At 40.8% G+C, this 72,089-nt stretch overlaps 1 protein-coding gene across 1 annotated transcript; it reads left to right on the top strand.

The window, feature by feature from the left end:
- Window positions 1-35,212: 35,212 nt before the first annotated feature.
- KCNF1 (potassium voltage-gated channel modifier subfamily F member 1) lies at window positions 35,213-71,208 on the top strand (the record flags this gene model as incomplete). Its single annotated transcript, XM_083354199.1, has 2 exons — window positions 35,213-36,791; window positions 71,185-71,208. The coding sequence occupies one exon, from the start codon at window positions 35,213-35,215 to the stop codon at window positions 36,674-36,676; it is 1,464 nt and encodes a 487-aa protein (XP_083210325.1). The 3' UTR covers window positions 36,677-36,791; window positions 71,185-71,208.
- Window positions 71,209-72,089: the final 881 nt, after the last annotated feature.

Below are 72,089 nucleotides of genomic sequence, written 5' to 3'. Positions count from 1 at the left end.
GTTAAGTATTTGGATAGGAGAGAGTTAGGAAATTCCAAGGCCAAAAGGTAGAATGAAAAATAAATATAAAAACCCCTCCTGTTTTTCAGAGTTAAGCTGATATTTATACAACTGCCCTCCCATTCCTTCTTGAGGCTACCTCCATATTCCTCTACAAAACGTCTTGGAAAAAAGGTTCTTGCATGACTATTGTACTCAAGAAAAAGCATGTAGGTATCCATGCAGAAATTGGAAAGTCTTTCAGGTTTGCTAGGAAAAAGAAAATTATATTTGCTTTAATTGTATATTCCTTTCTTATTCTTTTTTTCCTTGTGGCTGTAAATCTTGAAGTAGGAAGGTCAGGGCCATGAAACTGAATACGTTTTATTTCTGAGTAAATATATATGGGACCACATTGGGAGTTTATTATTTTTATGTCCCTGAATGATGTCAATCATATTTTTCCTATGGTTGAGATTTCCACTAGAGTACCGCCCTGCAAACTCAGGCTAGCCATTTCCATTTCCATTCCAATCATACTCTTTCCCCCCTCCTTATTAGTAAAACTTAATTCCCCAATTATTTTTTGCTCAAGTAATTTATTTTTTTTTCTTTCTTTCTTTCTTTCTTTCTTTCTTTCTTTCTTTCTTTCTTTCTTTCTTTCTTTCTTTCTTTCTTTCTTTCTTTCTTTCTTTGAATGCTGCTTCTGGAAATCCATTCTGGGCCTGGGCAACAAAAAATTAGCTAGCGGTTTGGCCGAACTGGTGCAAATTGGCTGAATCCCACCACTGGTTTCGGCCCCTCTCCTGTTGCAGAACAATACAATATTTTAGGTGAGGGTGAAAGCAGACCATTTTGATTCACAAACAGTCCAAATGGCTAATCAGGCTTATCCTCCACTTTTCAGTTACTTAATGTCACTATCCTATTTTGTCTAATTTAGGAACAGTTGTATCCAGAACTTCACAAACTCTAACAGTCCACTTCACAGATGTCACTATAAGTATATTATTTTATGCAGTACAAAAGGTTGCAGTGAAAATCCCAACTCATGGCTGGGGATGAAGGCAACATCATGGGCTCTGGGGGTGTGGGTGGGAATTGCTGTTCTCAAGAAATGACAGTGGTCTGGTTGGCCACAAAGGGGGACAATGCCTGTGTCTTTATAACCGGAAGATCAAGAAGCTACTTACAGTGTAGCCTTGAAAAACTCAATCATGCAAAGCACTGTGGGGAAACAGAAACTTGTCATTCTTATTTACCAAACTTTTAACATTGCCAAGGTGAACAGTTCCCCAGGGTTGACAAATGCATTAATGGAATTGCACATGTTCCTATCACATTTGTGAAAAGGAGAAAAAAGAAAATACAGATAGATTCAAAGTGGTCTGAAGAGATGCAAGATGAGCTGAAGCTCTGGGGATTGATGGAAATCTCTTACTTACTTAATGGACTGATTGCTCAAGCCATTCTCTTATAAATAGCTCAATTGCGTGGAGATTATAGAGCAACTAGATTATCCATTGGCCATAAAACCTATAATCAGAAGATGGGCCAAGTAGCATTGTGAGATTACAAAGCCTTTTATGAAGATAAATTGCTGGAATTATTTAATGCTAGGAATATAAATTAAAAATGCAGAGTAATCCACATTAAAGCATCTTGCCTAGCAGAATACCATTAGAGAAGATTGCCTTGAAATACAGAAAATAATTATCTCCCACCCCTGCAAAATAAACAAAACAATACAACCTGACATTAAAACTCAAGAACAAGGGGAATTTGTTCCCTAGAACCAATTTAGAAAGGAAAAGAGTAAACTAACAATAAACAAAAACCACCTGGCAGATGTGTAAAGATAATGTGTTTAATATACACTTTTTCCCTGCAAATTCTTCCAAGACTTTTTCCATATAGCTCCAGCTAGATTGTAATTGTACTTTAATATAAAGAAAAAAAATCAGAACTGATAAACAAATACAAGGGGAACTCTGCAAAGAAGAGAAGTCAATATGGAAATCTTATCATCTGGGCACTGCAAATAAAGTACCCAAAGAATGGAGACTCCCTAGAAAATAAAAATAATATGTCATTACTAAAGCTATATTCTTGAAACAACCAATTTGGTCTAGTGCATGGGTGTCAATCAAATCATGTGATGTAAAATGATGTATTGCGACATTTCTTGCCTTCGCGGAGCTGGGGTGGGTGTGGCCTGCACATGACGCATCCGGCCTGTGGGCTGCCAGTTTGACAACCCTGGTCTAGTGGTTAAGGAGCTGGACTAGATCAGGGAAAACTTAATTTTACTTCTGCCTTAGGCCGAGAAGCCACTGGCCAGTCTTTCTCTTTCAACATAATGAAAAAGGCCATGGGAGAACACTTTTGAAAATGTTGCCTAGAAAGCTGCATGTCGTCCAGATGGCCACCAGAAGCCAACACTGGAACAAAGACACACACACACACACACACACACACACACAAACACACACATATATATAATTTCTTTTGACAAGCTCAACTGTCATGAGAGATGTATTATTTCTTTGAAATGCTGTACTATTACTGAAAAAGGTAATTTTCCTTGAAGTAAATATTGGCTTCATCAATACTTGAGTTGCTAATTTTTCCTATATTAAGATTATTAAAATAATCATATACTGCTTACCATACTCAGCATATCTAGACGGGGTAGAAACTTAAAGATTCAGTATTGTATAGTGCTAAAAGTCTTAAACACTAGAAGTGAAGAAAGCCACCTTCACATCCATTGTGAGGCATAGAAGGTCACTGGGTGAGTGTGGGGTAGCCATTTTCTCTCAGCCCAACGTACTTCTCATAGTTGTTGTGGACGTGGGAAATCATGGGAGGAGAGAGGGCTATACATGCCTCCTTGACCCCTTGAAGAAAAAGCAGGACATAAATCTATCAAGCAAACAGAAAATGCCAAACCAATGTCTACAACCAGGAAGATCTCTGAGGGGTGATTAAGGCAGTCGAACGTTCCTGTGTAAGAAGGTGCCATATCTCTGATATTAGTCCTTATAGCATGGGCAGAACTGGTTGTGAGGCAATCTTTTTTCTCTTGATGTTGTGCCTCCTTTCCAGCCTGAGACACTAAGTAGGGTCTTTTCTGAGTCTTTTGCCCCGCTTGCAGGCTATGCAATCTCTTACCTGATCATTCCCTAGGCATGTTTTTTGGCCCATTCTCCCAAGGTCTTTCCTACATACCATTACAGAGGATTTGAAACCAAAGAACAGGTAGAATGGGACCAGATTGTATGAATTAGAGAACTCCTGAATTTCTTAGTTTCAACAGAAAAAAAACCCTGATAACCATTCTTTTTTAAAACAATCAAGAAATCTATTAGAATCATCTATTGGAAAATCAATAGACACAGAATGAAATCTTCTTATGAATTAATACTGTCAAGTTTGACATAAGAAGTGCATTTTACATTTTGTAAAACCAAACTTTGCTGATTTGCCAAGAATGGATTTTCCAATTCCTTATTCCATAGTTCGTATATATTACAAACATATATTTCATCAGTTTCATAGGCAGCAGACATACTTGAAGGTGCAAGAGATAATATATATATTTGAACTAAAGCTAAGTATTCAATTCTATAGGTAACTAAGACATAATTAAGATTGGTGGTAATTTATATAATCCTCAAAAGAACTCCAGATCAAACTCTAGCAATAGATGCACAATACACAGAATTTTAGTAATATTTTAGCTTTGTATTGTATGTGACATCTGCATGGTCAATTCATAAATCATGGACTTGAACCCAGAAAATTGAATGGAGGAAATTACACGCCAATTATCTATGGTTAAATGTGTTGTAAAGTCGCGTGGTCGCACACAGAGACGGACACTCAGCTGGGTAGTAACTTCTTTATTGAGGTCAGGAACGAAGCTGGGGAAAGGGTTTACCTGGCGTATCTTTATACCTGCCCAGGTGAATACCATCCAATGGATTCAAACCTGGGCTTCCCGCCAGTGCAGGTGGCCAATAGATTTAAACCCTGGCTTCCCGCCAGAGCTGACCATGCCCCTGGGCTGTCAGGCTTGTTCAAACCAGGCTTTCCCGCCAAAAGCGGTTATAGCCTGGAGCTGTCCAGCCCCCTGCTGTGCTGACATCCCTTGTATGCTTTTAGTCGCATACACTACATGTGTCATAAGAGCTCAGCCTTTGATCTATTTTTTCTTTGAAAAGTAACCTGACAATTTCAGTCAGTTTTATTTTTCTTCTGGCTGGCTTAAAAGGTCTCATTGTGATTTGATTGTAACATAATTGGTGAATTCTGTCAAACTAATGTATCCATCTGGCTATTGTAATTTTCATTTACTCTGTAATGGCAAAGAAGGAATCTAACAGCTTTATTTGAGATAAGTAAGCAGAGAAAGCAAAGTCAAGGTTTTAAAAGATTCCATAGCAATAAGGAAGATCAACATTTAAAACTTAACTAACACATCATTTCAATAAATCCTTGTAAACTATGGGTATTTACAAGACATGAGGATAAACAAAGGTGGGCTACTTAGCCCGGCTGAGCAAATTGTGTGTAGCAGCCATTGTAGTTATTTGATGTTTCAGACTATTATTTATTTTATGTATTGTGTGATACGTATTATGTGAACCAAATTAGTAGTGGTGATGCAATGGTTAGAATGCAGCGTTGCAGGCTAACTCAACTCAGGGCCAGGAGTTTGATCTGACTGACTCAAGTTTGACTCAGCCTTCTATCCTCCAGAGGTGGGTAAAATGAGGACCCACACTGTTGGGGGCCATATGCTGACTCTGTAAACTGCTTAGAGAGGGCTGTAAAGCACTATGAAGTGGTATAAGAGTCTAAGTGATATTGCTAGTTAATTTTTAGTACGTCATTTTATCTCCTTCATTTATTATTCAAATTTATATAGCTCTCCATCTCAGATATACATGGCTCTCAGTGGCTTACAAACAATTAAAAGACATGAAAATAACAAAAAAGCACAACACAACAATTAAAAAAAACAAGGAAAACAATATAAAGCATATAAAAACATTAAAATTCATACAATTAATAATACACACAGAGAGAGAGGCAGATGGACAGACTTCCTATTTCTTTGAAGAAAGTCCCGTGGATTTTGCTGATTTGCAGCTTCTGTAGCAGAATTTTTATAAATTGTATTTATTCATCAAATTCATATTCCACAGCAATCATAGGATTATGGCAGCTAACAAAGTAAAATATATAATAAAATAGAAGAACATAAATACAAGACAACTGAATTCCAGACACAACACATGGTATCAGTCTCCACAAGCTCTCTAGAAAAGCTTGATCTTCAGTTATTTCCAGAAAGTGGACAATTTTGGAGGCAGATGTCACCTGGGAGGTGATTCCAGAGGGCTGGCCCCATCACTGAAAAATCAGGCTTCTGGGCTTCAGCAGGCACCTGGAAGCTAATAGGAAGTGAGTGAAAGGTCTGCAGAACAGGCAATAATATATGAGCCAGTTTGGTCCAGTGGTTAAGGCACCAGGCTAGTATCCAGGAGATTCTAGCCTGCCTTAGGCATGAAAGCTGGCTGGATGACGTTGAGCCAGTCACTGTTTCTCTCAGCCTAACCGACGTCACAGGGTTGTTGTGGAGAAAATAGGAGGAGAAGGTGTGCTGGATTGGATATGTTTGCCTCCCAAGTTATTTGTAAAAATAATAAATACAAACAAAATAATGAAGTAAATATGGCCTGTGCTCCTCATCTGTGAGTACTCAGGCCACTGTATGCATTTTGTGTGCACACTGAAGCTTTTCGGAGGTCTTTAAAAGTAACTCTGTGTTTTGGGATTGCACCAAAAGTGCCTATTACTGTTGGTAGTACCTTTGCTTTCTTTTGCCACAATCATTCTACTTCTATTTTTCTGTTTTTTCATATTTTGTTATTTTCTCTAGTTTTATTTTATAAGGGACACGGTGGCTCAGTGGGTTGGGACGCTGAGCTTGTTGATCAGATGGTCAGCAGTTTGGTGGGTCGAATCCCGAGTGCCGCATAGCAGAGTGAGCGCCTGTTACTCGTCCCAGCTTCTGCCAACCTAGCAGTTCGAAAGCACATAAAAATGCAAGTAGATAAATAGGGACCACTACAGTGGAAAGGTAATAGCGTTCCATGCGCCTTTGGCGTCTAGTCATGCCGGCCACATGACCACGGAGACATCCTCGGACAAGCGCTGGCTCTTTGGCTTTGAAACGGAGATGAACCCCGGCCCCTAGAGTTGGAAATGACTAGCACACAGGTGCAGGGGAACCTTTACCTTTTACCTAGTTTTATTTTGCTGTTTCCAGGTATGCAACACCTGGAAACAGTGAAATAAAATTGGAGAAAACCGTAACATATAAAAATCAGAGGAAGGAGCTCTCCTGGCTACAGCCATCACCTGATGATACCAGGGCCCAAACTGCTGGAGAACCTCTCCCAGCAATCTCATATACAGGTAGTCCTCAACTTACAACCGTTCGTTTAGTGAGTATTCAACGTTACAACAGCACACAAAAAAAGGGACTTCTGACCATTTTTCACACTTACCACCGTTGCAGCAGCCCCATGGTCACGTAATCAAAATTTGGATGCTTGGCAACTGGTTCCTCTTTATGATGGTTGCAGTGTCCCAAGGTCATGTGATCCCCTTTTGCGACCTTCTGACAAAGTCAATGGGGAGGCCAGATTCACTTAACAATCAGGTTACTAACTTTAGCAACTCTAGCAACTCCTTAAGTAACACCAGCTGCCTGCAATTAGTGCAGGTTCGCATCCCACCAGGCTCAAGGTTGACTCAGCCTTCCATCCTTCCGAGGTAGGTAAAATGAGGACCCAGATTGTTGGGGGCAATTAAGCTGACTTTGTAATAATGCCGCTTGGGGGGGGGGTTAAAGCCCTAATAAGCAGGCATATACATAGAATGAAGGCTACTGCTAAGCTTGTAAGCCGCCCTGAGTCTTCGGAGAAGGGCGGGATATAAATGGAATTAAAGTAAAAAAATAAAAAATAGTGATTCACTTAACAACTATGGCAAGAAAGGTCATAAAATGGGGCAAAATTCACTTAACTGTCTCACTTAGCAAGAGAAATTTTGGACTCGATTGTGGTCATAATTTGAAGACTACATGTACATGCTAAATAACAAAGGGAAGGGAACTAATGTTCTGAGGCACCCCAAAAGGGAGCAATCACACTACGGATCTCTCTCTCTCCCCCCCCCCAAATCTGACTGCCCTATGTTTTAAATTCAATTTACAGGGAAACTGTAATTTGAGTAATCACGGGTTTTATCACTGAGCATTTAGTATGCCATAATGATTAAACTTTGGCAGGGAAACGAGGAGGGTGAATATGCTCACAAGGGTGATTCATACTAGTGAAACCAAGTATGGACTCCATGTTCCATTTGTTCCAAAGTGTGGTATACAAACTCGATTATCAGGCCTCATTATCAACATCTCAGCAAAGTTGTCAGAGAATAGTATTTCAGGATGGATGCTCTCCAAGATACTAATGAGATTCCTAGCGCTAAATAAAATAATTACAATACTTTTAAAGTGATCTAAACCCTGTTCCTTGATGAAAAATAAGCAATGGCTGCTCTTTCTTGGTTTAACTATAAATGTGTCATAGGGGATAGAAAGGTCTCCTGCCATTTTTTTACAGACATATAATAGTTTTTCCCAGGATACTAATGATGTATGCAGGCAATAACATGGAAATATTACATTTTTTCAAAAAAAAGTCTATATTCTTAATAAACATTCAGTGTTGTGTTACATTTAACATTCTTCTCAGGCATGACCCCCTTATCGAATTGTATTGAGATAAGCTATTTTAGTGGCTGATGGACCTCCAAGGGTTTTGCCCTCACGAGCTTTGGGGGATGACATATAACAGGGGTCTCCAGACTTGGCAACTTGAAGACTTGTGGACTTCAACTCCCAACATGGCTGGCTGAGGAATTCTGGGAGTTGAAATCCACAAACCTTAAAGTTGCCAAGTTTGGAGACACCCTGACATGTAAAATGGAAGACACTTGGCCTATAATATCCAGGCACTTACAATTTTCTAGCTTCAATGGGACTAAGTAGAAGTATAGCTATTTTGAGAAGAGCTCCCTGTCTTTACAATCAACAGTAACAACAACAATCAGGTCTCTTTTTAACTTCCTCACTTTGTATCTTCAGTGAAAGAAAAAAAGGGACAAAGTTGAGTTTCCTTCCCTTATTTCCTTATTTAGAAATCTGGCTCAGAACCAGAACCAGAATACTTCTGAAATTAACGTAAAAAAGATCCACAAAGGTGGAAATGGAGCCTGAACATTATGTCAAATCACATGAAGCAAAAACATTTTGCCTCCCCTTTGCCAACAATTCTCCTCTTGCCCATCTATTTCATATTGACTCCTGAAAGCACTCTGGAAATTTGGCTTCAGCTGAAAGTTGATATTTCCTCTGCAGAATTAAATTACATTTCCATTCCATGTACACAGTATGAATTGGGAGCCCTTTTAAAGGGCCTTACTTCAGCAATACAGTATGTCTGTCACCTTTTATCATTCTTGTAACTTAACACATTCTCAAAGAATTTAAAGAAGCTGACTATACATAGGGATGTTCAACTAGCTCGTTAGGCTGACCTAAGGTGACCCAAGGGCTATTTTTGCACAACATGCCTACTTGTTGTTAGAGTACCCTGGTTAACTCAATTAACCCCTTTCCCTGTTTTCTTAAGCCAAGCTGTGTCATCAATTAACAACTTTGGCTAGTCTCACACAACACAGGTAAGAAGTGATTTGTTTATTTATGGACCAATGTGTCATATAAATCATTGTGTTTCTTGAACAAATATCTGAATTTCTCCAATTATAGATCTGACATGCTACTCACCACACTAAGATATATAAATGCCGAGGAAAAGCATATGTTGAAACTCTGTTATTTGATCCAGAATGAATGCTGGCCTTCATTTGATGCAAAAATTAAAATCCTCTTATTTATATCTAGTTCATAAACCAGACTAGGGTTCAATAAGCTCTCATTTTTTACATTTTCAATAGCTGAAACATAGTAGGGTCATGTTCACATCAACCCATATCATATAATGGCAGCTTCCCAATGGTTGTGGGTACAAACTGATGCGGAAAAGTTGATTCTCAATGGATTAGCCTCTTTGTTTTTAATATCTGGGTGCCTGCCATTTTGATTTTTGTTTGAAAATTGCACAACCACAACCAATATCATGATGCTCTTCCCCCATTCTATAGAACAGCTTGCCTTCTGATATCTTAACTACCCTATCTTAACTCAACTTTGGAGAACATGGCTCTTTAGGAAAGTGGTTGGAGAGAATGAGGATTGACTTATATCTCATTTGGATGGGCCATGAAGGGATACTGTTTTCCTTATTGTGATTCCATGTTGAAGTTTTTGTTGCTTGTTGTAAGACACTTTGAACACATGGAGAGGAGCAATGTGAAAGCCACAATAAGTAAATAAAATGGCCTTAATATCTCTTAAAATTATACATATAAAGCCACTTCAGTGCAGTATTAGCTAAAAGGCTGATTTTAAGAGACTTGAATCCACATTATAGGAGCCATGATTACCAGTAGTCAGTTCACTAGTTTGGCAGATCACTGTGTATATTAGTGGTTCTGGTGATATCATGTTATTAAAAAACCATGTTATTAAAAAAGTATGTCACAGCCACAGATACTGTTAAGAACATCTGCACCAATAGTGAATGCCATATTGTTTTGTTCTTTTTAAAATGTTAGATGTTCTAGGAGAATTAAAAAAAGACTGGGAAAGGGACTGGAAACAACTGGTGGATCAAAAATGATCAATGATCTTGCCTGAATCTGACTCTAAAAATTAAATGAAGGAAGCTGTTCCATATTAAATGGTTCCAGAGAAGACAGATCTCATATAGCAAGGGTGTCAAACTGCCAGCCCGTGGGCCAGTTTCATCATACTGAAGCCATGCCCACCCCATTGCCGGCAATGCAAAAAGAGTTGCAGTATGTCGCGACACGTCACGTGACGTGGCGAGTTTGACACCCGTGTCATATACATTTTTTTCTGTTATTTACTCATCAAAAAATCCCTCTCCCAATGCCCCCACCCCCCAAAAAAATCATCAGTCCTTGAAGACCACTGTTTAAATCAGTTTCTCATCTGACAATTTGGTTGGAGTAAAACAGTTGCAAAACTGATTTCCACAGCTAACAGATGCCACCTCTGGATTATAATTACATCCTTGTTAACAGAGGAAGAAGATTTAAACTGTCTGGCACTTCTTTTTCTGAAAACGTTTATTAAAAAGTCCCACTATTTTCTCTTACTTTAAAATGAGTGCTGAGTTTTACAATGAAGAGAATCACAAAATTCAAATCTCATCAAACTGCAATCTTAAGTCACCAGCAGTCACCTGTTGCCCTTCTCCTTGACTTCTCTTTTGGGCGGGAGGGGGGCGGGAGAGGCTGTATGTGTTAATCTAATCATGGGTTCTACTTGTTCCCTTCTCTGCCTGCTGTGGTATAGCCTAGCAGGCATTAAGCAATCTATGACAAACACCAGGTTTTGTAGCATCTCCCAGGTTGCTTTGGCAACATAACTTCCAGTTGAGGAGATTTGCACTATACAACTGAAATGGCCAAGCTGAAAGAGTAGCATGGGTTTGTCTGTACAAACCTTTCATAACTCTACTGCAGTTATTGTAATAACCTATGGCATTTGCTCACATCAAGGGTTGATGAAAGACAGGTGTGTTTCCATCAGGATCTAAAGCAAATCACTTGTAAAGTGTACTGAGAGACAACACAGTCATGCCGCTGATTCCAAATCTGCTTTCAGAGCTGCTAATTTAATTTCCAGTTGGGCATACTTGTACCAGTCCCAATGAAGTTGATGGATCCCATTCTGACTGGAGACATTTAGGATTATCCAGCAAATGCATAATGGGACCATTTGGTCCCTTATAAGCAGTAATGGCCATGACATTTACAACAGATGCTGAATAGTTCAGTCTTTACAGCAAAGTCATATCACTGAGGCTTGGTCAGTGCTTTTTTTGTAAAAGAAAAAGGTGCCGGAACTCACACACGTCATACAACCCGCCTTGCCTACCCTACAAGGTTCCATCCAAAAAAGGTGCCGGAACTCCATTCTGAGCGTTCTATGACAAAAAAAGCCCTGGGCTTGGTGATATCAGCTAGCCTTGCTTTAAGCAGCTGTTTCCATGCCTTGGTGAAAAGCTTAGGTATGCTACCAAAGCTAGAAATCAAAAGAGAGAACTAGCAGAGCTTGTTTAGACTTAACATGGTTCCTTTCATATATATTCAGATAAGAACTCCCATGATCTCTGATTAGGATGAAAACATTTGGTGTAGAGATTCAACATTGATGGCCATTGGGCGAGATGCAGAGAGTTGTGGAACAATATATCTAGAGCGTACCAAACTGAGAAAAATAGCATATGTAGATTTGGTAGAGCAATGCAGTCAGTTAAAAGGCTTATGATACAGCCTTACAATCCTTATTTTTGTGGAAACAATAGCACTAAAGCAATTAAAAGAATCCTTAAAGAAAAAGCATGGCTGTCTACGAACATTATTCAAACAAGCTTCAAGGATATGAATAAATATGCACGTTCATACTTTCAATTATTCATTTCTACTTTGGCCTATTTAAATCTCCAATACACGGGATTTAAACATAGGGCTGTCATATCTGAGCTGTAAAGTTCTGGTTTACTCTTAGATGGCAGGAAATTGTTCTGAAGACATCTTATGTTTTTTCAGCCCAGTTTCAGAGTGAGGTAGAAAGAAAATGAAGTAAGACGGGGAGGGAGGAAATATACCTTACAACTTAACTTTCATATTTTTATTGCTGTAGTGAGCATTAATGGTGGCTTTACTGTTTAGTAGAATCTATTATTTATGCTGTCTATAAATGAAGAACAATAAAGGAAACTACTCAGAAGTAACTACATGTGCCATTCTTGGAGCCTGACATTAATCTTGTCAGATTAAAGCAACTATTGCATAACTACAGATATATACTCTGGAAATCACTAGGGAGGAGCTATTTTAACCCTCTTCCCACTGACTAAGCTTTCCAAGCTCCACTTTGCCCCTCCCTATTGGGAATCCAGACTACATTCCACCACACTTACACATTCTTAGCTGTATGCTACGTTAATGTTAATGTTCCTAAATTAGTTCATCTCTCTCTTCTCCTGTGCAACTTCCAACCTCTAGAATACTTTCCTACAGAAGTTATATTCCCAGCTTTAATCTCTCCCTCTCCCTCTCCTTCCCCCTCCCTCTCTCTCATACACACACACATATGTTTTTGAATTGGCCCTCCCTTTCATGCGATTGGCCTTCCCTTTCATGGAATAATCTTCCTAAGCTACTCCATGCTCTGATTGCCAAGCAACTCCTGACCCAGTATCTGATACCTTGCACCGTTCTGAAGCTCCTCCAAACTATCCCTCCTTCTATTGTCAGTCCCTATCATTAGCTTTCCATTGGTGAAAGGTACCAATTTAAGTTGCTGGTTAAACTCAATAGGCCTTGAGAACAGTCACACCAAGCGATTTGGAAGATCTGTTTGTTAACTGCGCCTGGGGCTCAGCCTAATTGTCCAGCCAGACCGAACTGGCATTTCCTCGTTCTAAAATAGCATTGTCACAGTTGAGAGCTTTTTCTCAACCAACCCCAGTCCCTCATTGCTTTTTATGGGACATTGTGAGGCTGGTTTGAGGATAACTTAAGAAGGAGAAAGGAGTATTAGTTATGTTTGAATTATTTATAAAAGTAATAAAGGGGTGATAAAAAATTGAATAAATATGAATGGTGGAGAAATATATGAATATGTTTGTTAAAACTATTTTGGGCTCTGTGTCCTTTTTCTTTTTCTTTTTAATCTCATGATTTTAACTTCTTTGGCTTACTTATATATGTAAATAAGTGTTTCTGAAAAATGATGTTGACAGTCTAGGATTAGTTATTAATTCTCATTTGAACAGTCAACATTAAATCAGTAAGCTGAAGGCTTCTGCTTTAAAATGCCAGTTACGTTCTGCAAAATGCTGCAGGTTTGACTATTTTTGGATTGTAATTATTCCCTCCGCTAGCCACAGCCAATTTCATATGAAATGCCATGAAATCAGAGAAACCTTAAGGCACATACTTAAAGGAACTCAAGCTGCCTGCTAATGTGTGATATTTTTGGTTCAGTACTTCGAATTTGAGCACTATGAGAAAAGCAGCCCTGAAGCCAATGGAAGCTTTATCAAAGTGAGAACTGCAGGATTAGATCAGCATTTACTGTTAAATTTGTTTTCCCCCTCCAACTTGTGCGTGTGTGTGTGTGTGTGTGTGTGTGTGTGTGTGTGTGTTGTGTATATAATGAATAGAACCATCTCACATTAAAAAATTGGTATGGGCCACAGGTCTTAAAGGGTTAGATTTAGCCTTACAGTTCTGTATTAACCTAAAGTTGTGTTTGTGAAAGGAATCAAATAGGATGACACACAAGTAATTTCTGTTGACTAAATTCCCTTCTACTGGCAGAATTTTATTCTGATGGATTGGGAAACATCCCATTTAAAATTCCACTGATTTGCAGACAGAGAAATCAGCCATTGGATCTATAAGCAGAGAGGATATAAAAATATGTTACGGAAAAAGCGGAAGGAGAATGTTATACCTAAAGGTAAAATCTGAAGGCATTAAAAAGGCAAACAACTCCTTAATGCCCTCTTGAGGCATATCCTGAATCTGAGCCACAAAATGGCTAAGGTTAAGATGGAATACAATTTTCCACCCGTCAAATCTTGGCTTAGATAAAGTAGTGGCAATGAGGAAGACCACTGTTGTTTTGAGTTTAGTAGTGACATATTTTGATTTCTCCTTCATATTAAGAGATGTTTAGCAGTTTAGAGCTCATTCTGAGCTAACCTTGTTTTTTTGCCCTCGTTTACTGAATAAAGGAGGATGGGTTGTTAGTGGGGAAATCTTCACCTAGCTTTTCTAACTGTGAAAGTCTCAGACTTTCAACTCTCACTCCAGTCATGGGCAGCTCTGTGAGGGTCAGGTCTTGCAGTGTCTTGACCATAGCAGGGCCATGAAGTCATGGAGCCAAGTTTTGATAAAAAAAAACAACAACCTTGGTGTAATGTATTGGGCCTTGTTTAACTGAGTGAGTTTTGAATGCTGGAAGGTTGCTTAACCAAGAAGCTGGCTAACGGCTCCCAGTTCCCCAGACAGCCCATCTCCAGGGCTGCCATTGGTTGCCTCTAGGGCGGCAATAGGTTGCTTTAAACCTATTGGCCGCCACCTAGAGGCCAGGGTATAAATAGCTGCATTCATAGCCCTGTTTCCCAGTTCAGTTCCTGCGTTTCAATAAAAGCATATTCCTGCCTGAACTCACTCGCCTCGTCTCTTCCTTCAAGAAAAGACCCCAGTATGCAACACTTGGGTTATTGTTATTTGCTGGGAGCTTCAGCATGGAACCTAGTACTGAGTACTGTGGAAACTGTAGAAACTGGCCACTTTGGGGGTATCTCTGCTGCTGTTATTAAGGAGATCCTGGCAGCTGGTAAGAGATTTGGGAATTATCTTGCTTGGTATGTATGCTTTTTATATTACCCTTTTAACTTTGTTGACTTGAACTAATAATAAAATTTAAAACCCCTTTATTGTGTGCTTATTGTCTCTGCATCCAAAAGAACCAATTTCCTGGGCCCCTGAGCACTGCCCTGACACTTGGTAAAGCAGATGGCATCTGGCTAATTAGGATTATTAATACTAATTTTAGTTCTATTTTATTTCTCACATTTCTACACCACTCATCTCACCTAAGTGACTCTGGGTGCTTTGCAAGCAACATCATAAATTAATATAAAAACATGTTAAAAAAAATAAAAGCCAAAGTTAACAAGGTGGAGGGAATGCCCTCCAGGGCACCCAGCCATTCTTTAGACTGCATAATACTCTTGGATTCTCCCTCCCCGAACCTAATTGGTAGAGCCAGGTCTTTATGCCCTTCCAGAAGGCCAGGAGAGCTGGGGCTAGCCTCAAATTTTAATAGAACTACCCTGAAGTGTTACTTAAAGTAATTTCTGAATAGTGAGTCTTCCTTGTATGGCCTAACTAGAAAGGGTCTGGCAGAGGAAAACGAAGTATCGTCTTGATAGAAGGAGGCCGTTAAGGATGATGAGCATGGTGGACACTGGCTCACTGGCTGATAATGTTCGTACTTTCAAAATGGCATTATTGTTATTCTGAGGAGTCAAACATTGCCATGCAGTCCCTGAGTTTGAAGCATTGAACTGTGTTGAGAAGCTTGTGAGAAAATAATGGAGAGAGCTCAAAATTGTGTCCATTTTGCTCCTTCCCTTGCACATCCATGTGGACAACTTCCTAACAGTGAGGACAATTAACCTGTGGAACAGCTTGCCACCAGAAATCATGGGTGCTCCATCACTGGAGGTTTTTAAAAAGAGACTAGACAGTCACTTGTCTGAAATAGTTGTTGTGATTCAGGGTCAGCCTGTGGGTTCGGCAGTTGGGTCGGATGACTCAGAGGAGGAGGAGGAGGGGGGTGTTGAAGAACTTGCTGATGATGGCTTTGAGGCTCCGCAGAGCCCCCAGCCAGGCCCCTCCCACCTGGTGGAGACCCAGCTGTGTGAGCCTGACAGCGTGGATGAAGATGACCCACAGCTGGCCCTGTTCAAGGACGCCCGACGCAGGAGGCAGTCAAGTAGGAGTAAACAGAGGAAGGCAATGGGGCTCCTCGGAAGGAGGCACAGAGAAGCCACGCCCTGAACTCTATATAAGGGGAATGTGTGGGAGGGCTGGTTTGCTGAAGGCAACCGCTTGGATTGTTCCTGCTTCTTAGCTCGTATTTTATGGTTGGTGTCTTGTCTTACTCTTGTTTTATGTGAATAAATTTGGCAGGCTTTATTCCAGCCTCTTGCTGTTTGTAAAGGGGTCGTCCCTGCTTTTGCTGCAGGGCCGGTAGCAGGCTGGTACAGAACAATAGTATAGGTTCTCCTGCTTGAGTGGGGGGCTGGACTAGAAGACCTCTAAGGTCCCTTCCAGCTCTATTCTATTCTATTCTAGTATTGAAGTGGTAAAAATGTGTCTGCATTACTACATTATTCACACATCCCTAAACTATCTGACAAATTTACACAAGGGAGAAATAGTGGAATAAACTTGACCTTACCTTTGTTCCCCAATACACTTTCAGAACTGAAGCCATTAGGTAGAATGGTTTGTCCAGTTATAATGTTGCAATTAAAAAGAAAGGTTAATAGATCTGTCCTTAGCCATCAAGCAATTTTCTGGTTTCCTGACTTGAACTTGAACTATGGGCAGAGACATTATTTCTAAATGTCCTAACATAAAGGATGAAAAATACAGAAAAGAGAAAAGGGGGAGAGAGAGAGAAAAAACAAAGCTGTGATTTATGGAAAGCTAAGTACCTCCAATTTATAAAATTAAATTGAGAATTATGATGTTCAGAAAAATACACATCTGCCTTCCTGAACAATTTGTTCTCACAGTGATGATAAAGAGACTGAAAGGATATTATCAGATGTTATCACATATCACAGAGATCCACATAATTTCTCTAAAACAGATTTATAAATAATAACTTAGCATTACATTTTAAGTGGAAATTTCTTAAAAGGTATGGGATCACAATTTTGTTTCTCTTGCAGGATAGTGAACATATGTACAGTATGTGTGTATCAATCTCATCAAGATTTACTTTTACAATGAGATGTAAGCAATGCAGCAATATTGAGTTAACAAGTCCTTTGATCCTGTTTTAGTAATTGCCAGTGTTGATCATTCAAGGCAGCTAAAGTCTCCCATCCCTTTGAAATGTCTTACCCTGGAAAATTCACGAGATGCCCTCTCTTTTGTTGTTTAGGAAGGTGGTGAAAATGAAGGTTTTTCATAGCCTTTTAATTAATAATCTCCGGATACTAATGTTGCCAGTTGGGTGCATTCAAGTTCTTTTGGACTATAACTTCCAGAAATTTACCTATATTGCTTACAATTAAGGAATTATATCAGCCCATCTTAAGGGCAGTACTTTGGTAATACACAGTGCTTTTTTTGTAAAAGAAAAAGGTGCCGAAATTCACACATGTCATACAACCCGCCTTGCCTACCCTACAAGGTTCCATCCAAAAAAGGTGCCAGAACTCCATTCTGAGCGTTCTATGAGGAAAAAAAGCCCTGGGAATACATAATCTAGTCAAAGCCACCTGCTCAGTGAAATGTCAAAGAAATGTCCTGGCACTAGAGAGCTTCTGTGACTATGTTTTGTCTAGAAACCCATTCATAAATTACCGGTAGTTCATTTGCTTCTACTATTTTAAGCCATGAAATATAGCATTGGCACGACTTACTGTCTAGTAAGGTGTTGATGACAAAACCTTCTGCCTTAAGTAGGTATTTGCAAATTATAATAAGTAGGGTGTATTTGAACCTCACTTGTAGAGAAACAAAGCATGTTTTATCTCAAATATAATGGGAAAAGTAGCCTTTAGAGATTATTTTTATATTTGATATACAAGAGGGTCATTCCTTCTTTCGGCTTCATTTTAATAATCTTGGTATCAACCTCCAGCTTGAATATCCAAATAAAGTCCAGGATTTCTTTCATTTCTGAAAATATTTCTGTTTTATTGAATACATGACATGGTGTAGGCAATGGAAAACTAACTCTAAAATCCCAAGATATCTAACCAAAGCATATAACAATGATATTCCCAGCCAAACCTCCCAGAGGTCCACATAGTTCATGTAAACACCTTATTGTTTGAGATCCTTGTGTTATCTTCTTCCCAGCAGTTAGAATGTCCTCAAAAAGTTTCCATACATTGGTGTTTCAACAAATGTCTGCATATCTGGAGATGTTTTGTTTCTTTAATTAACCCATTTGAAACCTCATCTCTTCCTCCCCCCCCCCAGCCTGACACCTTGAACCATTTGCCACAGTTGTTTAAATGAAAAACATGGGAAAACTGAAATGTATGTTTTATATTAATCTTAAGGCATCAAAGGAAAGACTGAATGATCTGAAGATCTGGCTCCTTTTCCAGGCCTTTGGTGAGGATGACTGAAGCTGCCTTTTAATATAGGTTGTTTTCTCTTGTGTCCACCCAGTTTTATTCTGCCATCATTATCCTTTTTTGCTTTTTTTGGCTTGTTGTTTCTAGTGTCTTGTTTTCATGTTTTAAATCATTTGTAAACCACTTGGAGTCACTGGGGGTCAGGCAGCATATTTATAAATTTAGTAAATCATCATCATCATCATCATCATCATCATCATCATCATCATCATCATCTCTTATCAGCCTCTTAGCTGGGAATAATACTCAGCATCTTGGCCTCACCCATGTGGCCCATGTGATGTTCACAGCCATATAATTTCACCTATCCACTACAATACCATCCCTGCACAGATTCATATCAGTGTAACACAGTGTAACACAGTGTAACACATGTTCATAAAAGAAATTTACATTTCATGAATAGAAAATTCAAAATCATAGTACCAAAAGAACAGTTGAGAGAGCCTCAGTGGCAACCAGTATCTACATCAGGGGTCTTCAAACTTGGGCCTTTTATGACTTGTGGACTTCAACTCCCACAATTCCTCAGCCAGCATGCCTGGCTGAGGAATTCTGGGAGTTGAAGTCCCCGTCATAAAAGGGCCAAGTTTGAAGACCCCTGATCTACATCACTGTCCTTGGGTCACACTAATGTTCCTTCAGGATGCCCTATACAACCCAGGAATACAACCTCATGAGATGGTATCATGTGAGCCAAGATCTTGTTCTGATGTGATATTTCCCAAAGATAAACTTCATGAAATTGTAGAAGGTTCATTTTCACTGCTGTCTGTATAACAGGACTAATTTTCATGGGGGAGATCAGAGGGCCAGATTAATAAGAAAGAACAGAACGATGTAGCAGCAGTTTCGTCCATGAGGTGATTGGAAGTTTAGAATAATAGAACTTCAAGAGAGAGGGCCTATTTTCCCAATGTCAGAAGATTTCTGCTGGATATGCAAAACTAAATAATTAGGAGGGAGTTTGTGAGTGCCAACACTTTCATATGGGAAAAGGACAAGTATAATTAAACATAAAGCCTCTCACTACAGCAAGCAACATGCTAATTATTTGGCTATAGGATCTGTTAGATGATATTGTGATGGAACTAATACTGTCTCCAGCAATGACTTGGTCAGACAGCTGTCAGGGACGACTGCCAAAGGTGAGGTCCATTGCCAACTGTAGGCTTACTTGGATTTCCACTCAGTGCACCCAGCAGCTTTGGGGACTGGTATTCTCTCAGGACCTTTCTATATGTAAGAGTTACACTGCTATCGGGAGTGACAGTGCTCTCATGCCCCCAAAAGAACTGGGGACCTGAGCTGGCATCTCAGCTAATTAACCATCACTTCAATTCTTCCCCACAATAAAAGGTGCTTCCCATATGATCTGGCAGAAAAGTATCAGGAGATGTGAAAACTGGTCAGGTCTTGAGGGAAATTATAAAAATGGATGGGAACTTTTAACAGTTTGGAGCCCTCTGGCATAATGAGGTCCCAAGGATGGTTGCCTCTTGCTGTGATTCTTCCAGAACAAAAATCTGGCTTTGACCACAAAACTTTGAGGAGTGTGTATGTGCAGTTTTTAATTCAGAAACAGAGTTATTAAAGTTGTAAACCTACATTTGTTTCTAAGTGTCCCGAGTTTCTGGATCAAACAACAACAAAAGTAAATGTTTCAAAAAGATCCTTTTTCTCCTCAGTTTGATTTCTGTTCTCCCAAGCCTTTCTCATCTTCTAATCCTTTTTATGCAATGGCTTAGCAGGTGAAAATGTGTTAGCACCTGGGTCATTCAATCAGAGATTCATTAAGGAGGTGGGTTCATTTGAGTCGTATCAGAGATGGAGCATAACAGCCATAAACTCCCAGAGAGACAATTTATGTATAAACCTGTGAAAATAATACTTAAAGAAGGAATAAGATGCAAAGAAAAGCCAGAAAAAGGTCTGTTTCTTTCAAATCAACTTCTCTATTATGAATTCTGAACATATTTTAAAATCCAAGATCCTATTAGGGCAACCAATACGTAACTAGTTTATGACTGATTTTATTTGGATTGTTTTCCCTTTTATAGCCAGAGATTTAGCTTCTTTGTTTATAAGGGAATTTTGCATTAAAATCTTACCACGGATAAGTTGGTTCCTCATGAAGTTCACCAAGTTAAAGTTCTATACTTCTTAAGTCAGAACTGAAGAATTTTCTTTCTCTTTTGCGGAGAATTTAGAGCATTAACATTCCATGTTAGAAACTTTGTTGCCATCTTTTGTGACTTGAAGCTTTTGGAGCGTATCTTGCAGATCCATAAGCACCTGCCTCTTTGGTCTCGCTCCTCCCACTGCTTCAGTATTAGTGGATTCTTGAGCTGTAATTTTAAGATTCTGTTTCTGTTGTTCTTGTTGTTGTTCCTTTCATCTGGTTGCAGCCCGTGTCATTCTTTGATCCTTTGGTTCTTCTAATGATGCCAGGGGCTGCACAGTTTCCACAGTTTGCTGTACTTCTTTTACAGTCAGCGAGGTCATTTCTTCACCTTGCTGTATACCTTCCATTTGTGCCTGTTGCACTCCATCTTCCTTTCCTCTTTTGAATTCTGGGGGTGGCGGTGGACCTGCTTTCAGTACATTACAATAAAAATCTCTTGCCTTCAGAACTGTATTAAGACGATATCTTGTACCTGCATAATTCACCACTATCCCAGTTGGTATCTCCCATCTAAACTGGAGCTGTCATTTTTAAAATTCATCTGCCAGAAAGACAAACTCTTTCCTATTTCTTAAAATTCTTGGTGGAATTTCTTTCAAAATTAAGACCTCTTGATCAGCCACTTTAAATCTATTATTATAAAAAACTTGAATAATCGCATTTCTGATCGTTCTCTTTGCAAAATAAACAACCACATCTCTTGGTAGTTTTCTTTGCCTAGCAATCCAGGAGTTGACATGAAATATTTTATCTATTTCCATTATAAAATCTTCAGCTCGCCATCCCAATATAGGTGCCACAGCCTTTGCAAATGTCTCTTCCAAGTTTTCTTGTGGATTTTCTTTCAGACCTCTTATTCTCAAGGCAAACTCCATGTCTTTATATTGTATCATTACCACCTCATCATCAATCTTATCCTTTTTATTCTCAGCTTCACACATTTTAGCTTCCAGTATCAAATTACTTTGGTTAACTTCTTCCATACGTTCATCCAAACGCTCAATACAGATTGCCACCCCCTGAAATGCCAGTAAAATATCCTCTCTTATTTCCTTATTTTTCTCATTAATAAGCTCCGCTATTTGCTCAGATTGAAGTTTTAAAGCCTCTTGCAGATCTTTTAATGTTAATGTTGGTGGGGGTGCTGCGGGGGGTGGCATCAAAGTCTGAAATGCAGATAGTTGCTGAACTGGTGATGCCCCCGCACTTCTAGAAACAGGAGCTCTAGGCAGTTTAGAAGCCATTTTAACACCCATTAACTTTTGTTTCTCACTTTCACTTTTACACCCAATCCTTATATATAATATTTCAGTATTTAAAACAATTTAAAAATGATGTTACATGTTTGCAGGAAACGCACATTTGTGTATCAGATCAAAAATATTTGATAAATTCCAGATTGGGTACACAATTTATTGCATCTGCTCCAGACAAGAAAAATGGAGTAGTTATCTATGTGAAGAAGGACTTAACAGCTAACCTAATTGAAGCAGATAAACAAGGAAGATACATTATAATTGAACTTTTAATAGAAGGGAAGAAAATACTTTTAATTGGAATATATGCACCCAATCAACAAGGAGAATTTTATAAACTTCTACATAATAAAATAATTCAATGGGATTATAAATCGTGTATTTTAATGGGAGATTGGAATGGAGTTTTGGATACACAGAAAGATAAAAAAGGAACTTTTAAGAATATTCCAAATCATGCTAGATTGCCTAAATCTTTTTTTGATATGAAAGATGATTTGGAACTGAGAGATGTCTGGAGAGAATGAAACGTGGAAGAAAGGGATTTTACTTTTTTTTCTAATAGACATCAATCTTTTTCTAGGATTGATTTTGTACTAACTACTAATGATTTTTTTCTAGGGTTAAGAAGATTAAGATATGTCCAAGAACTTTATCAGACCATAGTCCAGTATGGATGGAATTGGATCAGGGGAAGGGTGACAGGAGATCTTGGAGGTTAAATGAAAATTTGTTTAGATATGAGGAAAATGTGGAAGAATGTAAAAAACAAACGAAAGAATTTTTTACTATAAATATGCATAAGGGTACTCCAATCGAAATGGTTTGGGATGCAAGTCAAGCATATATGAGGAGTTTTAATATATTTGAATAATAAACATAGACGTAGATTGGAACATAAGTGTAAGGAGCTAGAGGAGGAAATAAAGTTGAAAGAGAAGGCCTTTATCTTGAACCCATCTGACAAGAAGGTGAAAGAAGCAATTACCGTAACTTGTTAAGAGGGCAGTTTAACATGTTGATGGCAGATCAAGTGGCAACTAATTTACGATATGTTAAACATAATACTTTTTACAATGCTAATAAGCCTGGTAGGTGGTTAGATTATTTGTTAAGGAAAAAACAAAAATCACATAATATAGATAAAATAGAATATAAGGGTAAAGAGGTGTTTAAACAAAATATTATTAAAAAGGTTTTTGCAGAATTTTATTCAAAATTATATGCTAGTGATACAATTCAAAGTTTAGATATAGATAGATATTTACAAGGAGTCAATATCCCAATTACACAAGAGCACAGGGAAGGGATGAATCAATTAATAACTGCTGAAGAAATTATTTTAGCAATTAAACAACTAAAAGTGGGTAAGGCACCTGGAACAGATGGTTTGACAGCTATTTATTATAAAAACCTACAATTAGAAATGGTGGAACCTTTAAAGGAGTTATTTAGAACAATTCAATCTGGAGGAGAAGTGCCTCCATCCTGGAAAACAGCTTTTATAACGTTGATTCCTAAGGAAGATCAAGATCTTACCCAACCTAAAAATTACAGACCAATATTGCTTTTAAATATTGATTATAAGATATTTGCAAAAAATTTAGCAAACAGATTAATGCCGGTTATGCAACAAATGATTCATACTGACCAAACAGGATTTATAAGTGGTAGACAAATGAAATATAATGTGAGACATATTGTAAATTTATTAGAATATTTGGAAATAAATAATCAAGTCCCCGCAGTGCTGATTTTTCTGGACGCCGAAAAGGCATTTGATCAATTGAATTGGCAATTTTTATTTAAAGTATTAGAGAAGATGGAGTTTGGGGATAAGTTTTTACAACCTATTAGGGCAATATATCAGAAACAAACAGCTCAAATAATAATTAATGGTAGTTTAACAGAAGCTTGTAAAATTGAAAAAGGTACAAGACAGGGATGCCTGTTGTCACCATTGCTGTTTGTTTTAACATTGGAAATATTATTGACTAAGATACGTGATTCAAATAAATTAAAGAGAATTAAAATAAAATATCAAGATTATAGATTAAGGGCGTTTGCGGATGACTTGGTTATTACATTAACCCAACCGACTCAATTGCTTATAGATTTAATGAAGATAATTTTGCAATATGGACAAGTTTCTAGATTTAAGATAAATGTTCTGTACCAGCCTGCTACCGGCCCTGCAGAAAAGGCAGGGACAACCCCTTTTACAAGAAGGCAAGAGGCTGGAATTATGCCTGCCAAATTTATTGCTACAAAAGCAAATAGAACAAGACACAAACCAAGAAACAGGAGCTTTTCAAGCGGTTGCCTTCAGCAAACCAGCCCTCCCATGTATTCCCCCTTAAATACAGTTCAGGGCGTGGCTTCTCTCTGCCTCCTTCCGAGGAGCCCCATTGCCTTCCTCTGTTTACTCCTGATTGACTGCCTCCTGCGTCGGGCGTCCTTGAACAGGGCCAGCTGTGGGTCATCTTCATCCACGCTGTCAGGCTCACACAGCTGGGTCTGCATCGTGACCAGATGAGAGGGGCCTGGCTGGGGGTTCTCATCAAGCTGTCCAATCCCCTCAGCAAGCTCTTCAACACCCCCCTCCTCCTCCTCCTCCTCTGAGTCGTCCGACCCAACTGCCGAACCCACAGGCTGACCCTGAATCACAACAATAAATAGGTAAAAAACTAAAATATTGTCTTAAAATATGACTATAGAACAAAAAGAATTCCTAGAAAGACTAACAGGATTTGAAATAGTTAAAAAGATTAAATATTTGGGGGTATATATTACAGCTTCAAATGTGAAATTATATAAAAGTAATTATGAATTGTTATGGCAAAAAATACAAAAAGACTGAAAATCTCCATAGAAGTATATTTTTTAAGCATCTAACAATCTAAAATTTCATCCTTTTTAATTTTCTTGTTGCACTAAAGGAACAAATTGATTGGCCCCCCAGAGTTAAATTTTACTCCCCTCCTCTCAGACAAAATGTGTTTCATGCTGACCCCATTTAAAACTCAGGAAAATTTGGAGGCCCAGAGGGTTGCACCTTCTCCCACTACATACGGACCAGTGGTGTTTTTTTTACTCCCACCTGTTGCCTTCTTTCTATCTATATTTGGAAAATATTCCAAGCTTTTCCTGCAGAATAAAAGTGTTATTTTTGCAGAACTTGGTGGACAACCTTTTAGCAGCATCTCAGTGCCCTAGGTTTTTCCTTTTATTGGAATAAGTGTTTCCCCCCCACCTAGAAGATCCCTAATTCTGGCAATCTAAGGGCATTGCAGTTATTTCCTCTTTTCCTCATTAATAGATTTTCTCGATCATCATGTCAATTAATTATTATTAATTAATGTATGGGATGGTGAGAATGGAACAGATTGTTGAAAAAAAGCAGAACAACCTCAAATGGAAGACGTTTTGAAAAATACCATGCCTAAATTAGACAGATTAAGCATCTGCACATTTTTGAGAAGAGATACAGAGAGATTTCTCTGAAGACAGTTATAGCTTCAGAGATGCAAAGCCTAGAAGAGTGGGATGGGGAATCAGATTGAGATTTTTAAAGTTGCTGCATTTCAAAAACCTAACCTTTAACAGGTCTGTTTTTCGCATGTCACAAAGACACGTCTCGGAGGATGGCGTGCCAGACCAAATAGTTTGGTGACGTCTTTCCAGTAAGATGGCCAGTTCAGTTATCATCAGCTGCTTTCTTTTAGCCAACCTGACCTCGCAGCAGCTGCCTTTGCTGGCTAAGAAGCATGTAAACAGGATCACAAGCTATTTCCTCACTAATAAGTTATGGCTTTCTCCAGCCACTAGTGGGGCAGTGTGACCTCTGTTTTCATTATTGCTATGTTGGCACAGGAATAGTTGGGTGGCACCTTGAGATGCTATAAATTGCCAGTGAGGAAATGGCTCCGTCATTCCATTTTGTTTGGTATGATCGGCTTCTTTTGATCTACTGCAGAGGTCTTCAATTGGTTTTGGTTGACAGACATACTTGAAATGTTGAGAGTATGTTACGGGCTTTTTCACAAAATGATTTCACAGAATGATTGCTATGGATAGCATGATCTGATGGCCACCTCTTGAGGATGCTGCCTCTCCTGCTATGTAGACTCTCCTGTCACCCTTGTTCTGCTCATAGCCCTAGCTTCTCTCTCTCTCTCTCTCTCTCTCTCTCTCTCTCTCTCTCTCTCTCCAATTCAATTGTGTTTGATGCTCAGGGACTACCTGAACTAGTTCCTGGAGTTTTCTTGGCAAGGTTTTTCAGAAGTGATTTGCCATTGCCTCCTTCCTAAGGCAGAGAGAGCATGACTGGTCAGACAGCTGAGTTTGGGCTAAGAGTTACAGTCTCCCGGTTTCTAGCCAGGTCTTTCAACCACTACACCAAACTGGCTCTCAGCCCCAATTTTCATTTTTCATTATTTCTGGGCATAGCACAGTGGTGGGATTCAGCCAGTTCACACTGTTGAGTTGTGGGTTCTGGAGAGCAGGAAGGACGCTGAGACGATGAGTACAGCATAGCCGCTCTTTATTAGGTGATGGGACTGTACTGGGGGAATAGGGGTTACCTGCACCCTTTATATACCTGGCCAGGTACACATCCAACCAATCAGGGTGAACCTCTGTTTCCCGCCGAAAATGGTTCCGGGCCACAACAGTTTCAGTTCAGCGCCACCTGGTGGTATCTGTTATGCCAGCGCTCACGGTGTTCCCTTAAGCCCAATACATAACACACACCAGTTCGGCAGAACCGGTAGCTAATTTTTTGTTCCCTGGGGCCCAGAATAGATTTCCGGAAGCAGCATCCACAGAGAGAACTGGTTGTTCACATATTTGAATCCCACCACTGGCATAGCACATATCCCAACAAAGTACCAGGCTCATTTTTATTTTTTCAAGAAATGTATAGAGGACCTGAATATTTTGGGGCAAATAAATATCAATATGTACCAATAAATAAATAAAACCTGTTAATGGAGGCTGCTTTAAAAGCTGGTTTCTGGTTTGCTTTTTTAGAAAAATTAAACCATGAATAATTAATATTGTTTTAGATATTGTAGGAACCTGTGCAGATGCCGTAGATAATATTATAGGGCACCCCCTCCCCCATCTATCAGATGGATCTCTTGCTATTTTTTCCAAGGAGCTGGGAAAGCAGTGGAACCCACTTTTAAAACTTACCAAACTGTGATGTACCAGTCATCTCTGATAATTTCTGGATTTTGCATTTGGGCATTAGCTTGAGTTAAAAAAATATACATTGTGTGTAACTTGAACCTGAACGAAGGAGATGAAGCAATGGATGGAAACTAATCAAGGAGAGACCCAATCTAGAACTAAGGAGAAATTTATTGAGAGTTAAAATGATTAATCAGTGGAATGGTTTGCCTTCTGTATTTATGGGAGCTTCAACCCAGGAGGTTTTTAAGAAGAGATTGGACAGCCATTTCTCCGGAATGCTATGCTGGCTCAGGAATTCTGGAAGTTGAAGTCCATGAGTCATAAAAGAGCTAAGGTTGCCTACCCCTGGTATAGGGGTTCCTGCTTGTGAAGGATTAGAAGACCTCCAAGGCTCCTTCAATTCTATTATTCTGATATCTGTTAAACCAAGAGAAAACAATGAAGATGGAGAATTGACTGTGTTAAAGACATGGCCCATGTATTTAGTCATTGGTGACACTAAATATTATAGAAACAGATTAATAAGTAGCTCTTTGACCAGTTCAGGGATGGCAGAAAAAGTCAAGATGATAGCTTGGCATGATTGAATCTCTGCTATTTTTATAAACGACCCAGAGCTTCAATCACAATGATGTGGTCACCATGTTTGTGGTTTTTTGAACACACTTGTATACCCTTTGTCTCTTGACTGCTGAAAGAATGAAATAAGAGGACTCCAGTTATGCTCACCTGTTGGAAAGACAGTATACAAAGGAGTAAGCCAATAAGAAGGGGAAACACTTATCATATTGGGGAAGAAGAAAACAGCAGCAGATTCCTAATTTCAAATTCTCTTGATATATCTACCTATTTATACCCATTATAGCTTTGTGAATAAATGCTTTTTTCCCCTCCAGATGAAATTATATGACTAAGATAGAAGAATATTTTAAGAAGTGTAAACCACATGTTTTTGTGCTTTTTTGGGTTGATTTAGGCAGTTATTTATAGGATCATGGCTCAATTAATTATTTTGTTCAGAGCAGCCCACAAGTGACAGTAATTATCTAGCAGGTTTTTTTGTCTTCTTGCATCTCACTTGTGCAAAGAAGAGAGTATGTATGTGGGCATGGTGTTACTTACTTTTATTTGTTTGTTTTGCTACCCCGGTGTGGTGAGGACTTTGGAGACAGTGTGGAGAAAACTGGTGGTTGAAAATACAAATGCATCCATGACAAGAGGAAAACAAATGGGTGTATGTGCAAGTGTTGAGCTAGAAATCAGTCTGTATGCATGCACACATACCGGTAAGTTACATTTGGGTTTATTGGATATACACACAGATAGCCAAGAATGAGTCGTGTTCTTTTAATTGGCTACTGAGAACAAGTCTGGATTAGCAAAAGTCAGAAGAATTTTGGTAGCACTTTTTTGATACATGGTGGGTTTTTTTAATTAAAAGGTGTACGTTTTCATGAACTGTAGTTCACTTCATCAGTTACATGGTGTTTAGCAAAACAGATTTATTAGAATCAGAAAAGAAACTATTCAAACACGCTGCAAGGGATGTGAGATCTCACCTGGAGAACACAATACGTGAAAGTTGTGTCATACATGGTAAATGTAGCCTCCTGCAGCGGAACAGTGGTTTGAGGGTTTAAAACAATTCATCGCCATTCTACAATGATTCCAAGAGAAGCCAAGACTGTCACCTTGGGATCTGTCAAATCTAACGGCACAAATAAAGATAGATGAAATTGCCCATTTAATTAAGGTATTGCAAATTAGTTCATCGAGGCAGGAAAATCAACCTAAGGGAATTAGATCGTTTCTGTTACCCTGAATGAGGCAAACTGAAGTTAGGATTGTGACTAGGCTCAAATGGTAGGCGATTGTTTTGCTCACACCAGGACACAGGGAAATGCTTAAGTTAGTCACTGTGCATGGACTGGCACTGGGGAAGAAGGCATATTGATCCTCCCATTATGTCACATATAATAAGCAGTGATGTTTTAGTTTTAAATAGCCCTTTCTTCTTCAGCTTCAGTTTCTTCCAGCCTTGGAGATAATTGCCAATCATTTAAGACCCTTCAGTCTGGCCCCAGGTAGGGGTAGAGTTCTCCGGGGCTGCCTGAGCTTGGAGCTTGGGCGGCTGAAGGATTGAACTCCCCCGAAGCCTGGGTTGCTCCCAGCTGGCCAGCGTCTCTGCTCCGGATTTCTTGGAGCAGAGCCAGGCGTCTGCGACCACCCCTGCCTGAAGGAAGGACTATGGATTAAAGGAGCAGGCAGAGCGGTACAAGAGGAAAAGGTGAAGAGGATTATTTTATTATACTCTCGAGCTTGATGGACTTTTTAAACTCTAAGTGAAAGTGCGTCACAATTGAAAAGTAAAAGATGGCGGCTAAACCTCCCCCTAAAACTCTTCGGAGTGGTGGATCTTCTCCGGTGCAACAATCATCATTACAGGTGTTGCACCCTCCTGATGTATTGACACCGAAGGACTTACGAGATGCTTTGGATAAACATGCTCAGGTACTTTTGGAATCAATTAATCAATCAATGGGTGATAAATTTGCACAGATGGAGGAGAAATTGGAGAAACTGGAGGAGAGAATGGAAGAGAGGATGGAACAGAAGTTCAGCGTGATGAAGGTAGACATTTTGTCTTCAGTGCATAAAGTGGCGGAATGTGTGGAAGATTTAGATGAAAAAGTGGATGATCTGACTCAAAAGAATGAAATATTAGAAGTTAAAGTACGGGAGAATGAAAATTTAAGAGACAAAATGGAAAGGGAGTTAAGCCTTGCCCAATATTACCAGATGCAGTTTGCTGTTAGAATCAGAGGTTTAAAAGAGAACATTAAGGAAGATTTAAAGCAGCTGGTTTCTGAGGCTTTCGAAGTGGTATTGAACCAGCCAGCATCTGAAATAAGAGCAGCTATGGATAAAGTGTTCCGTGTAAACTCATGGATTGCCAGACAGAGAAAGCTGCCTAGAGATGTGGTGGTTTACTTTGCAAAAAGAGAAATTAGAGATGAAGTTATACAAGCTGCCTATGATGCCAAAGTTGTGATTGCTGATCAAGAAGTCTTGGTTTTAAAAGAAATCCCTCCAAAGATTTTAAGGAGAAGGAAGGACTTTACATTTCTTGTGCAAGAGCTCAAGCAACGAGATATAAGGTTCAGATGGGAGATTCCAGACGGGCTGATGGTGATGTATGAAGGCAAAAGGTATCGGTTGATTACTGTGAAGCAAGCGCGTGATTTCTACAATACTGTTTTAAAAGCAACCCCATTAACACTTCTGGAAGCTGCAAAGGGATCTGGAGAAGGAAAAGGAGAACATCAAGAGGATGAAACAGAGGAAAATGGTGCTGGAGGAGATCAAGCTATAACTTCTTTGGATGATCCTAGAGAGCAAAGGGTAACGCGTGCTGCTTTAAAAAGAGCAAAGAAAATAAAAGAACATGACCAGCAAAAGTCTTCAGAATCTTCACAACGTACTCATAGCCAAGCAGTGGGAGGAGCACGGCCTAAAGAAGATAGCCCTATCAAAGCAGTGCTTCAAGAGCTTTGGGAGGATATGCATGGCAACTAAATTTTTGACTTGGAACGTTAATGGACTAAATTCACCACAGAAGAGAAAGAAAGTTTTTCAATATTTAAAACAATTCAAGATAGATGTTATATGTTTGCAAGAAACGCATATTAGGGCTATGGACCAAAAGTTTTTATTGAACTCAAGACTGGGTACGCACTTTGTTGCCTCTGCAATGAATAAGAAAAATGGAGTGGTTGTTTATATTAAAAGTGCCATAACAGCGGACTTAATTGAAGCAGACAAGCATGGAAGATACGTACTGATAGACTTGTTGTTAGAAGGCAAAAAGACGCTTTTAGTTGGACTGTATGCCCCTAATCAACAACAACAACAGGCTGACTTTTTTAGTTTACTTCATACAAAGCTTACCCAGTTGGATTATAAATCTTTTATTTTTATGGGGGACTGGAATGGTGTTTTGGATGTACAGATGGATAAGGCTGGAGCTTTTAAGCGCATTCCAAGTCATGCTAGACTGCCTAAATCTTTTTTTGAAATGAAGGATGACTTGGAACTGCGAGATATTTGGCGTGAGAGACACTTGCAGGAAAAGGATTATACTTTTTATTCTGATAGACATCAATCTTTTTCGAGGATTGATTTTATTTTGGTGACTAATGACTTTTTTTTGAGGACTAAAAAGGTGAAGATTTGTGCAAGAACTATCTCTGATCATAGTCCAGTTTGGTTAGAGATTGATAAGGAGAAAAGAGACAGGCGCTCGTGGCGCGTAAATGAGAATTTGTTTAGAAATCAGAGAAATGTGGAAGAATGCAAACAGCGGATGAAGGATTTTTTTGAAACTAATATGAACAAAGGTACCTCTATGGATATGGTGTGGGATGCTAGCAAGGCATACATGAGAGGGGTGTTGATATATATGAATAATAAACATAGACGTGCTGTGGAAGCTAGGAGGAAAGAACTGGAGAATGAAATAAAGGAAAAAGAAAAGGCTTTGATTTTGAACTCAGAGGATGTGAAGACTAAGGAGGCTATTAAATTGTTAAGAGGACAATTTGATAAATTAATGGCTGACCAAGTGGCAACCAATCTGCGGTTTGCCAGGCATAATACTTTTTGCAACGCTAATAAACCAGGTAGATGGTTAGCTTATAGATTGAGGAAAAAACAAAGGGCTTCTAATATAGACAAGATTGAGCATAAAGGAAGGGTTGTGTTTCAACAGGACCTTATCAAGGACGCTTTTGTGGATTTTTATTCTAAATTATATGCTAAGGAGAAAATTAATGAAAAAGACATTGATATATATTTGGAAAATGCTAGCATCCCGGTTCTTACACAAGTACAAAAAGAAGGGATTAATCAACTGATCACAGAAGAAGAAATTTTTACAGCAATTAAGGAATTGAAGGTGGATAAAGCACCAGGTACGGATGGCTTGACTGCGGCCTATTACAAAAATTTACAATTAGAGATGATAAAACCGTTAAAGGAACTGTTCCAGACAATTCAGAGGGGGGGAAAGGTGCCACCGTCTTGGAGAACAGCTTTTATTTCTTTGATTCCGAAGGAAGACCAAGATGCTACTCAAGTTAAAAATTATAGACCGATATCGCTTTTAAACACAGATTACAAGATATTTGCTAAGGTTTTGGCTAATAGACTGATGAGGGTTCTGCAACAGGTGATTCATGGGGATCAAACGGGGTTTATTAGTGGTAGGCAAATGAAAAATAATGTGAGGCATATAGTTGATGTGTTAGAGTTTTTGGAAAGGAACAACCAGATTGCTGCGGTGCTAATTTTTTTAGATGCTGAAAAAGCTTTTGATCAATTGAATTGGAAATTTTTGTTGAAAGTTTTAGACAAAATGGATTTTGGGGAAAATTTTTTACAACCGATTAGGGCATTATATCAAAAACAAACTGCCCGAATTATAGTTAATAATAGCTTGACAGAAGCATGTAATATTGAGTAGGGCACAAGGCAAGGGTGTCTGTTATCGCCCTTGTTATTTGTGTTAACATTAGAGATATTATTGGTTAAAATTCGGAATTCGGAAAAAATTAAGGGGATTCAAATTGGAGATCAGGACTACAGATTGAGAGCATTCGCAGACGATCTGGTTGTTACAGTGACCCAGCCAGAGAACTCTGTTGTGGACCTGATGGAGATAATAACACAATATGGGAAGGTTTCTGGATTTAAGGTTAATGTACAAAAAACAAAAATTTTGGCCAAAAATATGACAACACCGCAAAAGGCCCTTTTAGAAGGATTAACTGGATTTGAGATTGTTAAAAGGGTTAAATATTTGGGGGTGATTTTGTCGCCCTCTAATACAAAGCTATATAAAAATAATTATGAAAAACTATGGGGGAAAATTCAAAAAGAATTGGAGAGTTGGGAAAAATTGCAATTGTCTTTGTTGGGACGGATTGCAGCAGTAAAAATGAATGTCCTGCCTAAATTTTTATTTTTATTTTAAATGATACCAATTCTTAAGAAAGATTCTAATCTGGAGGAATGGCAGCGAGGTATCAATAAATTTGTGTGGGCAGGGAAAAAACCACGAGTTAAACTTAAGATTATGCAGGATACTCGTGAGAGAGGTGGCCTTAAATTGCCTAATTTTAAATTATATTATGAAGCTGCTGCATTAGTAGGAATAAGTGACTGGATTAATTTGACACAAGGGAGGTTATTAAATCTTGAGGGCCACGATTTGTTGTTTGGCTGGCATGCATATTTGTTGTATGATAAGAAGGTAGACAACGTGTTTAGGGTGCATATTTTAAGACAGGCATTGCTGAGAGTTTGGAAGAAGTATAGACATAAGTTAAGTTGCAAGATACCATTGTGGGCAATTCCAAAACACGCAATAGAAAATATACATGCTGGCTTCAAACATGATCTGACTACGTACAAGGAGATTCTCAGTTTGGAAAGAAATGTTTGGTGTTTGAAATCATATAGCCTCTTGCGAGAAGAGAAGGTTGTTCAAAATTGGTTTCAATATACTCAGTTACGGGCCAGGTGGAAAGAAGACCAGAAAAATGGATTTACAATGACTGATGAAAATTTGATAAAGCAAATTAGGAATCAGGGACCAGCACATATTAAACGGATATATCTTGCATTGATAGAGATTGACTCAGAAACAGAGCTTGTTAAGGATTGTATGATAAAATGGGCCCAAAACATCCAGGAAGTTATCACAATGGACACGTGGGAAAAGATTTGGGTGAGGAACGTAAAATTTACTCAAGCTCAAAATCTAAGAGAGAACTTTTATAAAATGTTTTATAGATGGCATTTAGATCCTAAAAAGCTTGCAAGTATGTATCCGAATTATCAGCCTAAATGTTGGAGGTGTGGTGATGAAGATGCAACATATTTTCACATATGGTGGACATGTAAGAAGGTTAAGGCTTTTTGGATAAAAGTCTGGTGGAATATGCAGAAGATTTTTAAACAGAGGATAAAGTTTTGTCCGCAACTTTTTTTGTTGGGAATAATTGCAGACGCTACAGTTGTGGACATTAAGTTGATGTTGAACTTAATTACGGCGGCAAGACTTTTGATAGGCCAATATTGGAAGAAAGAGGAACTGCCGACCATAGAGGAGTGGACTTTAAAGGTTTCCGACCTGGCAGAGATGGCGAAGATCTCGGCCTATTTGAAAGATCATTCGCAAGAACGCTATATTATGGAATGGAGAAAATGGATTGAATTTATCCAGAACAAGTATAGGGTTAAGAAGTTTTATGTAGCATTTGAATAAGTCTTCTTTTGTTTTTTTTTCTTATCTTAGTTTCTTTTTATACATATTCAATATTATTAAGGCTTGTTTTATCCTATATAAGCTAGAGAGTGACGGATTTTAGAGTTTATAATTGTTAGTATATGATTGTTTATGATTGCTTTTTATATATATACCTTGTATTTAGCTCTGGGAAGTCGGGGGGGAGGGGGGAGGGGGGGAGGTAGGGAGGGGGGAGGAGGGAGGGGGAAGGGGGGATTCTTAAAGGAAAATTGTATTTTAAAACTTTTCAATAAAAAAAAGACCCTTCAGTCTGTCCAGATGTCACCCACATCTTGAAAGAAGAGATCACGAAGAAGACGACTCTGCTGTCTATGCTTTTCATTTGCAGCACTTAATCATGCTCTTGCTTCATTCCACCAGAAGAGGGTAGACTTTCGAAAGCATTTGACGTCAGCCTGGAATTCCTATTGTGCTTAAAAACAGCAGAGGGAAAACAAGCACAACTTTCTCCTTGGCACCTTGCTAGACCTTGCCTGGAGCAGATGGTGAAAAACACCCCAAGTCCTTCATTACAAAAGGAATGCAAAAGATTTTTCCCTTGGAAGCTGGGAAGCCACGAGATCGCAAAAACTCCCAGTGGAACTTAAGGTTGTTTTCCTCTCCCACTGCCAGAGCTGTCCTGTGTGGGTACTTTTTGTGCTACAGCCTTTTCTCTAGGGATGATCTGCTTCTGATGGGGAATCCGTGCCACTTTGGAAAAAGACAGAGCAATTTCCCAGCGCTGGGTGAGTTTCCTTAAGCATTTCTTTCTCTGCGTTGAAATTTGTCAGGACATTTCGAATAAATGTGCTCTGACTCAGAAGCAGCCAGATGATTTGTCTCTTTACGGAAGCTTGTTCCACACTTCACAAGGCTTCGCAACTGACAGATAGACCTGGGTCCCCTTTCCTAGCCCTGCTGAAAGTCGTTGTAGTTCAGATTGGCTAAGACATAGCGAGTGTTGGCTTTTTGCAAAATTACCCAAGGTTTGTCCAAGGGAAGAAGCTATTGGAAACACAGCTGCAAGAAAATAATAATTTAAAAAATGAGCGAGAATGTTAGTTTGCAAGAGCTGGACAGCGACAGGTCAGAAAACAGTGAAGAGATGGAGATTATTGTTAATGTTGGAGGCGTAAGGCAGGTGCTATATGGGGACCACCTGAACCAGTATCCCAACACAAGGCTAGCAGAACTTGTGAACTGTTTATCAGGAGGATACGATACCATTTTCTCACTTTGTGATGACTACGATCCTGGGAAACGAGAGTTTTACTTTGACAGAGATCCAGATGCTTTCAAATGCATCATCGAGGTTTATGATTTTGGGGAAGTTCACATGAAGAAAGGCATCTGTCCCATCTGCTTCAAAAATGAAATGGAATTTTGGAAAGTGGATCTGAAATTCCTGGATGACTGTTGCAAAGCACACCTGAGTGAAAAAAAGGAAGAACTTGAAGAGATTGCCCGTCGGGTCCAGTTGATCTTGGACGACTTGGGAATGGACTCCTCCGAAAACAGCTGGACCAAGTGCAAAAAATGCATCTGGAAATTCCTGGAGAAACCTGAATCATCCTACCCGGCTCGGGTTGTAGCCGTCACATCTTTTCTACTCATCCTGACCTCGTCTGTAGTGATGTGTGTGGGAACCATCCCAGAACTGCAGGTGCTGGACTCTGAAGGTAAATCCATAGAGCACCCAGTTCTGGATAAGATTGAAACAGCTTGTATTGTCTGGTTTACTCTTGAGTATGTCCTCAGACTCATCTCTTCTCCCAATAAGTTGCACTTTGCTCTTTCTTTCATGAACATCATTGACATTTTTGCAATCCTTCCTTTCTACATCAGCCTCATCCTGACCCATTTGGGCACCAAATTGATGGAATTAACCAATGTACAGCAAGCTGTCCAAGCACTTCGGATCATGAGGGTGGCCAGAATTTTCAAACTGGCACGCCACTCCTCAGGTCTACAGACACTGACCTATGCTCTTAAGAGGAGCTTTAAGGAACTGGGGCTTCTCCTGATGTATCTAGCAGTTGGGATCTTTGTGTTTTCTGCTCTGGGTTACACAGTGGAGCAAAGTCATCCTGAAACATTGTTTAAGAGCATCCCTCAGTCCTTTTGGTGGGCAATCATCACCATGACCACCGTGGGTTATGGAGACATCTACCCAAAGACAATTCTGGGGAAACTCAATGCTGCTATCAGTTTTCTTTGTGGGGTCATAGCCATTGCCTTGCCCATCCACCCCATCATTAACAACTTTGTGCGATACTACAACAAGCAGAGAGTGCTAGAGACAGCTGCCAAGCATGAGTTGGAACTGATGGAGCTCAATGCAGGGGACCAGAAAGGCAGCGGTTCCCATGATAAGCCAGAGCACCTTCTGGGGAATGGAAATGAACATTCCCGATGGAGCAGACACCAGAAATTCTCCTATAGTGACACTTTCATTCACCTCCTGTCAGATGATAACTATTACCGAACCAGGTTTCAGAGTTGCAAGTAGTCTGCCTCCATTCAGAAGTCTGGAATAAAAGAGAAATAGAAAGGACTCTTTTGAGGTCAGATGTTTTGCACAGGCTTAAAACACACAAATGTCACAGTGTCTCCACTTTCTTTTGGTAAGTCATGGATTAGGGAAACTGAAGAGGGCAGAGAATGTATAGCCAAGTGTGCTGACCCAAACTGCCACTTCAGCAGCCAAAAAGATAAATAAAACTAAAGATCTGTGAGTCTCTTGGCGAGTTAATGTTTCATGATTGCTTATGCAACCTTATAAAATCACAAAAGATGTTCTGCATAATAATAATAAAAGCAAAAATACATCTGTATAGAGCTGGTCAAAGATGTCTCTGAGTTGCTTGATAGAAAAGTCATTTCAACATTTCTGAAACCTTAGTATGTTTAGCACAATGCAATCTTAAGATTTTTACAAGTGAAATCCATTTGAATATGTAATACTCTGGGAAATGTGTTTTTAAAAACCTGTAAGATTTGGTGATTCAAAACTTCCCTTTTTAGCAAAGAAAAAAGATTGCTCCTGAAGGTACTATAATAAAATGATATTTATGCCAAATAACAGGATCTTCAGTGGATATGTTTTTCTTGTTATGATTTCATTCAGTTCCTTGTAGGAAAGTTCCATGCTTTAAAACTTTACACTAAGCCTTTAACCCTTTTATAAGTAATACTGACATTCATTTGTCTTCAGTCTTGTAAAAAAGGAGAAATAAAAGTGATCAAAGAAAAACTTGTCACAACAGCATGTATTTTATTTATAGTGGTAAGATGTTTGTGCAATTTCTAGTAATACAGCATTTGATTTCTTAGCAAGAGGATAAATCTCTCATGCAGCCTATGTTCTGAAGGATGGGTATAGCATGGAGAATTTACAAAGTGATATCTATGGATCTAGCAAATATAGTCAAGCAAAACATCTTATAAAACTACGGGGTTTTTTAAATGGCCAGAGCCATTTATTTCTGGATGGGGTTGCTTTTTGCTTAGAATTTCATAGTGCAATTATTCAATCCAAAAGTGATAATTTACATTTTAAGAGTGGCAGAAAAGAACTAAGTACCTGAAGTTCTGGGAATATCAGAATGGATACCATAAACAGGTAGATTTAAGCCAGATCACACTCTGTAAATAATAATAATAATCGTGTCTTCTGGTATAAAGAATGGCTACAGTTGCAATGAAATTTATTGGAACTGGAGTTTGAGTTTGAAAACATATATTTCACTCACCAGCACCATTCATTTTTACAAGTCATGTGATGAGACTGACTTGGATCATTTTCTTATGTGAAGACTGTAGATTTGTTTTCCAAGAAGCTCAGTCACATTGCCCAATGCTGGATAGCCGAGACAAATAAAAAATGATGACGATCTTTTAATTTTGTAACACTCTTTTGCCAGGTGTAATAAGAGGAAGGCAAATGTCCTCTGCCATTGTACTTGTTCTCTTATGTTCAGTTCTGATCCATCAAATTGGAGGGTAATTTTTAAAATTAATCCTCGTGCTTCTACTTTCTTCTATTACTTGGAAGATCTCAATAAGATGGCATGCTATTTGGGGGGCAAGTGGAAAAGGGCTTGAGGAAATATTTAAACCCCTCATTTTTTTAAAAAAAACTTGATTTTAATTTATTGCGTTAAGAACAAATAAAGTTGCATAGAAGTTTCTCCCTCTTTTTCTAGCCTGATAACCATCCCATAATATCAATGGAGGCAGAAGCAGTGATTCAGCAAAGGACATAAAACTTTAGACTCGTGGCCAAGAGGGATTTTGAATCATAGTCTCAGGGTTGTTACATTTGGAAACAAACAATTTACCACTAACTCAACAACAGGAAATAGATTCTTTTGGATGAGGATAAGGATGTAAAGTAAATTATAAGTAAAAGGATTTGGAATTCTCCAAATGCCAAAATGCAAGTGCTAAATAAAGTTGCCAACCAATCATTACTGCAGCCTTTAGCACAACTGCTCTCATTTAGCATTAAATTCATGGGGCAATGATTCCTTTTAATAAAACTAATTAATTCTTTAGTTAGAGATCTGAGTAAGAAGCAACACATACATTCTGCCACTCCAGAAACACATTAAGAAAGTACAGGGTTCTTCTAAAATAAAATAAATGATAGAAAATAGCTTCAAAACTAGATCATGGGCAGATCTATGACTCCACAACTCAGCCCAAATTCATCTCCACAAAAATCTAGAAACCTCTTCACCACCACCACCACAACAACAGCTGTCAGCCTTATCAGGTAAACCAGACCGAAAACATGATCAGATAATTTAATTCTACTTTATTGTGAAGCTTTATTAAGAGAAAACGGCATGCCTGAGAGTAAAATTCTCCTGCTATCACCTTTTCAGTCCAATAACTAAAGGAAGGTCTCCTGCGCTTTTTGCTCTGCCCACTGTACAGCTGTGGGCTATGTTGTCTCTTACGGTACCTGACCATTCACTAGACAGCATCTCTTTCCCTAATCTCCCAAGGTCATTACACTAAACGAGGCTGTGTGCCTGCCCAAGGGGCACCTTTCCTCTTTTTGCTCCCTTCTCCATTTGTTGTGCACAGAACTGACATTGATAGAGTATCAATTAAATATTTACTTTTCAAATTTACATCCAGATTTGAAAGCCAAGAAAGTCAAGTCCGCCATTCCTAGCTGACTAGCAGTCTGAGGTAGCTGCTGCCTTATCTTGGTTATTCATAAAATCTTCCTTGGATTTTGACTAAGTTGGCCCAAATTCAAGTCCACCTTCAGCTGGGGAGTTCACTGGGTGATTTTGGGACCAGTCACTCTATCTCACTCCAGTTTATCTTAGAGGATTGTCACTGTGGGATAAAGGATGGAATTGATCCTATGGAATAGAGGATTGAATTGGTCCATCACTAGAGGAAACATAAGATGCAAATTTATCATCAAACAACCTTGCCTTGAAGTATTCATTAGGCTGTTGGAACATAAATGACAGCTTATAGTTTTTCTTGGGAACAGGGATCTTGAGCGTCCCGCACTTTTTTATTTCTCCAAAGAATGAGGAGTTCAAGAGATACAGCACTTACTGAGATCTCATTGTATTTGAAAGAACAAGCCGCTGATTTTATGATTTTATAAATTTATAAAAACATTGATTCAATACAGTTAATCATATTGATTGATGACCAGAGCCCTCTTCTTCCATTTCAAGTCTTGGGAGAAAGAGTTACTCCCCAAATGCCTCTCTAAATTTTCTGTAGCTCTTCCTTTCTCTATTTTGTAAAAACAACAGTCAACTGTAGCCCAGTGAGACAAATGCTTCAACTCCCTTCTTTCAGGTATATTAATGGGAGAAGATTCACGGGTAAAAGAGATTGCTACACCAGCAAACAATCTAGCCAGGACTGCTGTTTAAATATAATGTGAAATGACTGGAAACAGATCCTCAAATCCCTATTTCTGCAATCCAAACATGTTGGAACAGGGCTGATACGGTACTTTTTCCCCTCTGCCCAGTTTCTCCACCTGCTGTAGGTCTTGTGGACAACAGCTCTACCATCTTGCATAAACATTAACTCTGGACTGAATCAAGAGATAGCTGCATGGTACATGTGAGTGACAGGACCCTGCAACATCCCCCAATTAGACAAAATGCACTAACATAAATCAAGATTCAAAGTGGCAGAGATCTTGGAAGATCTTAGGCTTTTTGCATAGCAGTTTATGAGATCTGGGATATTTTTCATGTATTTTTTTGGCTCCCTCTCCTGATCACTTACAGTTCCTATGGCTTGTTTGCCTAAACCTAGGTGAGATCAACTGTCCAGGCAGAACCTGGAACGCTGGAAGGGTGGACTTGTTCTACCCATTTTTCAACAATTTCACTGGTGCTACTGGCCTCGAGGACTCTAAGCAAAAAGCTTGCTCAGGAGTCTACAACATACAGTGGACTATTCCACCTTCAAATCCTCCCCCTCCATTTTCTTCCCTCTCAGCTCTTTTCCTGGCTTGCTTTTTCCACTCTGTCTCTCTTCTTTCCATTCATGGTGTTTGGTTTCCACTTGCATTTTTTTCTCCATCATCACCTTTCTCCAGCTATTTTCTATCTCTTACTGTTTTAAAAGGGAAGTTGTCTGCTACCATTGCATCCAGCAGCATTTTCATTTCTCCAGAAGATGAGAGGAGATGATGGGGGGTGGGGTGGGGAGATGAAGACAAGGTCTCCTTGGTACTTCTTGAGGTGATGCCATGGACTTCAACCTGGTGATCTGTGGCACTCCATAAATTTGCAAGGGAAGTTTATTTTTCTCCAAAACACTGAAATCAGTTCAGTGCCACAGAGTCAGCTTCTCTGCTTGCAGAAGCGTTATGAAAAAGCAACATTAAGGAGTCCCACTTTAGGAAGTTCATTATGGAACTATCTCACGTCAGTAAAGAGGAGTACAATCTTCCTTCACATGCCGCTGTTTCTTTTCACCGTTCTGATTTCCATATCTGTTCTCACTGTAAGAGGAACATGCTCTTCATCTGACCCCTTCCATTTGTATTCTTTCATTTGAAAATACTAATGCTTTACAATGTACTTAAAGCAATCAGGGTGACATTTTTATGGAAATCTTTAAAATGAAGATGAATTCAGAATTTGTGTGGGAGAAGAGCAGTGCTCTGCTAGTAATATTACACTAAGATATTTACAAGGAAAATGAAACATGCAATCTTATGCATGTTATATTATCTGATGGAGCCTCCACAGAACTGATTTCACGGCAGGCTGTATTGGATAATTGCTTGGATCCTAGATTGCCTTCTCTGGTAAACATGGTACAATGTCAGTTTGGCTTCAGCAATGCAGCTTTCTGGGGGGAAGATTGCCCCCAGGGTAAGTGGTAATTACTGTATGGTAGGACAGCCATGAATCTGCATCGTGCATAATAAAATGGAATCTTTCATATTTGTTCAATTTTACTGTTTTGGTTTAAGAAACCATAATATAATATGCTTTCTAAACCAACTGAAAAACCTTTCCGTGAAAGGCAACACATACATTTTTAAGATCAAATATAAATATTCATTGTTGGGTTCAGGATTCATGCTGAAACTGGTAACTGCATTTTGTAGACAGGTTAGGCTTTCATCCTCACAGTGTTAAATTAGCATAGTTATTCAATAGCATGTGGATGAAATGATGAAGTCTATAGCAGGAAGGTAGACACTTGTGGTCTCTCAAAATGTTTGGACAACCTAATGTCCTATTCATGCATCTTAGAAGCATCTCTTAATTATGTTAAAGTCAGTTTGATTGCAAAGCTGTTCAGCTATGCTACTTTCCCGATCAGTGAGCATTTCAATCAATCAGTCAATCAATCAATCAGAATAGATCTGGAAGGGATCTTGGAGGTCTTCTAATCCAATCCCCTGCTCAAGTAAGAGATCCATTTCAGACAGGTTTTTGTCCAGTCTTTTCTTAAAAACCTCCAGTGATGAAGGCAAAGCTGTTCCACTGGTTAATTGTCCTCACTATTAGGAAGTTTCTCCTTAATTCCAGGTTGCTTCTCTCCTTGATTGGTTTCTACCCATTATTTCTTGTTTTGCCTTCTGGCGCTTTGGAAAATAAGTTGACCCCCTTTTCTTTGTGGCAGCCCCTCAAATACTGGAATACTGCTATCATGTCACCTCTTTCTTTTCTCTAGACTAGCCAAACCCAAATCCTGCAACCATTCTTCATATGTTTTAGTCTCCAGGCCTTTAATCATCTTAGTTGCTCTTCTTTGCACAATTTTCTAAAGTCTCAACATCTTTTTTGTTGTGGTGTGGTGACCAAAACTGGATGCAGTATTCCAGGTGTGATCTTACAAAGGATTGATAAAGCGTTACTAATACTTTGTGTGATTTTGATTCTATGCCTCTATTTATATCACCAAGAATTGTATTAGCTTATTTTGGCTGCTGCCACACATTGCTGGCTCATATTTAATTGACTGTCCACTAGGACTCCAAGGTCCCTGAATTTGAAACACATAGAACAAACATATAGAGGAAGCTCATACAGTAGCTCTAACAAGATCCAGTCAAAACAAGTAAGGATAAGAAAAGATCTACAGCAGTCAAGTTACATTAGACAAAGTGAGACATAGGAGGTAAAATCAACAGAGCAAAAAGACCTAAAGTTTTGTTTTTTTAAAAAAATTGAGGTTACAAGTTGAGATACCTGCATATGGTCATCAGATCTGCTGAGGAACTGAATCCAGGGCTGTAATCCCCAAGCTGGGAGCTATCATCCTTCCTCTGGATAACATGATGAACATAGTTTTCCTGAAAAACAACTCTGTGCTTCATCCTGATCAGAATCTTGTCCACGAAGCAAAGCATGGGGTGAAATCTGGACCAAATGTGGCTTATGAAAATTGTCATACTGAACTCTTCAAAATATAAAAACATAATCACCAAAGCGTAAATGTGAATGTGAATGCAAGGGAAATAATTTAATGCAAGGAGACAGTCAATCCAATCCAGTCGAATGCAATGCAATGCAACGCAACGCAACGCAATGCAATGCAATGCAATGCAATGCAATGCAATGCAATGCAATGCAATGCAATGCAATGCAATGCAATGATCTTATCAAATAAATTCAATTTTAACGTTAGTAAATTTTATATGTAATTTTAATAAAGTGAAATCAGGTATATTTTATTTTGAGCCCACTTTATTTTGAGACTTGAGCCCCCTACCATGACATTCAAAATCAAATTCTCAGACATCTGAAAAAAGTCATTCATGAATGAAGGTGACTATACGTATCCCAGGATAATGTTGCAGGATCCAATCTGGGTCGGTCACCAGGACCAGAGGTTTTGTCTTCCAATCTGGCGGCCCCCAGGGGGAGGGCATTCTCTGTGGGCGCGCCAGACCTTTGGAACCGTTTACCGGTGGAGCTCCGGATGGCTCCCGACCTTCGCTCCTTCCGATGTGACCTAAAAACATATTTATTTGAACAAGCTGGCCTGGTGTGATGGGTTTAGGGGTATTTTAACGCTATTGTATTAACTTATTGAATTGGGCTGTAGTATTTAATATTTTTTAACTTTTATATATTGTATTTTATTGTATTGCCCTGTACACCGCCCTGAGTCCTTCGGGAGAAGGGCGGTATAAAAATTAAATTATTATTATTATTATTATTATTATTATTATGATGATGATGATGATGATGATGATGATGATGATGATGATGTAAAGTCATTCATCATTATCATAATGCCTGGGAGCAAGATTATATGACATCTGCCACTGTAGTACAACTATCATTAAAAAAATATTCACTGATCTCCATATGGCAGCTGGTGCTGTAGCTCAGTGGTAAAGAGCATGCTGTGCTTTCAGCAAATCTCAAGGCTTCATCCTTGGCATCTGGAGTTTAGATAGACTCTAGCTAGGAGGGTTGAGAAATATCTGTGCCTGAGAGACCAGAGAAATGTTGCTAATCACAATAGGAAAGACATGGACCAATGAGCTGGCTCAATAGAATTCATTGGTACATGAAAGTGCCAAAAGATGGGCCATGTTCTAATGACATCACTATGTTCTACAGATGAACCTGTTGATGGCTTTCTTAGCTGGTATGGGAACAAACCACAACATCTCCTGCCAATGGAGCTTCTTTATGTCTACTTCTGGTCATCGTAAGCTTGCAGCACACAGCCAATCAGCTGCAAAAGGAGATCTTTTTTTTTCCAGGAGAGTTATGCCAACCAATCAACCAATGGCTTTTCAGTCTCCAGGGTTTTGCCAAGTAGCTATTTGTATAGGGTAAGAAAAGCTAATTCCCCAGTGCAAAAAGTGAGGTTTACCTTACAAGCATATTCATCACTCCTAGATGCCATTTTCCATACTCGCTTCTCTCCCATTCTTCTACTGTCAACAAGTGAAAAACAGATAGGGTTTCACCGTGAAAATTTGTTCAGCTGTTGACTAAAAAAGGCAGCTTATGAAGAGTGGCAGGCTTCCAGGATGAGGAAGTCTTCAAGATTTTAAAGCTTTCAATTTCCCAAGCATTGTAAGCAAGGTGATTCTTCCACTTCATTCCCACAGTGAGCAAGATGAAAGAACAGCATTAGTAGGGAACATATTGTATGAGAACTGATTTTCATTTTGCCATTTCTGTCTGCCTTTCCATAGCCTCAGCTATGGAAAGAATGCTACTATATACTAGCTTTCTTATATTTTCAGGAGGTGAGTGCATGAAGACACATTCTCATTACCTACAACATTTGTCTAACTAGTTTCGATTAGAGAAAACCGTATTTTCCAGAATGATAAAAGAATCCTCCAACCATATTATTTCCAAACTTTTAAAAGGATGTAAGAAATAGAATTTTTAATTTAGTCAGGAATATATCTTTATTTTTATTAATAAGTTACACACAGAGATTTCTGGGATCTTGGCCTCAGTTTTGCTCAAGTTTTTGAAGACTTGAATCCAAATTTATTTGAGCATAGACAATAATATTGTCTTATCACTGCTATTTATAGATTACAGTATAATTACAATTTCTGGCCATGAGATTGATGGCTTAGTGCACAGTGCAAACCTATACAGTGTCTGGAAGAATTTACTTCGTAAGATTTTAAATATTTTACCAAAGAATTTTGGGTTGTTTTTCAAACTAACTGAATCTTTTTTGAATTTGTCTGTTTCCTCTTATGCATGACATTTATGTCCTACATTGGGGAAGTAAACTTTTTTAGCTATTTTTTGTGGGAAAAGCTGATCATGTCTATTCTCAATGAACTTTCTCCTTTTCTCTCACACATGTAAATGGTGCTATTCAGTAACACTTTCTGTCTAATTGTTTGAACATATATGTCAGGGGTAGGCAAACCTTGGCTCTTTTATGACTCGTGGACTTCAACTCCCAGGAATTCTAGGAGTTGAAGTCCACGAGTCATAAAAGAGCCAAGGTTGCCTACCCCTGTATATAAATAGTATTCTTTAAAAATTATCTGACTCTGTCATTATCCAACAACTACTACCGAGAGTTACCTGGAACATAGATTCAGTTCAAATACTGCAACAGTGTCAGAAACTAAGACAGTTCAAAATAATAATTCTGAGATTTCCTTCCATATCTAAACATATTACATCACCATTTGGAATAATAGCAACAATAAAAGAAGAATACCGGTATATAAATAATGCAGATATCAGAAAAGCATTCTCATACTTGATCACATCATTGCTACACCTCAATACAATCCAAGTGGTACAACAACATCTCACACATGCTCCAGAGTAGAGTGCAAATTACTGCTGGCAAAACACTCTTTGTGTGATGGACAGAGGAGAATGACAGATGAACAGCCTGAATATTGTACAGATCCTTAAGGAAAGTATGTGTATCTATGTCTCTTTCGCCCACTGGCATACATCTCAAGAACTTGTTTTGTTCATTCTTGGGAGAGATTACTCATTCTGCCCTTTATTCTTGATTGGACGATAGTGATAAATGTAGAGTTTTAAGAAGCAGACAAATCCATGGAGAATGAAACTATCACTGCCTGCTAGTCCATCTTCAAAGGCAGCTTGCCCTAAACTTTAGCTACTGTGCTCTTGTAGTCTGCTTGCAAACTTTCAAAATGCCCACTGTTGGAACTATGCAGCCTAGACAGACACAGACCCTGTTTGTGGCAGAGCTCCTGCAGAGCTGCCTATACAGTATATCCCTATTAGTGATTTTTTTTGGCTATTACTTTTTAAACTAGCACAAGAAATCCTTTGAAAAATATAATGAAAGCTATAGCACTGTCCCCAGCACTGTCCCCAGGGAATGATTATGCTTCAAAGTGCTTTGAAAGACACTAAAGTTAGATCATTAAGTCACTTATTTTCTTAATGAAAGATTTCTATTTCATTAAATTTTCTAATTAAAAATGGCATTAAATAGGCTTTGGAGCTTGCTGGTTTATTAATATACACAGCTTGATAGCAAAGATTGTTTTTCTTCTATCAATGCAACTGATGACATTCAAAGTACCTCTGTCTGAAATCATGGAGAAATCTTTCTTTATTTTTTTTAATTGAAAAGTTTTATCATACATTTTATCTTTAACAATCCCCCCTACCCCTCCCCTATCCCTCCCTCCCTACCCCTCCCCCCTCCCCCCCCCGACTTCCCAGAGCTAAGTACAAGGTATAAAAAACAAAAAGAATAATCATAAACATCCATATGCTAACAACCATAAACTCTAAAATCTATCACTCTCTAGCTCATATAGGATAACTACAAACACTATTAATATAAAATATTTTAAAAAAAGAGAGAAAAAAAGAGAAAAGAAAGGAAGACTTATTCAAATGCTACATGAAACATTTTAGTCCCATATTTGTTCTGGATATACTCAATCCATTTTCTCCACTCCATAATATAACGTTCTTGCGAGTGATCTTTCAAATAAGCCGATATCTTTGCCATCTCTGCCAGGTCAGAAACCTTTAAAGTCCATTCTTCTATAGTCGGCAGTTCCTCCTTCTTCCAATACTGACCTATTAAGAGTCTTGCTACCGTAATTAAATTCAGCATCAACTTAGTGTCCACAACTGTAGCATCTGTAATTATTCCCAACAAAAAAAGTTGCGGACAAAACTTTATCCTTTGCTTAAAAATCTTCTGCATATTCCACCAAATTTTTATCCAAAAAGCCTTAACCTTTTTACAAGTCCACCATATGTGAAAATATGTTGCATCTTCGTCACCGCACCTCCATCATTTAGGCTGATAATTCAGATACATACTTGCAAGCTTTTTAGGATCTAAATGCCATCTGTAAAACATTTTATAAAAGTTCTCTCTTAAATTTTGAGCTTGTGTAAATTTTACGTTCCTCACCCAAATCCTTTCCCACGTGTCCATTGTAATAACTTCTTGGATATTTTGGGCCCATTTAATCATACAATCTTTAACAAGTTCTGTTTCTGAGTCAATTTCTATCAATGCAAGATATATCCGTTTAATATGTGCTGGACCCTGATTTCTAATTTGCTTTATCAGATTTTCATCAGTCATTGTAAAACCAATTTTCTGATCTTCTTTCCACCTGGCCCGTAGCTGAATATATTGAAACCAAGTTTGGACAATCTTCTCATCTCGCAAGAGGCTGTATGGTTTCAGACACCAGACATTTCTTTCCAAGCTTAAAATCTCTTTATACGTAGTCACATCATGTTTAAAACCAACATTTATATTTTCTATTGCGTGTTTTGGGATTGCCCACAATGGTATCTTACAGTCTAACTTATGTCTATACTTCCTCCAAACTCTCAACAATGCCTGTCTTAAAATATGCACTCTAAACACATTATCTACCTTCTTATCATACAACAAATATGCATGCCAGCCAAACAACAAGTCATGGCCCTCAAGATTTAATAATCTCTCTTGTGTCAAATTAATCCAATCACTTATTCCTGCTAACGCAGCAGCTTCATAATATAATTTAAGATTGGGCATTTTAAGACCACCTCTTTCACGAGTATCCTGCATAATCTTAAGTTTAACTCGTGGCCTTTTCCCTGCCCAAACAAATTTATTGATACCTCGCTGCCATTCCTCCAGATTAGAATCTTTCTTAAGAACCGGTATCATTTGAAATAAAAATAAAAATTTAGGCAGGACATTCATTTTCACTGCTGCGATTCGCCCCAACAAAGACAGTTGCAATTTTTCCCAACTCTCCATTTCTTTTTGAATTTTCCCCCATAATTTTTCATAGTTATTTTTATATAACTTTGTATTAGAGGGCGACAGAAGCACCCCCAAATATTTGACCCTTTTAACAATCTCAAATCCAGTTAGTCCTTCTAAAAGAGCCTTTTGCGAAGCTGTCATATTTTTGGCCAGAATTTTAGTTTTTTGTATATTAACTTTAAATCCAGAAACCTTCCCATATTGTATTATTATCTCCATCAGGTCCACAACAGAGTTCTCCGGCTGGGTCACTGTAACAACCAGATCATCTGCGAACGCTCTCAATCTATAATCCTGATCTCTAATTTGTATACCCTTAATTTTTTTCGAATTCCGTATTTTAACCAATAATATCTCCAATGTTAACACAAATAACAAGGGGGATAACGGACACCCTTGCCTTGTGCCCTTCTCAATATTACATGCTTCTGTCAGGCTATTATTAACTATTATTCGGGCAGTTTGTTTTTGATATAATGCCCTAATTGGTTGCAGAAAATTTTCCCAAAAATTCATTTTATCTAGAACTTTCATCAAAAATTGCCAATTCAATTGATCAAAAGCTTTTTCAGCATCTAAAAAAATTAGCGCCGCAGGGATCTGGTTGTTCCTCTCCAAAAACTCTAACACATCAACTATATGCCTCACATTATTTTTCATTTGCCTACCACTAATAAACCCCGTTTGGTCCCCATGAATCACCTGTTGCAGAACCCTCATCAGTCTATTAGCCAACACCTTAGCAAATATCTTATAGTCTGTATTTAAAAGTGATATCGGTCTATAATTTTTAACTTGAGTAGCATCTTGGTCTTCCTTCGGAATCAAAGAAATAAAAGCAGTTTTCCAAGACGGAGGCACCTTTCCCCCCCTCTGAATTTTCTGGAACAGTTCTTTTAACGGTTTTATCATCTCTAATTGTAAATTTTTGTAATAAGCCGCAGTCAAACCATCCGTACCTGGTGCTTTGTCCACCTTCAATTCCTTAATTGCTATAAGAATGTCTTCTTCTGTTATCAATTGATTAATCCCATCTTTTTGTGCTTGCGTAAGAACCGGGATGCTAGCATTCTCCAAATATACATCAATGTCCTTTTCATTAATCTTCTCCTTAGCATATAATTTAGAATAAAAATCCACAAAGGCTTCCTTAATAAGATCCTGTTGAAACACAACCCTTCCCTTATGCTCAATTTTATCTATATTAGAAGCCCTTTGCTTTTTCCTCAATCTGTAAGCTAGCCATCTACCTGGCTTATTAGCATTGCAAAAGGTGTTATGCCTGGCAAACCGCAAATTGGTTGCCACTTGGTCAGCCATTAGCTTATCAAATTGTCCTCTTAATAGCTTAATAACCTCCTTAGTCTTCACATCCGCTGGATTCAAAATCAAAGCCTTTTCTTTTTCCTTAATTTCATTCTCCAATTCTTTCCTTCTGGCTCCCAAAGTACGTCTGTGTTTATTATTCATATATATCAACATCCCTCTCATATAGGCCTTGCTAGCATCCCAAACCATGTCCATAGAAGTATCCTTATTCATATTAATTTCAAAAAAATCCTTCATCCGCTGTTTACATTCTTCCACATTTCTCTGGTTTCTGAACAAATTCTCATTTACACGCCACGAGCACCTATCTCTATTCTCCTTATTAATCTCTAACCAGACTGGGCTATGATCAGAAATAGTTCTTGCACATATCTTTACCTTCTTAATCCTAGAAAAAAAGTCATTAGTCAGCAAAATAAAATTGATCCTGGAAAAAGATTGATGTCTGTCAGAAAAAAAAGTATAGTCCTTTTCATGCAGATGTATGTCACGCTAAATATCTCGCAGTTCCAAATCATCCTTCATTTCAAAAAAGGATTTAGGCAGTCTAGCATGACTCGGAACGCGCTTAAAAGAACCAGCCTTGTCCATCTGTACATCCAAAACACCATTCCAGTCCCCCATAAAAATAAACGATTTGTAATCCAACTGAGTAAGCTTTGTGTGAAGTAAACTAAAAAAATCAGCTTGTTGTTGATTAGGAGCATACAATCCAACTAAAAGCGTCTTTTTACCTTCTAACAGCAACTCTATCATAACGTATCTTCCATGGTTATCTGCTTCAATTAAGTCCGCTGTTAAAGCACTTTTAACATAAACAACCACTCCATTTTTCTTATTCATTGCAGAAGCAACAAATTGCGTGCCCAACCTTGAGTTCGATAAGTACTTTTGGTCCATAACCCTAATATGCATTTCTTGCAAACATATAACATCAATCTTGAATTGTTTTAAATATTGAAAAACTTTCTTCCTCTTCTGTGGTGAATTTAGTCCATTAACGTTCCAGGTTAGAAATTTAGTCGCCATGCATGTCATCCCAAAGCTGTTGGAGCACATCTTTAATAGCCCCACTATCTCCTTTGGGCCGCGCTCCTCCCACTGCTTCACTGTAAGTACGTTTTGAGAGTTCCATAAACTTCTGCTGGTCTTGTTCTTTTATTTATTTTGCTCGTTTTAAAGCGGCACGCGTCACCCTCTGCTCTCCAGGATCAGCCAAGGAAGTTGTAACTTGATCCCCTCCAGCACCATTCTCCTCTGTCTGTCCAACTTCAGCCTCTTGAGGTTTTCCTTCTCCAGATCCCTTTGCAGCTTCCAGAAGTGATAGCGGGGTTGCTTTTAAAACATTATTGTAGAAATCACGCGCCTGTGTCACAGTAACCAGACGGTACCTTTTACCTTCATGCATCACCACCAATCCAACTGGAATCTTCCATCTGAACCTTATATCACGTTGCTTGAGTTCCTGCACAAGAAATGCAAAGTCCTTCCTTCTCCTTAAAATCTTTGGAGGAATTTCTTTTAAAACCAAAACTTCTTGGTCAGCAATCACAACTTTAGTATCATAGGCGGCTTGAATAACTTCATCTCTAGTTTCCCTCTTTGCAAAATAAACCACCACATCTCTAGGTAGCTTTCTCTGTCTAGCAATCCATGAGTTTACACGAAAAAATTTATCCATGCATCCCTTTATTTCAGATGCTGGCTGACCCAATACTGCTTCCAGAGCCTCAGAAATCAGCTGCTTTAGGTCTTCTTTAATATTTTCTTTTAAGCCTCTGATTCTAACAGCATACTGCATCTGATGATATTGAACAAGACTCAGTTCTCTGTCCATTTTGTCTCTTAAATCTTCATTCTCCAATACCTTTACTTCTAATATGGCATTCTTTTGAGTCAGGTCTTCCACTTTTTCATCCAAACCTTGCACACATTCAGCCACACTTTGCACTGTAGACAAAATGTCTACCCTCATCGCACTGAACTTCTCTTCCATCCTCTCTTCTATCCTCTCCTCCAATTTCTCCAATTTCTCCTCCACCTTTGCCAACTTATCACCCAGTGTTTCTAAAATTACCTGGGCTTGTTTTTCAAGAGCATCTTGTAAATCCTTCGATGTCAATGCAGCAGGAGGAAGCAGAGCTTGCAGCGATGTCTGCTGCACCGGGGAAGTTCCAGCACTCCGAAGAGTGTTTGAGGGAGGTTTAGCCGCCATCTTTTTACTTTCACTTGTTGCGCACTTTCACTTTAAGTTTATAAAGTCCATTAAGCTAGGGAGTAAAAATAAATGTCCTCTTCACCTTTTCCTCCTGTACCGCTCTGCCTGCTCCTTTTATTCCATGGTCTTTCCTTCTGGCAGGGGTGGTCGCAAACGCCTGGCTCTGCTCCAAAAATCCCGGAGCAGAGACGCTGAACAGCTGGGAGCAACCCAGGCTACGGGGGAGTTCAATCCTTCAGCCGCCCAAGCTTTAAGCTCAGGCGGCCCCGGAGAACTCAACCCCTACCTGGGGCCTCACCCCCTCCTCTTCTCCCGAGGAGGGGGCTTCCAATCCACCCGAACAGCTGATCGGCGCTGTTTTGGGTGAAAAAACACAGCTGAGCAGCGGGCAGCCCGAAAAGGCTGTCTCCGGCACCCCGCCGCCACCGGAAGTCGAGAAATCTTTCTTAGTATTAACACTGGAAGGTATTCTTTTCCTTTAAAAAAAGGAACAGGGCAACAGATTGAATCAACCCAAGACAGAGAAAGAACAGCTTTCTAGATCAGGGCTTTTCAACCTTTTCACCCATTGTACCACTTTTAGTATATGGCAACATCCGAGTACCACCAGTTGCCTAGCAAGGTGTCAAAAACTTGATGACTAAAAAAAAAACACCAAAAGGAAAAAAGTGATGAAGTACAGGTAGTCCTCGATTTACAACAGTTCACTTAGTGACTGTTTGAAGTTACAATGGCACTGAAAAGGTGCCTCCCAAGCCACAGCCAAGCAAGACACCTGCCTGCCCGCCCGGCAACACTCTTCCTCCTGTCCGAGGTTTTCATTGTTGTGAGCATTTCTGTTGAGGATTGGCAGAGGGAATGGGGTGGGGAGGTGTTTGGTTTTTATTCCCCCCTCCACCGCTGGGTGGTTGCAGGAGGTTTTGGTCACTTCACATGACCCTGGGACACTGTGACCATCATAAATATGAATCAATTGCCAAGCATCTGAATGTAAATCACAAAACCCTGGAGATGTTGCAACATTCCAGCTGATCGGCGCTTCTTCTGGGCTCAGCAGACGTGCCAAGATCAGCGCCGAGCTCCAGCTGGAGCCTGGCACTGATCCTGGTGCTTCCGCTGGGCCCTGACAGCCCTGCAGCTCCAGCCGTCTCTCGCTCAGGCTTCTGCGGTGCTGCCACCGGTTCAGTTCATTCCCCTCCCCTGCTACCAACTTTTCTAGAATGGTCGCGTACCACCTGCCAGGTGCCAATGTACCCCAGGTGGTACCCGTACCACTGGTTGAAAAGCCCTGCTCTAAATAAACAAATCAAACATTGCCTGGTGCACCAAAGACAGTAATCAAGGTGCCAGACTGATCTCACTAGGGAACAAAAAGGTCCTCGCCACTGAAAGTTTAAATCACCTGTTTTCATCTGATGTCTTGGTTGTCCCACAGGACAGTGAAAAGGTGCTATTGTCTCTGCTTTTAATCAGTCCAACCTTACAAATAGGACAGCAATCCCATTGTTTGCTTGATAGCAAGACAACAATGCCACCCTTTCCCCCCCACCTCACAAAATCAGTACAGAATGTGCTTAGATTTTAAAAGTAACATGGGAGATGTCTCCAAATCAATTTTACCTCCAGATCCCTATCATTGGTTGAATTTTTATATTCATTAGAATGTAGGTATCTGGTGTTATCCAAATGCTGCTTATTTATACGATAAAGGTGGGCAGCTCTACCCATCAGAAGCTGCAGTTCAACACCTGCAACTCATTTCAGCAGCCCCACCCAGGTGGAAATGTATTTTCAGATGGCTCACATTTCAGTACACATCTTTTCAGATGGCTCATCTTTCAGTACATCAAGGAGAAGATTTGCTCCTACTGATTTCAGGATCCATCTCTGTCAATAACTGCTCTGTTTAGGAGCACAGCATGCCCTGCTTGAGTTTTTTCCAGTTCCAGGCACCAAAACTAATTTACAATGTTTTTAATTGCTTTCTTTCAGTCCCTCCGTTGGCAGACTACTCTGTACTTCAGTCCTGGTGTTTGACGTTTGAATGCCTAAAAATTAAGGCAGTGCTCCATACATAATACTGTTTTATCCCATCACTGTGACAAGTCATAAATTAAGCCTGCTACTGATGATTGACTTCTTTCCTCCAAACTTTCCATCATTGCCAATGATTAGCATTCATTCTTTTTCACGTTGTTTGCTTTTTTATTCTCCCAAATCCTTAATTTTTTCTTTAAAACTGCTATATTTATTTTGGGAGGCATCCCAGGCTGGAAGAACTCTAGTCTTTCTCAGACCAAAGGCCTAGTGCAGCCTTCTCTCATCTCCTTGATAGACAGTCTAGCTAAGGATTATGGAGGAAGTAATCCTGCACAAATAGAGTTGTCATATATGGAGTGCAAACATCTGGATGATATTAGACAGTCCTGAGCAAAGAATTTTCTGTGTCTCTTTGCTGTGATCCAATGACATCCACTAGACTAGACCCTTGCAGGCATGATTTGATAGCCCTTATCATTTTAGGTCATCTATGATCCTGAAGGGTCCCTTGTCCTTTTCAAGCCCAAACTACGCTTTTCTTGAAGAAACAAATGTTCTTGATCTGCAGCACCTAGCAACAGTCCTGGTTCTACAACAGGCATGTAAAACTGCCGGTCCATGGGCTGGATGCATCATTCCAAAACCGCATCCACCCCATTGCCGGCAATGGGGAAAAAATCGCAATACCTCGCACGTCATGTGATGTCGTGAGTTTGACATGCCTCTTCTACAACATACTTGTCTGGACCAATGGGGGAGTCAGGAGGTACTATGCTATGGGAATAGCAGAAAGGTATCCATTGATCTGGTAATGTAAATCAGTGTTTCTCAACCTTGGCAATTTTTAAGGTGTATGGACTTCAACTCCCAGAATTGCCCAATTAGCATGGTAGCTGGGGAATTCTGGGAGTTGAAGTCCATACATTTGAAAGTTGGGAAGGCTGAGAAACACTAATTTGAAATAATGGGGAAGTAGATGTAGGCCAAATCATGCTCAACCTTGCACAGGGTAAAGCTAATTGCACCCAGTTAACCATGTTCCATAAGTACTAAATCCTGTTTGGTCTAGCTAGTCCTCCAAGAAAAAGAGCTGGAGAGAAAAAGTAACTAAGAAGCTAATTTCTATCACAGAACCTTCTGGCCATGCCCAGCAACACAACAACAATTCCCAGGCACTCTTAAGCCATGCCTATTGCTATGTGGAAAGAGGAAATGCAGAGCAATGGGGAAATGCCAGGATCACATCCCTCTCCTTTAAATCTGTCCCTCCTCTCTCTGTAGGGCATAGACATCTGCAACGTTAGATAAATTGGAAGTGTAGAGGCCACTGGTGTAGTGGGGTGTATCAGAGAAAGGAGTGTGATATATGAAAGAGAGGAAGAAGTTGGAGAGCACCCGTGCAGTGGTTGAAGGCTCAGCTGCAGCAGCTGAATGAAGGCTGCTTCTACTGGAGAATTGCCAGAGGGACAGAAGATGTAAAAAGTCAGCTCAGAAGAATGGGGCAACATGGACCCCAAAGGTGGTTGCATTACACCAAGGAAAATAAAATATCTGAGCTACTCCCCCCCAATCCCTTCTAAAAGTACTAGCAAGCCTGATGACAGCCCAGAGGCTTAGCAAACGTAGGGAAAGCTCAAAACATTGGCAAAATATAGAAGGGAGAAGCTGATGCAGACCATCTAGAGAATTTAAAATTGAATGCTAGGCCTGGAAAAGCAACAGCAAATCAGAAGCAAACATTTTTGCACTAAGGAACTTCTTGAATAAGGATAGCCTTGTGCTTTAAAATTTATGTTGCGTAGGTGTGTTGCGTTATCCTGCCAAGAACTTGTGACATACTGCCAGTCTGTATCTTACTCCATCTACAAAGCCAGTCTATTCTCAAGGCCCCTCCTAAATGCCTCGAACATGAATAGGCCTTGGATCATGACACCAGTCCCACCATCTCATCCTCTGCCTCCCCCCTCACCCATCCGAACACCTCTGCATTGTTAGCAAAATGTTTTTAATTTGATAAGCTTAGCAGAGGAAGTTAAATTCAAATTCTCATTCCCCAGCTCATATCTTTAGTAGCTGGTTCTGTTTATGAAGTATTTCTAGATAGGAAGAGCTGTGGTGGCGCAGTGATTAGAAGGCAGAATTGCAGGCTAACTCACTGCTCACTGTCAGGAGTTCAATCCTGACAGGGCTCAAGGTTGACTCAGCTTTCCGTGCTTCCAAGATTGGTAAAATGAAGATCCAGATTGTTGGGGGCAATATGCTGACATTTGTAAACCTCTCAGAGAGTGCTGTAAAGCATTATGGAGAGGTATATTATAACTCTAAGTGCTAAGTGCTATTGCTATTATACTATAGACATGAAGGGTTCCTGCAGGAAACCGAAGGGAGCAACTTCAGGAAATCAGGATGCTTTGTCAGACAGTCAACTTACTGTAGATACCAAGACTGCTTTATAATTGTGCTTGTCATTGGCATTTTATGATAACATTCCTGCTAGAGATGCCCTTATAAGCTCATAACTCTTTCATTGTAATTAACTTTAATAAGTAATAGTAATGTATGGGACAGCAATCCAGAGGCTTTTATTTATTTTATTAAATTTGTTTTCTGCCTATCTTGGCACAAGGCGATTTTTTATTGAGACTCGTTATGCATGATTTTTCTTGGACTTCTCCCCCCCCCAGGAAATAAGAAGTAAAAAAATATCTCCAGGGGCTTTTTTGATAAAATAGTTCACCCCTAAATATCCTGACATAGTAAATGCTGAGAAGGTCATTTCTTCCAAAAATGTCATCATGATCCTCCCTGTAGTTCTTGGGAAACTTGAAAAGTTTAACAGGCTCTGCATTAAGCAAAAACATGAGAACTTTGGGACATTTTAAAATCTTAGCCGTTATTGTTATAGCTGTCTTGCAGTAGGGTCCACGTTCTTAACCTTGCCCCTTAAAACTATGCAGTCTGAAGCTGATCAGGGAGAAAACTAAGAGTACAGAGAGGAAAGAGGATCACTTGTCCCCATGTGTGAGTTGAGGTCTGCTTAAGTGAACTTATCCAAAGCCCAACCATGTATATTACTGGCACAAAGTTCTGTGGATTATCAACCAGGAATGTTGTCCTCTGATGCTTGAAACTGTTCCATCCACACTAGGCTTGAGGTATTTCAGACGTCCCATTCACCCTCATGGCTGCAATGTCACCTTGCATTCATTTCATTCATTCTAAGGTTAGTTAAACTTAGATGCTTCCTCCTGAGGATTTTGTGCCAACTCGAAAGAAGATCCTAACCTCTCTGTAGGAGAAGTGTTGAAAAGCCACACTGATTTATTTCTGATTCAACTGACATGCAATTGGAACCACTGCAAATCTGCTTATCATAATAGTTGTTTTAGAAGCTATTTCCTCATTGGAAGAAACTCTGCCCTCATCCCTCTTTTCTGAAGGGGAAGTGCTAGATGGATAGTTTTGTAGATCCCGCCTGATCTATCAACAATGTATTTTACAAGCGTTTTGTCAGTTTCTCCTTTTCTTCAGCAGGCACACAGAGCATGGGATTATTAAGATTCCTCCCGTTTTGCCTTTTGTGTTGAGTGGGAATGATGCCAGGGGACTGGTGGTACCACAAATTTAGGACAGGACAGTAGTTTTCCCTGCTCAAGGTGTGTTCTTGGCATTGCTTTTGAACTTCCTTGCAGGGTTTCGGCAGTGAAGATAGAAGAAAAGCAGTGGGAAATTGACCCTTGTGAACACCGAGTCAGCTAGCTGCAAATGTTGCTGGACATTTTGCTCAGCTCTAGAGCTACAGCTCAAAGTGGGCAAACCAAACATAGGAAACAGAATTAAGCAATATAATATTTAAAATTAAAAGACCAAAATGAAGTGCTAAATCAGGGGTGTCAAACTGCCAGCCCATGGGCCGGTTGCATCATACGGAGGCTGCACCCACCCCAGCTCCGGCAATGCGAAAAAAGTCACGGTACATCGCAACACGTCACGTGATGTGGCGAATTTGACGCCCGTGCTCTGAATAAACTAATCAAACATTGTCTGGTGCGCCAAAGACAGTAATCAAGGTGCCAGATTGATCTCCCTAGGAAAAAAGGTCCTCTCCACTGAATTTTTAAATTACCTGTTTCCATCTGATGTCTCATTTGTTCCACAGGACAGTGAAAAGGTACTATCGTCTCTGCTTTTCATCAGTCCAACCTTCCAAATAGGACAGCAATCCCATTGTTTGCTTGATAGCAAGAAAACAATGCCACCCTTTGTCCCTCTCACAAAATAAATACAGAATGTACTAACTTAGATTTTAAAAATGACATGGGAGATGTCTCCAAATCAACTTTACCTCCAGATCCCTATCATTGGTTGAATTTCTACATTCATTAGAATGTAGGTATCTGATGTTGTTGTTGTTGTTGTTGTTGTTATTATTATTATTATTATTATTATTATTTATTTATTATTTATTGATGGGATTTATATCCCGCCCTATCTCCTGAAGGACTCAGGGCGGCTCACAATAAAACATATAATAAGTACATAAATCAAGATAAAATGAAAATTGAGAACATCAGTGCAATAAAAAATTAGAGAATTTTAAAATGAATTAAAAATACTAAATATAAATTAATTAAAATGCCTGTCAGTCTAGGTCAGCTTGGTGGAACAGGTGTGTTTTGAGGCCGCGGCGAAAGGATTGGAGGTTTTGGGCTATCCGAAGCTCAGGGGGGAGCTGATTCCATAGGGTTGGTGCTCCCACAGAGAAGGCCCTCCCCCTGGGGGTCGCCAGCCGACATTGCCTAGCTGACGGTACCCTGAGGAGGCCTTCTCTGTGTGAGCGTACTGGACGATGGGAATTTGTTCCCGGCAGCAGATGGTCCTGCAAGTATCCCGGACCTAAGCCATGTAGGGCTTTAAAGGTAAGTACCAGCACCTTAAATCTCACCCGGAGGGCAACTGGTAGCCAATGCAGCTCACGCAGGAGGGGTGTAATATGGGTGTATCGGGAAGCTCCCATCACAACCCGTGCAGCTGCATTCTGCACCAGCTGAAGCCTCCGGGTGGTCTTCAAGGGCAGCCCCATGTAGAGAGCATTACAGTAATCAATACGGGAGGTAACGAGTGCGTGGGTGACTGTACGTAGGGCATCTCGGTCCAAAAAGGGGCGCAATTGGTATATAAGACGAATCTGGGCAAATGCCCCCCTAGCCACGGTTCCAATGTGATCTTCAAAACTGAGTCGTGAATCTAGGAGGACGCCCAGATTGCGTGCTTTATCAATGGGAGGTAACATCTCTCCTCCTATAGTCAGAGAAGGAACCTCTTGGACTAAACGAGATGACGGTATGTACAGCCACTCAGTCTTGGCCGGGTTGAGTCGAAGCCTGTTTTCTCCCATCCAAATCTGTACCGCTTCCAGACAACGGGACATCACATCAAGGGCATCACTGGGTTGGTTCGGGGTGGAGATGAATAGCTGGGTATCATCAGCATATTGATGATATTTCACCCCGAAGCTACGGATGATCTCTCCCAGCGGCTTCATATAGATGTTGAACAGGAGGGGCGAGAGCACCGAACCCTGAGGCACTCCACAATTAAGAGGCCTAGGGCTTGACCTCTGCCCTCCTGCCAACACCGTCTGCGAACGGTCCGAGAGGTAGGAGGAGAACCAACGCAGAACGGTGCCTCCCACTCCCAGCCCCTCAAGACGACGCAGTAAGATACCATGGTCGATGGTATCAAAAGCCGCTGATAGATCTAATAGGACCAGGACAGAAGAATAACCTCTATCTCGGGCCCGCCAGAGATCATTCACCAGCGCGACCAATGCCGTCTCCGTGCTGTGCCCCGGTCTGAAACCCGATTGGTACGGATCTAGATATTCAGCTTCCTCCAGGTTCAAAGGGAGCTGTCGCGCCACCACACTCTCAACGACCTTTGCAAGGAAGCGAAGGTTGGAGACAGGACGGAAGTTGTTTAAAACAGCTGGGTCCAGTGCCGGTTTCTTGAGGAGGGGCCTTACCACCGCCTCTTTCAAGGCAGCAGGGAAGTACCCTTCACTCAGTGAGGCATTGATAACTGCTAGGAGCCAGCCTCGTGTAACCTCCCGAGAAGCATAGACTAGCCAGGAGGGACACGGGTCCAACAAACATGTGGCGGCACTTAGTTTCCCCATGATCTTGTCCACTTCATCCGGAGTCACAGGATCGAACTCTTCCCAGATGTACTTGGCCAACTTCATCGATTTCCTCTCGTTAGATACTGCCCAGTCAGAGTCCAGACCAGCCTGAATCTGAGCAATTTTGTCCACCAGATATTTACTAAATTCCTCAGCCCGTCCATGTAGGGGGTCCTCTCCCGTCTCTTGACTTAAAAGGGAGCGGACCACTCTAAATAGGGCGGCCGGGCGATTATCTGCGGACGCAATGAGGGTGGTGAAGTAGGCGCGCTTTGCCACCCTCATTGCCACAAGATAGGATCTAGAAAAGGATCTTAACTGTGTTCGGTCAGACTCAGACCGACTGGCTCTCCAAATGCTCTCTAGGCCCCTTCTCTGGCGCTTCATCTCCCGCAGGTCCTTGGAGAACCAAGGAGCGAGTCGGGACTTGCGCCGGGTCAGAGGCCGCAAAGGGACAATGCGGTCGAGCGCCTCCGAAGCAGCCTGTTGCCAGGCATTAACTAAGGACTCGACCGGGTTGTGGGAGAGGGAGGTGGGAATCGGTCCAAGCGCCATCTGGAATTTATCTGGGTCCATCAGGCGCCTGGGGCGGAACCACCTGGTCGGTTCCGCTTCCTGACATCGGGGGGTGACGTGACGGAGGCCCAACCGCAGGAGGTAGTGGTCTGTCCATGAAAGGGGTTGTGATGTTGGAGTAACCCCACCCAGCCCATTTAGCCACTGCCCAGAGACAAAAATTAGATCCGGCATGTTTCCTCCCTCGTGAGTTGGGTCCTGAGTAATTTGAGTAAGGTCCATGGCCGTCATGGAGGCCATGAACTCTCGGGCCACTTCTGATGCTCTGCCCAGGGAAGGTAGATTAAAGTCTCCCAGTACCATAAGCTTTGGAAATTCGACCGCCAATCCTGAGATGGCGTCAGGTAGCTTGGGTAGAACCGTTGCTGTGCAGCTTGGAGAGAGGTATACCAGAAGTAGGCCCAACTGACCACCAGGACCCCACCTTATTATTATTATTATTATTATTATTATTATTATTATTATTATTATTATTATTATTATTATTATTTAAATTTATATGCCACCCTTCTCCCTAAGGACTCAGGGTGGCTCACAACAATAAAAAATTAAAAAACATAGAATACAAAGATTAAAAAAAATTAACAATAAATAAAGAAATAAAGGACAATTTCAGCTGATAAAAACCAAATTTAAAAATCATGATCAACCAGGCCCGCTTGTTGGAACAACCACGTCTTCAGGTCACGGCGGAAGGATCGAAGGTCAGGGGCCATCCGCAGCTCCGGAGGCAGTTCATTCCAGAGGGTCGGCGCACCCACAGAGAAGGCTCTCCCCCTGGGGGTTGCCAGCCGGCATTGCTTAGCTGACGGAACCCTGAGGAGACCAACTCTGTGGGAGTGAACCGGGCGATGGGAGGTTGACATTGGCAGCAGGTGTTTATCCAAATGCTGCTTATTTATACGATAAAGGTGGGCAGCTCTACCCATCAGAAGCTGCAGATCCAATACCTGCAACTCATTTCAGCAGCCTCACCCAGGTGGAAATGTATTTTCAGATAGTTCACGTTTCAGTACACCCAGACATCAAGGAGAAAGTTTGCTCCTACTAATTTCAGGGTCCAGAGTGAGTGGGAAATTGACCCCTGTGAACACCGAGTCAGCTAGCTGCAAACATTGCTGGCAACTGAGGGAGGAATTGATTAATGATAGTCTTGGCTGCCAAGGGGGTCTTCTCCGGGGTGCCCATTTTCACTAAATATTAATATGCTTTGTAATGTAAGAAAGAGCATTTAGAACTAGTATCCTCTTGTCCTCACTTCTATAATGGGCTGACTTTGCACAGTGCATGGAAATCTTCATTCACCAGATAATTTTAATAACGCATATGAATAGTTTTTTTTATTATGCTCCAGACCGAAATTGTAAGCAAAAATACATTAAAAATAAAAATAAAATAAAAACAAAAGATGAAATATTACAATTGGTGATGAGTTTGTCAGCGGATAATCAAAATCTGGCTAATTTTACAGGCCATGTAACAAAATTTAGCTGCGTTCAAGCAGACTGAATCATAGTGATTTGATGACAGCACATTTTTTAAAAATAAGATGTTTTACCCAGTGTTGGGATTCAGCTGGTTCACACCACTTCAGCAGAACCGGTAGCTAATTTTTTTGTTGCCCAGGCCCAGAATGGACTTCCGGAGGCAGCATCCACACAGAGAATTGGTTGTTCACATATTTGAATCCCACCACTGTTTTTACCAGATAAGGGGCTATAAGGCAGGTCCTTGAGCCCTTTAAGAGAGTTGACCATTGCAGCAAGGCTGTGAGCTATAGTTCCTTCTCATGGGGGCATAGTCTTAGCTCATGGGGGGACTTTTTTTGCACCGGTCCTCCAAAACTGCTATGGGGAGAGTGTTGAAGGTAGTGCCCTTCAGAATTTGCAAACAGATATGTGATATTAAGTATCACACTGGCTTGTAAATAGGGGCTTGACTGCTGAGAAAAAGGTTCTTAGGTAGAACAGATAGGTCCTGTTGGGTTTCCAGGTTTTCGATGCGTTGTTTAAATGTCCTGAGTGCAGACTGATTAATGTGAACTAGTTTGGTAATGAAATGTCTGCAGCAAAACCACCAAGCTCAGAGAGTACCAAGGACCTCACCGAGTGTACACCCATAGCCCTTCTATAGGAACATCTCCCTGAAAAAGCTATCAAGACCTATTCCCAACTAAAGTTAGTACATCAGCCATCTGATTCAGTGGACTGTAGCTTACAGAATATTGTGCCTGGTTCAATAACTTTAAGCCACTTGGGGTTCCAGGGAGGCAACTACTAGGGCTACTGATCAAAAGGCATTGGGCAAGTGCTTCATCTTTTTCTTTGTCACTGCATTTAGGAACACAGGAAGATTTAAAGTGATAAATAATGTTGCCTTGCATTTAATTTTTATTAAGAATTTTGATTATAATAGTAAAAGCTAATGCAAACTAAGCTTAAAGTAAGAAAAGAAAATAGAGAAAAGAGGCAGCCACACATCTTATTTTAACTTTATATTTCTTCCTTTTATTTCTAATGGTCTTAATCTTTAGTTGGCTCAAATAATTGGGAATATTTGGAGCAACATAATGAAAAGGATCAATTTTCTTGGTCTTTGGCAATTGTATTTATTATTTTTATTTTATTTATCAGATTTAGAAACTTCCCATTTCTCTTACAGAAGGATTTCCACTGACTTTTCCTTTTTTAAATTTTGGGAAGATATGAACTTTGGAAATATTTTTAATACTAATTTTTATTAAAACAAATCTTAATATAATGTTCAAATGAAAATAAAGATGATGGGGAAAAGGTAAAAACAAGAAGCTATAAATATAAAAATTGAAGCCCCAGCTTTTCCTCCTTGGACTGATAGATAAACCGTTAGAAAAGAGCCACGGAACATTGTTTTTATATCAGAAAAATTATATGCACAAAGATGGAAAGATATGGTAATCCATATCTAGGAATGGTTGATGAAGATAAGGGAACTTGCTAAAATGGCAAAATTGACGTTTGATTAGAAAAAAAGACAATATCTACATTCATTGGTGACTGGAAACCATTTATGGACTTTTTGCATAAAAATAAAAATATATGATTTATGGTTTTGATGATGAAACAGGATTGTTGTTGTTGTCGTTAGTTGCAAAGTCGTGTCTGACCCATCATGACCCCATGGACAACGTTCTTCCAGGCCTTCCTGTCCTCTACCATCTTCTGGAGTCCATTTAGGCTCACGCCTACTGCTTCAGTGACTCCATCCAGCCACCTCATTCTCTGTCGTCCCCTTCTTCTATTGCCCTCAACCTTTCCCAGCATTAGGCTCTTCTCCAGTGAGTCCTTCCTTCTCATTAGGTGGCCAAAGTATTTGAGCTTCAACTTCAGGATCTGTCCTTCTAAAGAGCAGTCAGGGTTGATCTCCTCTAGGACTGACCGGTTTGATCGCTTTGCAGTCCCAGGGACTCGCAGGAGTCTTCTCCAGCACCATAGTTCAAAGGCTTCAATTCTTTGGCACTCAGCCTTTCTTATGGTCTAACTTTCACAACCATACATTGCAACTTGACTATACGCACTTTTGTTGGCAGGGTGATGTCTCCGCTTTTTAGTGTGCTGTCTAGACCCGATGGGTGCATAGAGTCAGATCATCAATGACTTTCGTGCATTGTGCTGTGATCTTCTTGCTAACAAACATGTTATCCATGCATCCGTATCTGTACTTTAATTCTAATCAAAGTCTCAAGCTTCCAATTTTATCTGGACTGTTAAATCGTTCATAACTTCATAAGATCAAAATCTTATCTAGCTTTTTGCTGTATATTTCAGATCCTTTATATTCTTAAACTTATAATTAAAGGTTTCTTTCATTCAGAATTAAAAGCAGATTCACTCAATATTTTCAGATTTGTCATTCTGAAGGTCTCTAATAGCTTAGAAGTAGTTAATGAGCAATTTCTGAAAGTGATTAGAAAGTGAGGAAGGCAAACTTAGCGTCCTTTAAAAGTCTCCATTGTGGTTGCCAGCAAGGTGATTAATCCTGTTTTTCTCCTGAAGCACAAGCCTGCAGAAAAGTGCTGTCCAGTGGTCTTCTCACAGACAGCAGCTGTCTGCAGCAGAAGTGGGTAATCTCCAGTGGTGGGATTCAGCCAGTTTGCACCAGTTCGGCAGAACCGGTAGCTAATTTTTTGTTGCCCAAGCCCAGAATGGACTTCTGGAAGCAGCATCCAAACAGAGAACCAGTTGCTCACATATTTGAATCCCACCATCCTTTCTTATATGGAGAGGTACCAAGTCTTTCTCAGTTCTTTGCCCCCAGTCATCAGCTTTACTTTCACAGAATTGCCTTCAGTTTGCCATACCTCACCTAAAATGGTAAATAATATTGTGTGGATCACCAGTACAATTTTATAAATGAGGCAGAATAAAACCTTGCCTGGAAATATTTTTCTACTATTGGAGACCTTTTCCTTGGCAAAGCTTCTGTACCATTAACAGGCAGATGGGAAGTTGAAATTCCACAAATTAAAACATGCCCTGGCATGGCAAAGTTTGCAGTTGAAAAATCTGCACATTTATATTTCTGCATGCTTTCAGAAAGCCTTTCAAAGGAAACATCCTCTCTCAATACTGAGAGGTTAGGGTGAGCAGTCAAAATTACTCTGTATGCTCACACAGTCCGGTGTTATGTTTGACAGATGTCACTGGGAGATGTGTGAATAAGAAAGAAGATCTCATTCCAATTCATAATTAAACTTGGAAGCCAGTTTCACTGTGTTTTGATGTTTAGAAATTCACTTACTTCTGCTCTTGATTGACAAATGCCTTGTTGGCAAATATTAGTACAACTGCAGTTTTAAAAACAAAACTGTTTCTGCTAGCAGTTGGTTGTTGATGAATGACAGATTTGCCAGTGCTTCTCCTTGCTTTTAATAATATAATGATGCTGCTTTCATTCAACTTGTTAACCATATTGCTTAGTCAGACCAAGGAACAGAATGCTTTAAATGAAACAAAACAAAACAAAACAGAAATGTCTTTGCAAAGTCATTGAACATTTGGGGTTATAATTTGGGGGTTGGGGAGGAATGCCATTAAAAGTAGAGAGTCTATAATTTAATACAGCTGTGCAGGTGTTAAAACTTACATTTAGAGAGCTGAGTCAAAGCTGGTTCAGTTCAATCTCATCACTTTTCCAAATCAAATTGGAAAATCAAATTTGTGCAGATTAGAATCTTTGAATTGATTTGAATAATTCTGCTTACACATGTAAATTGGCTTTTTCCAAATTGACTCAGGAATTTGAATTATTTATTTATTTATTTATTTAGTTACATTTATATACCGCCCTATTCCCTGAGGACTCAGGGCGGTTTACAGGAAATTAAAAATCCACCATACAAAAGTTAATAAAAAAAACCAAATTAAAAAATATTAAATTGACCCTGTATACTTAAAACCCCAATTAAAAATTTCTCCTCAGCCTGGGCCCGAGAGCTCAAAGAGCCAGGTCTTCAGGCCCCGGCGGAATGATCGGAGGTCGGGGGCAGTCCTCAGCTCCACCGGCAGCTGGTTCCAGCGGGCAGGCGCTCCCACTGAGAAGGCCCTATCCCTGGGTGTCACCCGCCGGCAATCTCTCACCGGTGGCACCCTGAGCAGACCCTCCCTGTGGGAGCGCACTGGGCGAAGGGCGTTTGATGCCGGCAGCAGGTGTTCCCTCAAATAGCCCGGACCCAGGCCATGTAGGGCTTTATAGGTAATAACCAGCACCTTGAATTTCACCCGGAGGGCAACCGGAAGCCAATGCAGCTCGCGGAGTAGAGGTGTTACATGGGAGTATCGGGAGACCCCCATTACAACTCGCGCGGCCGCATTCTGCACCAGTTGAAGCCTCCGAGTGGTCTTCAAGGGCAGCCCCATGTAGAGAGCGTTACAGTAGTCCAGACGGGAGGTAACAAGCGCATGAGTAACTGTGCGTAGGGCGTCTTGGTCCAGATAGGGATGCAACTGGCGCACCAGGCGAACCTGTGCAAAAGCCCCCCTGGTCACGGCTCCTATGTGGTCTTCAAAATTGAGCCATGAGTCCAGGAGGACGCCCAGGTTGCGAGCCCTATCAATGGGGGGTAACACCTCACCCCCCATCGTTAGAGGTGGAATAAGTTGGTTAACCCGAGATGCCGATATGCACAGCCACTCAGTCTTGGCGGGATTGAGACGAAGCCTGTTTCTCCCCATCCAGACCTGAACCGCCTCCAGGCACCGGGACATCATGGAGAGGGCATCGCTGGGTTGGTTCGGGGTGGAAAGAAAAAGTTGGGTATCATCAGCGTACTGGTGATACCCCACCCCGAAACCACAAATGATCTCGCCCAGCGGCTTCATATAGATGTTGAACAGGAGAGGCGAGAGGACCGACCCCTGAGGAACTCCACAAATGAGAGACCTCGGGGCGGATCTCTGCCCTCCTGTCAACACCGACTGCGAGCGGCCCTGGAGGTAGGAGGAGAACCACCGTAGAACGGTGCCTCCCACTCCCAACCCCCTGAGACGCCGCAGCAGGATACCATGGTCGATGGTATCGAAAGCCGCTGAGAGATCTAATAGGACCAGGACAGAGGAGCAACCCCTGTCCCTAGCCCTCCAGAGATCATTCACCAGCGCGACCAATGCCGTCTCCGTGCTGTGTCCGGGCCTGAAGCCCGATTGGTACGGGTTCAGATAATCAGTTTCCTCCAGGAACAGAGGGAGCTGATGCGCCACCACGCTCTCAACAACCTTCGCCAGAAAGCGAAGGTTGGAGACTGGACGATAGTTGTTTAAAACAGCCGGGTCCAAAGCAGGCTTCTTGAGAAGGGGCCTCACCACCGCCTCCTTCAAGGCGGCAGGGAAGACACCCTCCTTCAAAGAAGCAGTTATTACTGCATGGAACCAGCCTCGTGTTCCCTCCCGAGCCGCATAAGCTAGCCAGGAGGGGCACGGATCCAACAAACAGGTGGTGGTGCTCAGTCTCCCCATGATCCTGTCCACATCATCAGGGGAAACAGGGTCGAACTCTGTCCAGATAACATGCTCAAGACCATCCGATTCCTCCACGTCAGACTCTGCCCAGTCAGAGTCCAGACCGGTCCGGATCCGAGCGATTTTGTCCGCCAGATGATGACTAAACTCCTCGGCTCGTCCCTGCAAGGGATCCTCTCTCACCTCCTGGTTAAGGAGGGAGCGAGTCACCCTAAACAGGGTGGCCGGGCGATTATCTGCGGACGCGATAAGGGCGGCAAAGTAGTTAGACTTCGCCGTCCTTATCGCCGCAAGATAAGACCTTATAAAGGTTCTTAACTGCAATCGGTCGGATTCGGATCGGCTGGATCTCCAACCGCTCTCTAGACCTCGTCTCCGACGCTTCATCTCCCGGAGCTCCACAGAGAACCATGGGGCCCAACGGGATCTGCGCCGGGTCAGAGGTCGCATGGGTACAACGCAGTCAAGTGCCCTGTTGGCAGCCGTTTCCCAGGCCTCCACCAGAGCATCGACTGGGCTGTGGGTAAGGGTGATAGGTATAGGCCCAAGCGCCCTCTGGAACCGATCCGGGTCCATTAGGCGCCTGGGGCGGAACCACCTGGACGGTTCCGCCGCCCAGCGGCGGGGGGTGGCATGACGGAAAACCAGCCTCAGGAGGTGGTGATCTGACCATGACAGAGGGGTGATGGACGGGGAACCCCCTCCCAGATCGTCCAACCACTGTCCAGACAGGAACACCAGGTCGAGAGTATGATCCCCCTCATGAGTCGGGCCCTCAATAACCTGGGTCAGGCCCATGGCTGTCATGGAAGCCATGAACTCCCGAGCCAACTCCGACGACCCTCCCAGTGACGGCAGGTTGAAGTCACCCAGGACTATAAGCCTGGGGAACTCCACTGCCAACCCTGAGAGGGCGTTGAGCAGCTCAGGCAGGGCTGTTGCCACACAGCTGGGCGCCAGGTATGTAAGCAACAAGCCCAACTGAACCCGAGGACCACATCTCAAGAGGAGGGATTCACTCCCGGCCATCTGGACAATGGTGGCCTTCCGGGGACACAAAGTCTCCTGAATAACCACTGCCACTCCACCACCCCTGCCCTGAGCCCGCGGCTGGTGCAGCACCCGGAAACCCGGCGGGCATAACTCGGTGAGAGGCACCCCTCCCTCCGAGCCCAGCCAAGTTTCCGTGATGCACGCTAGATCCGCACATTCCTCCTCGATCAGGTCACGGATGAGGGGAGCTTTGTTGACTACGGATCTAGCGTTAAAATAGACCAACCCGAGCTCAGGGGCCTGATCACCCTCATCCCCGGGTAAGAGGGTGCTAACCGGAGGGTCGGAGCGCGCCACCGCTCAGAGATAGCGGGGGCGCAATCCCAGGTGTTGATATGGCCCTCCGCGCAAACACCTGCTGCCTTTCCCTATCGCCGTGGGGATTTGAAGCCCCACTCCCACATTCCCAGAACCAGCAGCCACCTCCTCCGACCCCGTCCCGTCGGGACCTCTAACAGGTCCAGACTGAGTGCCGGTTAAAGATTCCCTCCCTCCCCTCCCCTCCCTCCCCCTCCCTAAACTTTTAAAATAACCGGCTAAAAATTTTATCAGGGGCCTCTTAGTACGTCTCCACTCGAGGCCCCTAGTTAAGCCCAGCCACCTCTCGGAGCCCCAGCAATTGGGTCCGTCATCAAGGGGAATGTTAGAAAAGAAGGCTGGTCGTATCCAAGAGGGAGAAACCCCTCTGAGGGCGCACAAGTCCGAACCAGAGTATTGTAAACGAGCCATGAGATGGAACTGTCTATATGAGCCATTGTTCACAAATGGGGTCAAAAGTTATTAAGCTGATGGGATGTTAGTTCAGATGTAAAGAACATTAAGTCCGGAACGTGTCTTCATCCAGCAGTCTGCCAATCCGGCTCTGCTCTCACCTGAGCCGGTCCAGACAAGAGCTCATGACTGTCCTCTCACCTAGCCATGAAATCCAGCCTGGGATGGATAGGGGCAGCGTTGCTGGGGAAGCAAAAGTCCACCTTGCTAGTCTCTCACACCAGTAGGGGATTCATAGCCAGTCCAGAGCCGCCCTCTCACCACGGCCTGTCCAAGACTCCTTCCGGAACATCATAGGGAGGTCACGGGAACAGGAGAAAAAATGTCCCAAGTCCTGTTCCAGCATCCAGTCCATCTTAGAAAGTAGCAAGCAGACCATCCAGCACACAAATCCATTTCTAGGGCTGCAGGGAGCTCAGTTATAAATGTCAGATGCTCAGGTTCAAGCAGCCAAATCTCTATCATCCTCTGAAAAAAAGGAGACAGAAAAGTCTCTCCCATAGCCTCCACGCCGAAACGGGAATCCGCAGCCATTTTATAAGCGGAAAGGCCAGGAGCAACAGACAGGAGCAGAGAGATCCACACGGCTGCAGACGGCGCCCTCCAACCGAGTTCAGGCGCCTGATGATCCATCCAGAGGTCCGCAGCAGGATCCTAGGCTGCCGAGGTCATCTCAATCTGAAAAGCTTCCACAACGCCCGAGGAAGGGAGAGCGAGCAATCAGCACAGCGCCTAACAGCTGATCCTGAGCACCAGCTGATCGGCGGCAAGTTACAGGCCGCCCGGCTGCTGCCGCTGCCGCTTCTACTTCTCTGGGGGGGGGAAAGGCTCCACACCGCGAAACGGTGCTAGCCTGTTGTTCTTGCACCCCCCCTCCGAATATGTCCTACGGCTGGGCTTTCGTGAACCTCACCAGTCCCCATTGTGTAGGCTCACCGCAGAGCTCAACGAACGCCGCCCGTGGTCGCCGCCATCTTGGGCAAAAAAAAAAAAAATTAGTTTGAATCAATTAGTTGAATTAGTTTGAATGAATTAGTTTGAATCAAGTCACCCCAAGTTCTACAAAGCAACATACAACTGAAATAATAAAATCTAGTTATCATATATGAAATATAGGTAGCATTCAGAGAACAAATACATCATTTTCCTCCAATACAGTATTTTGTTTGTAATACTTTTATTGCTTTACCTTTAAGGCAGGCTGTTTTTGTACAACTACAAAAGAGGCTCTTAAAAACACCAAGGACTGCAGAGGCATGTTCATGATGGAAAGGTGTCAATCACCGCAGTGAATCATCTAGAATAACACACCTGTATTTTTCACAAAGAATCCACAGGTGAAAATTCTGCAGCCTGGAGACATATATTATCACCTATATCTAAAGTTTTTATTTTTAAACCATTTTAAAGCTAAATAAGCCAATGAAGATTTAGCAATTTTGGGAAATGATGTTATAACAACCCCCATTTAGATGTTTTGCACCTCTCCTTTAATAGCACCTCAGCAGGAATATCAAGTGAAAGTTTTCTTAGCATACAAAAAAGCTGACTGCTTATTAAACATAATTTTAGGGAGTTTTTTATTGTTTCTTTCTTTATACACCATTCAGGATGGAAAAATCATCTCTGTGCTGCAGAAGTTAATAAAGAGCAACCCCAAAGTGCCCAGCTAACATCACAAACATTTCTACAGAGTTTTATAAAAGGTTAGTCAGTAAAGCAGTTGATAGGCAATGAATTTGTTGGAACCCCAAGCACACCTACATACTAAGCTTGTATTTGTTCATTCATATCGCAGCAGTAGCCCAAAGGATAATGAACCCAGCATGACTGGGTGATAGAGCCAGCTCCTGCCAAAATTGTCCAAGGTTTGCAGTGTTGACTTCTGAGATCTCCCCTAGGGGTTTGTGCTTTTTGTAGACATTTCCATTGCAATTCTCTACAACAGGGCTCTCCAAACTTGGCAGCTTTAAGATATGGACTTCAACATCCAAAATTCCCCAGCCAGCATGGCTGGCTGAGGAATTCTGGGAATTGAACTGCACAAGTCTTAAAGTTGTCAAGTTTAGAGACCCTGCTGTATGTACAGTAGTGTTTCCCAACCTTGCTGACTGGGGAATTCTGAGAAGTCCATACAAGTTCAAATGGCCAAGGTTGAGGAACATCTCTTTTTAGGAATGTGATGATCGTGCTGATCCTATGCAGTCTCTCTAATGTCTCTCCTGTCCATCAGCATTTATTTATTTATTCAATTTATGTGGCTGCCTACCTGCCGTGTGATGCTAGCAGTTAACAGAGGGTTGGGAACATCAAAAACAAGCAACAATCAATACAATCACACTGCATCAAAAATAACTCATACTTCTATCACCCTGACCAGAATCTGGGCTCACAGCCATTTCGTCGAGGCATTTCAGAAGCCCCCCCCCCCCCAGGCTCAGGGTCACCAAATCTTCAGGGGAAAACATTGCTTAGGGATCAAGGGAGGAGAAAAAAACCTTAGCATTTTGATTCT

This window comes from Vipera ursinii (genome assembly GCF_947247035.1).
Source record: "Vipera ursinii genome assembly, chromosome: 1".
In the NCBI taxonomy this organism is placed as follows: domain Eukaryota; kingdom Metazoa; phylum Chordata; class Lepidosauria; order Squamata; family Viperidae; genus Vipera; species Vipera ursinii.
The sequence above is the reverse complement of the archived record's forward strand: the minus strand, read 5'-3'. Positions and strand labels throughout refer to the sequence as shown.